We start from the raw sequence: 72,089 nt of genomic DNA, 5'->3' as shown, positions 1-72,089 counted from the left end.
CCGAACTGTGGGTATGATCTCCCGCACCCAGCTGAATGCCCGGCGACTGGGGTTAAGTGCGGTAGATGCGGAGGCGCTGACCATTTCGCCAGAATGTGCAGGTCGCCAGCTCCCAAGATAGTGCCGAGGGGGCCAGTTCGAGCCGGCTTCTTCCGACCCCAAAGGACGTCCAACGTTGCTCAGGTAGACCAGGGTGGAGAAGGGACTCCTCAGGAAGGAGAGGAAGAGGAAGAGGACGAGGAAAACGTGTTTTTCGTGTCCAGCGTGAGCATGTTGAAATCCCGCTCCAAGAGACAGCCCAGGTGCAATGTACTTGTCAATGGAGACTCTGTCCCGATGCTAGTGGACACTGGCGCGTCCGTGAATGTAATGGCCAGGCAGCATTATGATACCATGCAGGCCCCACCCACGCTGACCGCGCAGAGAGCCCGTATATTCGCATTCGGCGGGGATCAGCCCTTGCCTCTGGATGGAGTATTCGTGGCTGATGTTCAGTATGGTGACTCAGACATTCGGGCCAGATTCTATGTCACCCCAGTGAGCGACAACACCTTGCTTTGCTGTGCCGCGGCTGAGGCACTGGGAATTGTCACGTTCGCCTACTCAGTATACTTGGAAGACATTCAGGTACTCCTGGCCAAACATGGCGCACTGTTTGAAGGCATTGGTCAGCTGGTGGGTGAGCCGGTACGACTCCACATCGATGAATCGATCCAACCTGTGGCGCTGAAACACCGACGAGTGCCGTTTCACCTGAGGGATCTGGTGGATCGAGAGTTGGACAGTCTGGTGGGGCTAGACATCATTGAAAAGGTTGAGGGCCCTACCCCATGGGTGTCTCCCATTGTCATTGCGCGCAAGCCCAAACAGCCAGAGGCGGTGAGGATCTGTGTGGACATGCGGCTTCCCAATAAGGCCATTAAGAGGGAGCAACACCTAACCCCTACCATCGATGACATTATAGCGGAACTACAAGGGGCGAAGTTCTTTTCCAAACTTGACTTGAGAGCGGGCTATCATCAGGTGGTCCTGCACCCCGAGTCCCGCTATATAACAACATTTACTACTCATCGGGGGCTTTACCGCTACAAGAGGTTGAGTTTCGGGGTGTCCTCCGCGGCGGAGGTCTTCCAAAACATCATAAGAGGGGCATTAGCAGATCTGGATGGAGTCCTTAACATCAGTGACGACATTTTGGTGTATGCGAAATCGGAGACCGAGCATCTGGCACGCCTGGCCAAGACCTTTGAACGACTACGCTCGCTGGGCCTCACCCTGCACAAGGACAAGTGCGAGTTTCTGAAAACTTCGATCGAATTCTTTGGGTTCGTTTTCAAGGCGGATGGGGTGTCGCCGGATCCACGCAAAGTGAAGGACATAAAAGAGGCGCGTCCTCCAGAGAATGTCGCAGAGGTGAGGAGTTTTCTGGGCATGGTTACTTACTGTGGCCGTTTCATCAGGAACCTGGCATCCCGCTCAGAGCCATTGAGATCGCTCACGAAGAAGGAGGTCACCTGGCACTCGGGCCCCCTTGAGCAGGCGGCATTCAACGACATAAAAGGGGCGTTGGCGGCGGAAGACACCATGGCGTTCTTCGACCCGAGCCTGCAGACGGAGATCGTGGTGGACGCCAGCCCGTACGGACTTGGGGCGGTTCTCACACAAGTGGGGAATGATCAGGAAGTTCGACCCATAGCTTATGCCAGTAAAGCGCTTTCCGACACCGAGCAAAGATACTCTCAGATTGAGAGGGAAGCCTTGGCGGTGCTATGGGATTGCCGACATTTCCGCCTCTACATTCTGGGGTGCCCAGTGACTGTGGTCACGGACCACAAGCCGTTGTTGCCGATCATGGCGGGCTCATCATCTCGTCCACCAGTGAGAATTGAACGCTGGATGCTCGCTTTGCTCGAGTATGGAGTGTCATTGATATATCGCCCCGGGGCTAACAACGCGGCGGACTACCTCTCTCGACACCCCAGAGGGGACTCGCAGGACTCTGCATCCGCGGAGGAAGCCGACGAGCACGTACGCCTAGTCGTGGAGACGGCCACCCCAAACTCCATGCAGGTGGAGGAGCTCGAGGTCGCATCAAAAGGCGACAAATGTTTCGCGATCCTGAAGGAAGCCATGCAGAGGGGCACCTGGAAGACGGTGCTGGAGGCGGTGGAACGCAGGACATGTGAAGCCAGAGTGGCCCTCGAGCAGTTGTGGAGAGTGAGAGAAGAACTGACATTCTCGGAGTCGGGGCTGCTACTGAGGGGTGAGAGAATCGTGATACCCCAGGCCAAAGTTGCACAGGTCATCGCACTGGCGCACCAGGGCCACCAAGGCGCGCCCAAAACCAAAGCTCGCCTCCGTCAGAAAGTGTGGTTCCCGGAACTCGAACGGAAGGTGGAAGCGTTTGTGGCGTCGTGCGTATGGTGTCAGGCTGCAGCACCGGCCCAACGTGAACCATCCATCGAAGCGATGCCCAGGGGGACTCGGCCATGGGAAGTGGTGCACGCAGACTCCGGGTCCACGTCGAGGGGAACTCACTTCCTGGTTGTGGTGGACGAGTGGTCTCGATACCCAGAAGTCGAGTTCATAGAGTCTGTCGCGTTTGAGAACGTGGTGGTGGCGTTGGAGAAGATCTTTGCCACCCATGGCCTACCCTCTGTGCTGTGCTCTGACAACGGGGCACCATTCCAGGGCGAGAGCTTTGCCGAGCTCATGAGAGAATATGGCATTCAACATCGGCGGGTCACACCACTGTGGCCTCGGGCCAACGGGGAGGCCGAGCGCATGATGCGCACCCTCAACAAGGTATCAGGATTGCCCATGGCAAGGGCGAGTGTCTGCAGAGGGCCCTATACGTTTTCCTGCGGGGATACCGGACCACACCTCACACGTCCACTGGTGTGGCCCCGGCCGAGGCGCTGTTCCAGAGGTGCCCGAGAGACGTCATACCGGAGGTGGGGGACAGGGACCCTGCCGTCATTGACAATGAACAGGTCGAAGAGGAAAGACGAATCAGGACACAGATGGAAAACATCAGGAGGGGCCTTAGACCCCCACACATCGCACTGGGAGATGAGGTGCTAGTGAGGAATCGCCACCCCCATGGAAAGCTGTCCCTCACGTATGAACCCGCTCCCTTAGATGTCGTGGCGGTCAAGGGTTCTATGGTAACTGCCTCTGACGGGACATCGTCTGTCACCAGGAATGCCTCGTTCTTCAGGAGAATTGGCGACCCCAGAGTGGACAACCCGGACGACCGAGAGGGCGAAGGTGCCTTGGATGAAGGTGGGGGAGAAGGACCCGCGGTGGACTCTCCCGCTCGAAGCAGACCCGGTCAAGAGACACCGGCCAGGGACGCTGGCAGGAGGTACCCCCTGAGATCAGGGCGTGGGAAACCTGCCCGTCTCACAGACTATATTACGGACTGAGCTGGCATGGCTGACCGGGGTTAAGTGGTCAGGTCAAGACAGGTACCCGAGGGGGATCCAGGGTGGCTGTTAATAAACGGGGGTTCGTTTGGGGAACTGATAGAGTGGTGTGTTCATAAATGTGTGATAGTTTAGTCCCTCCTGTTTCCAATTTGTTGTTATGGAAAAGGAGGAGTGTGGCGTTGCCCTTTAAGGGTACGCATGCGACGGGGTGACGTGCACTCCGTCGCGTGCGCTGTTAAATAAACGGGCGTTCCCGCTGACATCACAATCACCGGGGAGCCCACACTGGAAGCACTCCTGTCTCCGTGTCTCTCTGTCACGGGGGCTGGGGGGCTCACGGACGGCGGCAACCGGAGGCTGCCAACAGGCCCTAAGGACGTGGATGAACGTGATGACGTGCATTAAGGAAGTTAGGAGTGTTCCGGCCCATCAGAACTAAAGACTTTCATCCATCCGAAATACGAGTTTTCATTAATTGCAGAAAGAAGAACAGCGGGAGGTTAGCAGTGATCTATGGAGCTTTTGTTCATGCACGGAGACCTGTCAGCAATGATTAAAGGAACTGTTTACTCATCACGGAGGCCTGATATCGTGTAACAGTTAGCGTTTGTGTTCGGAAGCAGCGCTATTCAGGAGTTATTTTTATTTAAGATGCACGTTTAAAATGTACCAGTTTGATGCTGCAACATTGCAGGATGTGGCGTTCAATCACAGTATGTCTTTGTGAGGAAATGTTTCATATTTAGGGCATGTTTTTGTGAAACGAAATCTGATTTGAGTTGTTTAGAGTAGTGCAAAATAATGCATTTTGGAGGTAGATTTTTCTTTTTTTACGCGGAATTGCAATACCTTGGATGTAAATTATTTCACGGAAACGTTTTTGGCAATTTTGTGAAGTTGGCTCATGAGAGACGCTAAGTTGATATTTCAGAGTGCAATTCACTGGACATGGACATTGTTGTGCTGTTTAGGGGAAATAAACACACACAGTGGCAAGATTGGTGTTACATGCATATGGAGAAGCAGAAGTTGCATGTGTGCAGAGTGGGGTGTGGTTTTGAGATGCATTAATTTACTTAATTTTTTTTAATGGGGCATTGTTTTGGAGATGTATCAATCTGCTTTAATTTTAAAGGAAACGAATTGCACATGATTTCTGGAGGAACTTTGTATGATTTTTAACATTGCAAAATTTTACTGATATGCAGAGGACTTAAAGGAACATATGGATTTTATTTTGCAAATGCATATGGAATTGAGGTATAGCACAAAGATTTTGAAGTTAATTATGCAGAAATGCTCGAAATTTTGTTGGAAATGCACATGATATTTTTTTGGGGGAATCATTGAACATTTTTATGCTTAAAGTGATGTGCATTTTGGGGGATTGCAAATTGTGAGTAAAGCAAAAGTTTGGGAAATGCAAATTTTGGGAAATGTAGATTGTGTGTGTGTTTTACATAATTGGTTGTATGACGCTAGGGCGTGCACAGGAGACAGCAGGTTCTGCAGTTGTAGTGCATTTGTGTGGTAGTTGGATGTGTGGAGTATGCGTGTGCGTGCGTGGAGTTGCACGTTTGTAGATGTTGACTTGTGGAAGTGTAGTCAGGAGATACATGCATGCATTGGGGTTAGGTTCTCACATACTGGCCAGGTGTGTTTACCGGTGTAGATAAAACCTTCAGGAGGAACCCCACGTTTTTTTTAATGGAGTTGGATACAGTAGAGGGCTCCGGTAGTAATTATCTTAGGGCATGGGCCCATTTTTGGGGTCTGTAGTCAGTTTGGACACAGTAGAGTGTTCCGTGTTGACCTTAGGACATGGGGCCCATTTATTTTGTTTGAGGTCTGGAGTCAGTTTTCATCGCTGATTATGCGCATGAAATCTGGGGACATAGGTCCTCAGAGTAGTAGTTAATTGTCTGCGTTGGAGGTTATCGCTTGACAATTCTTTCATTTATGTTAAGGTTGGAGTTTTAGTTAGGAGCAAAGTTTGTTCTCCTAGTTTCTGTAGTACCAGGCGGTGCATACGGGAGGAGGTATTGTATTGTTATTGCACGCCAGTTTTAGCTTTCAATTATTGGACGGCACACAGGTGGTAGGCCAGTGGTTATTTTGTGGAGTTTTAATGCATATCTGGACCAGGTAGGGTCCATACACTGGCATGGGTTACTGGACTTCCGTTTAGTTATATTTATTAAAATTACATTTTCTGAGTTTTCAGGTTGCACCATTTATTTTTCCATCCTTGAGGTGTATCTGATTTTGGGTGTGCACATTTTGAGGTTTGCATAGCGCTACCATTTTCCATCTTAGTAGTGGTTTGTTGTTTTACAGTTTTACATGGCCCTTTTTGCTATGTATATTTTGCGCCACAGCTTTTTCTTTCGTGGTTGCGTGTTGTAATTTTGTGATCTTTGTGTTGTATGTCTCTTTTCTAGGTTTTTCATTCCTTTTTCATGTTTATTTTAGGGGAGGAGGATGAGGCATGGTTGTTGGGATATTTGTTAGAGTGCATGGATCTTTGTTGGCATGTTTAGGACTATTCTGTTTTGGCCATTGTGTAAGTTTTCTAGATTCGTGGCTACACTATTTTGGCAGGTTAGGTAGCCTCTGTCGGGGTGTTGGGTTTGTGCTCAAGTGTGGCAGACTTGAAGCCAGGAGTGGCAGGCCTGGCGGAAGGTGTTTTAGTTTAGTGGGTTTTGGTTTGTAGTTTTGGTTTTTGTTTGTCCATTGTGGCAAGGTTGTGCTTGGTGGTGGCGGCACCGAGACCCTGGTGTGGCAGGCCAGGGTGGAAGGAGTATTAGAAATGTTGTGGTTGTTAGTCCTAGCATGGCTGTGAGTTTGTGTGTTTTCTTTTGATTGAAAAAGGGGGGGATGTGTTGTATCCTGCATATGTATGAATGAGGTCTGAGTCAGTGTAAGAGCTGTGTTGGAATGCTAAGGGAGCTTGGAGTGTTGGGGCACCTGGGGATTCCAAGAGAGACGGTTAGGGACTTGGAGCTGGGCAGGGAACCAGGGAAGAAGCTACTAATGATCTCTCTCTCCTATATTCTATACTGAACCTGTAACCAAGAGAATAAAGAGTGTTTCCTATTTTCTACATGCCTGAGTCAGCCTGGTTCCTGCTCCTTGTTATTACTGGCTCAGGGTAGATCCTGCAGGAGGCAGGGTACATCAAAGTGTTCACAAAATAATATGTCGGGATGCTCATGCTGCTGGCCTCCCTTCCCCACGTTTTCAGCACGGGGCAAGGCGGGTCACTCGAGCAAAGTACACACTCTGGCTTCTGCGGCACGAGGATAGAGTTCAATTTCCCAGTTCAGGATCTTCTGTGTCCAAGTCTCTTTTCTTCTTGCAAGTCTCTTTTCGCAGGGGGCCTGCTTTACCAAAAACAACACGCACACCTTCTTTTCCTTTTTCCAGTATTCAATTTGGGTGTTCACCCTGGATCCCCCTCAGCCAGGCTCAGATCCTTTTCTAAACATTAGTTCAACGTTGGATCCCCATCTTCCAGGCTCATATCCCTTTCAAAACAAGGTGCAGAGAATTATTTTTCAGGTAATTCTCGGTTCACCCCGGATCCCCCTGTGCCAGGTCAGATCCCTTACTTTTGTTCAATTAGTCTCCCTCAGCCGGGCTCAGACCAATTGTGTACATTAAACTATCGAAGACTTTCGAATGTGCACTGGGTTTAGCTTGACCTGTTGCATGACCACTTCGATCTCAATATTTCTTTCTCTCACACTAAGCATCAGCTGGATACCTAACAGAGACTTTGGAATGAGCACCCATGTGGCGCCGGACCACTCTTTGCATGATAACTTTTCTTGGCCTCCCAAAGTTCAGTTATAAAGTTTAACTACTTCCTTTGGCTTCCAATTGTATTTGTGTTGTTCATCCCAAACGCCTCATACACTGTTCTCTTTATACAATGTTGCCGCTGGCAACCTTGGTTCAAAACACAAGCTGGTTTGGTGTCAGTCTCTCTGACTAACCGGCTGTGCTGTCTTTTCTGATGCCGCTTTGTTGTAGGAGCCAAGGACAGTACCACAGCAGCAATCGCTCCTCCCCGTCTTGGTTATCGATGCAGGGGAGGCCCCAGGTACTTGTAACGCTCACCTAGTATCCACGGGGATGCCACTCAGCCTGTCTATACTTCTGACAAACTCGAACCCTTCCCTGGAATCTGCTCAACCAAAGACTGGGGGCCTCATCACGTATTAGCCTATTAGCGCCGGATCACGGGTTTGGCGGTAATGGAATTCCCCATTCCCCACTGAGTCCATTCGGAAATGCCCCATTCCCCATTGGGCTCCATTGGGAATTTTAGCGCTCTTACCGCCGGCGGATTTCCCGCCGGCAGTAATAGTGCAAATTTTCTGCGGATTTCCCCCCAGCTCAGAGCTGGGGAGAAATCCACTGAAGCCCTGATTTGGCAGACCCTCAAATCCGGCGGTAATAGCGCGACTGCCGGATTTAAGGGTTACCGCCAAACTCGTGATGAGGCCCTGGGTCTGAAACACAGGATTGCTAGAGGTCAACTCTCTATTGGTTCTGCTTGCTTAACCCCCCTCTTCCTTGATGCCAAACCTTTCCCCCCGGTCCTCTCCTCACCTTGTTTTCTTGTGTAGTGTGCTCTCCGTCCTGCCTTCAGTGCAGGGGTGTGTTGACTGATGCAGGCTCGACGATGCCTAGTTGCTCCACTGGCGATGGCCCGGCGGAATGTGCTTGCTGTGACTTCAGCCCGACCGGTAAGTAGAATGATCCTTATGAAAAGTCCTGTTGGCTCTAGTCTCTTTTATAATGTGTCTTTCCTTCCTTAGGTGATGGAGGGGTTTGAAGATGTGACGCGCTGCTGAAGTGAGTAGAACCAATGGTGAGTAAGAGCGCGGAGCGCAATGCTAATCGCTCTTCTTTGATATATCCAGAGGCTGCTGCCGTGGAGAACTGTACATTACCATGGAGCTGGGCGCCGTTGTGCTCGTTCGGAGTGGAGGTTTCTGGGATTTGCGGTCCGTAGAAATGATCACTGATCAAGGTACTGTTGTGGCATAAATATGAACAAGTATAATTTTGGGCTGCTTTTGAGGGTCCCTGGGGGCCGTGGGTGGCGTGCGCCCATTTGTGCCCCCTGCATTCCAGCCGTGCCGTTGGCTGGAATGCATGAGAAATGCCTGCACCATTTGTTTCCCCAGTTCGGATCACCGGAGTTGTTTACATTAGGAGGCCGTTTTGAAGAAAGGCCCTGTGGCGTTGCCCTTTAAGGGTACGCACGCGACGGGGTGACGTGCACTCCGTCGCGTGCGCTGTTAAATAAACGGGGCGTTCCCGGTGACATCACAATCACCGGGGAGCCCACACTGGAAGCACTCCTGTCTCCGTGTCTCTCTGTCACGGGGGGTGGGGGGCTCACGGACGGCGGCAACCGGAGGCTGCCAACAGTGGCGACGAAGCCGGGATCGCTTCCTGGTACAGGCGGAGACGTTCGTTGGGAGCGGAGATGATCACATGTGACCGCCCCAGCGAATTCTGACCGCGGAGAAGGAAGCGACGCACGCGGCCGGCGGCCATTTTGATGAATAGGCCTCGGATGCTCACGGCTTCATAACGAAGCGTCGGTGAGCCATCCGGACTCAATTTTTGGAAATTCTAGCGGCGGACGATCGCTGGAGGCAATAAATGTCATTTGCAGAATGAATCATTGACATTTTCACTGTTTTCTCACCGAGGAGATGGGTGAGTCTCCATGGGAAACCTGCTGAACATATTGGGGGCCTTTTCCCCTGCTCAATTTTGGACACTTCATGGTCTGTTGGCTGGCTGGAGTGGAAAATTCTGCGGAGAGCGCGCCTGGTGAGAGGCAAACTTCGAACCTGACTGCTGGTGGTGAGTTGCGGCCCCATCCATTATAACTTCTGGGGTGCCTGTGCGCTGTCCACCATGAGTCAAGCTGCTGCTGCTGCTGGTGCTACTGCTGCTGCTGCTCCTGCACCTCCGCCTGCTCCTTTGCCGAAACCACCTGGGTCCCTACAGCCAATGCCTGAGTTTGATATCTCGGGTGCTCCTTCAAGTCTGGGACAGAGGTGGAAGATGTGGATGGATAGACTGGAGATGTACTTCAGGGCCACGATGGAGACAAGTGATGACGGCAAGCTGGCCACTCTCCTGTACTCTGCTGGTCCAGCAGTGCATGAGGTGTTTCTGTCCCTGCAGCCGGTGGATGGGTCGTTTGCGGTGGCTAAGGAGGCTCTCCATAATCATTTTCTGCCAATGGCCAATGCAGACTATGAACGTTTTCTCATGGGAACGGCTCGACAAAAGGATGACGAGACCCTGGATGTGTTCTATGGGCGGCTGCGGAGACTGGCAGCGTCATGTGCGTGGAACGACCCTGAGGTGATGATTCGAAACCAACTTATTCAGGGGTGTGTCTCTGGGAAACTGAGGCGCCAGATACTGCGTGAGCCTGGTATCACCCTTCCCCGCATCCTAGAGTTGGGAAGGTGCCACGAAGTATCGGAACTGCGGCGACCAGGATGGAAGCTAGTGCCCGCCCAGGCAGGGTGGAAGAGGTCTGCGCGGTCGGCAGAGGCCGCGGATCGAGGCGCCCTATGAACACCCAGAGCCCGCGCCCGCCAGGGACTACCTCCTCGTGCCCGAACTGTGGGTATGATCTCCCGCACCCAGCTGAATGCCCGGCGACTGGGGTTAAGTGCGGTAGATGCGGAGGCGCTGACCATTTCGCCAGAATGTGCAGGTCGCCAGCTCCCAAGATAGTGCCGAGGGGGCCAGTTCGAGCCGGCTTCTTCCGACCCCAAAGGACGTCCAACGTTGCTCAGGTAGACCAGGGTGGAGAAGGGACTCCTCAGGAAGGAGAGGAAGAGGAAGAGGACGAGGAAAACGTGTTTTTCGTGTCCAGCGTGAGCATGTTGAAATCCCGCTCCAAGAGACAGCCCAGGTGCAATGTACTTGTCAATGGAGACTCTGTCCCGATGCTAGTGGACACTGGCGCGTCCGTGAATGTAATGGCCAGGCAGCATTATGATACCATGCAGGCCCCACCCACGCTGACCGCGGCGAGAGCCCGTATATTCGCATTCGGCGGGGATCAGCCCTTGCCTCTGGATGGAGTATTCGTGGCTGATGTTCAGTATGGTGACTCAGACATTCGGGCCAGATTCTATGTCACCCCAGTGAGCGACAACACCTTGCTTTGCTGTGCCGCGGCTGAGGCACTGGGAATTGTCACGTTCGCCTACTCAGTATACTTGGAAGACATTCAGGTACTCCTGGCCAAACATGGCGCACTGTTTGAAGGCATTGGTCAGCTGGTGGGTGAGCCGGTACGACTCCACATCGATGAATCGATCCAACCTGTGGCGCTGAAACACCGACGAGTGCCGTTTCACCTGAGGGATCTGGTGGATCGAGAGTTGGACAGTCTGGTGGGGCTAGACATCATTGAAAAGGTTGAGGGCCCTACCCCATGGGTGTCTCCCATTGTCATTGCGCGCAAGCCCAAACAGCCAGAGGCGGTGAGGATCTGTGTGGACATGCGGCTTCCCAATAAGGCCATTAAGAGGGAGCGACACCTAACCCCTACCATCGATGACATTATAGCGGAACTACAAGGGGCGAAGTTCTTTTCCAAACTTGACTTGAGAGCGGGCTATCATCAGGTGGTCCTGCACCCCGAGTCCCGCTATATAACAACATTTACTACTCATCGGGGGCTTTACCGCTACAAGAGGTTGAGTTTCGGGGTGTCCTCCGCGGCGGAGGTCTTCCAAAACATCATAAGAGGGGCATTAGCAGATCTGGATGGAGTCCTTAACATCAGTGACGACATTTTGGTGTATGCGAAATCGGAGACCGAGCATCTGGCACGCCTGGCCAAGACCTTTGAACGACTACGCTCGCTGGGCCTCACCCTGCACAAGGACAAGTGCGAGTTTCTGAAAACTTCGATCGAATTCTTTGGGTTCGTTTTCAAGGCGGATGGGGTGTCGCCGGATCCACGCAAAGTGAAGGACATAAAAGAGGCGCGTCCTCCAGAGAATGTCGCAGAGGTGAGGAGTTTTCTGGGCATGGTTACTTACTGTGGCCGTTTCATCAGGAACCTGGCATCCCGCTCAGAGCCATTGAGATCGCTCACGAAGAAGGAGGTCACCTGGCACTGGGGCCCCCTTGAGCAGGCGGCATTCGACGACATAAAAGGGGCATTGGCGGCGGAAGACACCATGGCGTTCTTCGACCCGAGCCTGCAGACGGAGATCGTGGTGGACGCCAGCCCGTATGGACTGGGGGCGGTTCTCACACAAGTGGGGAATGATCAGGAAGTTCGACCCATAGCTTATGCCAGTAAAGCGCTTTCCGACACCGAGCAAAGATACTCTCAGATTGAGAGGGAAGCCTTGGCGGTGCTATGGGGTTGCCGACATTTCCGCCTCTACATTCTGGGGCGCCCAGTGACTGTGATCACGGACCACAAGCCGTTGTTGCCGATCATGGCGGGCTCATCATCTCGTCCACCAGTGAGAATTGAACGCTGGATGCTCGCTTTGCTCGAGTATGGAGTGTCATTGATATATCGCCCCGGGGCTAACAACGCGGCGGACTACCTCTCTCGACACCCCAGAGGGGACTCGCAGGACTCTGCATCCGCGGAGGAAGCCGACGAGCACGTACGCCTAGTCGTGGAGACGGCCACCCCAAACTCCATGCAGGTGGAGGAGCTCGAGGTCGCATCAAAAGGCGACGAATGTTTCGCGATCCTGAAGGAAGCCATGCAGAGGGGCACCTGGAAGACGGTGCTGGAGGCGGTGGAACGCAGGACATGTGAAGCCAGAGTGGCCCTCGAGCAGTTGTGGAGAGTGAGAGAAGAACTGACATTCTCGGAGTCGGGGCTGCTACTGAGGGGTGAGAGAATCGTGATACCCCAGGCCAAAGTTGCACAGGTCATCGCACTGGCGCACCAGGGCCACCAAGGCGCGCCCAAAACCAAAGCTCGCCTCCGTCAGAAAGTGTGGTTCCCGGAACTCGAACGGAAGGTGGAAGCGTTTGTGGCGTCGTGCGTATGGTGTCAGGCTGCAGCACCGGCCCAACGTGAACCATCCATCGAAGCGATGCCCAGGGGGACTCGGCCATGGGAAGTGGTGCACGCAGACTCCGGGTCCACGTCGAGGGGAACTCACTTCCTGGTTGTGGTGGACGAGTGGTCTCGATACCCAGAAGTCGAGTTCATAGAGTCTGTCGCGTTTGAGAACGTGGTGGTGGCGTTGGAGAAGATCTTTGCCACCCATGGCCTACCCTCTGTGCTGTGCTCTGACAACGGGGCACCATTCCAGGGCGAGAGCTTTGCCGAGCTCATGAAGGAATATGGCATTCAACATCGGCGGGTCACACCACTGTGGCCTCGGGCCAACGGGGAGGCCGAGCGCATGATGCGCACCCTCAACAAGGTATTCAGGATTGCCCATGGCAAGGGCGAGTGTCTGCAGAGGGCCCTATACGTTTTCCTGCGGGGATACCGGACCACACCTCACACGTCCACTGGTGTGGCCCCGGCCGAGGCGCTGTTCCAGAGGTGCCCGAGAGATGTCATACCGGAGGTGGGGGACAGGGACCCTGCCGTCATTGACAATGAACAGGTCGAAGAGGAAAGACGAATCAGGACACAGATGGAAAACATCAGGAGGGGCCTTAGACCCCCACACATCGCACTGGGAGATGAGGTGCTAGTGAGGAATCGCCACCCCCATGGAAAGCTGTCCCTCACGTATGAACCCGCTCCCTTAGATGTCGTGGCGGTCAAGGGTTCTATGGTAACTGCCTCTGACGGGACATCGTCTGTCACCAGGAATGCCTCGTTCTTCAGGAGAATTGGCGACCCCAGAGTGGACAACCCGGACGACCGAGAGGGCGAAGGTGCCTTGGATGAAGGTGGGGGAGAAGGACCCGCGGTGGACTCTCCCGCTCGAAGCAGACCCGGTCAAGAGACACCGGCCAGGGACGCTGGCAGGAGGTACCCCCTGAGATCAGGGCGTGGGAAACCTGCCCGTCTCACAGACTATATTACGGACTGAGCTGGCATGGCTGACCGGGGTTAAGTGGTCAGGTCAAGACAGGTACCCGAGGGGGATCCAGGGTGGCTGTTAATAAATGGGGGTTCGTTTGGGGAACTGATAGAGTGGTGTGTTCATAAATGTGTGATAGTTTAGTCCCTCCTGTTTCCAATTTGTTGTTATGGAAAAGGAGGAGTGTGGCGTTGCCCTTTAAGGGTACGCACGCGACGGGGTGACGTGCACTCCGTCGCGTGCGCTGTTAAATAAACGGGGCGTTCCCGCTGACATCACAATCACCGGGGAGCCCACACTGGAAGCACTCCTGTCTCCGTGTCTCTCTGTCACGGGGGGTGGGGGGCTCACGGACGGCAGCAACCGGAGGCTGCCAACAGGCCCTAAGGACGTGGATGAACGTGATGACGTGCATTAAGGAAGTTAGGAGTGTTCCGGCCCATCAGAACTAAAGACTTTCATCCATCCGAAATACGAGTTTTCATTAATTGCAGAAAGAAGAACAGCGGGAGGTTAGCAGTGATCTATGGAGCTTTTGTTCATGCACGGAGACCTGTCAGCAATGATTAAAGGAACTGTTTACTCATCACGGAGGCCTGATATCGTGTAACAGTTAGCGTTTGTGTTCGGAAGCAGCGCTATTCAGGAGTTATTTTTATTTAAGATGCACGTTTAAAATGTACCAGTTTGATGCTGCAACATTGCAGGATGTGGCGTTCAATCACAGTATGTCTTTGTGAGGAAATGTTTCATATTTAGGGCATGTTTTTGTGAAACGAAATCTGATTTGAGTTGTTTAGAGTAGTGCAAAATAATGCATTTTGGAGGTAGATTTTTCTTTTTTTTACGCGGAATTGCAATACCTTGGATGTAAATTATTTCACGGAAACGTTTTTGGCAATTTTGTGAAGTTGGCTCATGAGAGACGCTAAGTTGATATTTCAGAGTGCAATTCACTGGACATGGACATTGTTGTGCTGTTTAGGGGAAATAAACACACACAGTGGCAAGATTGGTGTTACATGCATATGGAGAAGCAGAAGTTGCATGTGTGCAGAGTGGGGTGTGGTTTTGAGATGCATTAATTTACTTAATTTTTTTTAATGGGGCATTGTTTTGGAGATGTATCAATCTGCTTTAATTTTAAAGGAAACGAATTGCACATGATTTCTGGAGGAACTTTGTATGATTTTTAACATTGCAACATTTTACTGATATGCAGAGGACTTAAAGGAACATATGGATTTTATTTTGCAAATGCATATGGAATTGAGGTATAGCACAAAGATTTTGAAGTTAATTATGCAGAAATGCTCGAAATTTTGTTGGAAATGCACATGATATTTTTTTGGGGGAATCATTGAACATTTTTATGCTTAAAGTGATGTGCATTTTGGGGGATTGCAAATTGTGAGTAAAGCAAAAGTTTGGGAAATGCAAATTTTGGGAAATGTAGATTGTGTGTGTGTTTTACATAATTGGTTGTATGACGCTAGGGTGTGCACAGGAGACAGCAGGTTCTGCAGTTGTAGTGCATTTGTGTGGTAGTTGGATGTGTGGAGTATGCGTGTGCGTGCGTGGAGTTGCACGTTTGTAGATGTTGACTTGTGGAAGTGTAGTCAGGAGATACATGCATGCATTGGGGTTAGGTTCTCACATACTGGCCAGGTGTGTTTACCGGTGTAGATAAAACCTTCAGGAGGAACCCCACGTTTTTTTTAATGGAGTTGGACACAGTAGAGGGCTCCTGTAGTAATTATCTTAGGGCATGGGCCCATTTTTGGGGTCTGTAGTCAGTTTGGACACAGTAGAGTGTTCCGTGTTGACCTTAGGGCATGGGGCCCATTTATTTTGTTTGAGGTCTGGAGTCAGTTTTCATCGCTGATTATGCGCATGAAATCTGGGGACATAGGTCCTCAGAGTAGTAGTTAATTGTCTGCGTTGGAGGTTATCGCTTGACAATTCTTTCATTTATGTTAAGGTTGGAGTTTTAGTTAGGAGCAAAGTTTGTTCTCCTAGTTTCTGTAGTACCAGGCGGTGCATACGGGAGGAGGTATTGTATTGTTATTGCACGCCAGTTTTAGCTTTCAATTATTGGACGGCACACAGGTGGTAGGCCAGTGGTTATTTTGTGGAGTTTTAATGCATATCTGGACCAGGTAGGGTCCATACACTGGCATGGGTTACTGGACTTCCGTTTAGTTATATTTATTAAAATTACATTTTCTGAGTTTTCAGGTTGCACCATTTATTTTTCCATCCTTGAGGTGTATCTGATTTTGGGTGTGCACATTTTGAGGTTTGCATAGCGCTACCATTTTCCATCTTAGTAGTGGTTTGTTGTTTTACAGTTTTACATGGCCCTTTTTGCTATGTATATTTTGCGCCACAGCTTTTTCTTTCGTGGTTGCGTGTTGTAATTTTGTGATCTTTGTGTTGTATGTCTCTTTTCTAGGTTTTTCATTCCTTTTTCATGTTTATTTTAGGGGAGGAGGATGAGGCATGGTTGTTGGGATATTTGTTAGAGTGCATGGATCTTTGTTGGCATGTTTAGGACTATTCTGTTTTGGCCATTGTGTAAGTTTTCTAGATTCGTGGCTACACTATTTTGGCAGGTTAGGTAGCCTCTGTCGGGGTGTTGGGTTTGTGCTCAAGTGTGGCAGACTTGAAGCCAGGAGTGGCAGGCCTGGCGGAAGGTGTTTTAGTTTAGTGGGTTTTGGTTTGTAGTTTTGGTTTTTGTTTGTCCATTGTGGCAAGGTTGTGCTTGGTGGTGGCGGCACCGAGACCCTGGTGTGGCAGGCCAGGGTGGAAGGAGTATTAGAAATGTTGTGGTTGTTAGTCCTAGCATGGCTGTGAGTTTGTGTGTTTTCTTTTGATTGAAAAAGGGGGGGATGTGTTGTATCCTGCATATGTATGAATGAGGTCTGAGTCAGTGTAAGAGCTGTGTTGGAATGCTAAGGGAGCTTGGAGTGTTGGGGCACCTGGGGATTCCAAGAGAGACGGTTAGGGACTTGGAGCTGGGCAGGGAACCAGGGAAGAAGCTACTAATGATCTCTCTCTCCTATATTCTATACTGAACCTGTAACCAAGAGAATAAAGAGTGTTTCCTATTTTCTACATGCCTGAGTCAGCCTGGTTCCTGCTCCTTGTTATTACTGGCTCAGGGTAGATCCTGCAGGAGGCAGGGTACATCAAAGTGTTCACAAAATAATATGTCGGGATGCTCATGCTGCTGGCCTCCCTTCCCCACGTTTTCAGCACGGGGCAAGGCGGGTCACTCGAGCAAAGTACGCACTCTGGCTTCTGCGGCACGAGGATAGAGTTCAATTTCCCAGTTCAGGATCTTCTGTGTCCAAGTCTCTTTTCTTCTTGCAAGTCTCTTTTCGCAGGGGGCCTGATTTACCAAAAACAACACGCACACCTTCTTTTCCTTTTTCCAGTATTCAATTTGGGTGTTCACCCTGGATCCCCCTCAGCCAGGCTCAGATCCTTTTCTAAACATTAGTTCAACGTTGGATCCCCATCTTCCAGGCTCATATCCCTTTCAAAACAAGGTGCAGAGAATTATTTTTCAGGTAATTCTCGGTTCACTCCGGATCCCCCTGTGCCAGCTCAGATCCCTTACTTTTGTTCAATTAGTCTCCCTCAGCCGGGCTCAGACCAATTGTGACGTACATTAAACTATCGAAGACTTTCGAATGTGCACTGGGTTTAGCTTGACCTGTTGCATGACCACTTCGATCTCAATATTTCTTTCTCTCACACTAAGCATCAGCTGGATACCTAACAGAGACTTTGGAATGAGCACCCATGTGGCGCCGGACCACTCTTTGCATGATAACTTTTCTTGGCCTCCCAAAGTTCAGTTATAAAGTTTAACTACTTCCTTTGGCTTCCAATTGTATTTGTGTTGTTCATCCCAAACGCCTCATACACTGTTCTCTTTATACAATGTTGCCGCTGGCAACCTTGGTTCAAAACACAAGCTGGTTTGGTGTCAGTCTCTCTGACTAACCGGCTGTGCTGTCTTTTCTGATGCCGCTTTGTTGTAGGAGCCAAGGACAGTACCACAGCAGCAATCGCTCCTCCCCGTCTTGGTTATCGATGCAGGGGAGGCCCCAGGTACTTGTAACGCTCACCTAGTATCCACGGGGATGCCACTCAGCCTGTCTATACTTCTGACAAACTCGAACCCTTCCCTGGAATCTGCTCAACCAAAGACTGGGGGCCTCATCACGTATTAGCCTATTAGCGCCGGATCACGGGTTTGGCGGTAATGGAATTCCCCATTCCCCACTGAGTCCATTCGGAAATGCCCCATTCCCCATTGGGCTCCATTGGGAATTTTAGCGCTCTTACCGCCGGCGGATTTCCCGCCGGCAGTAATAGTGCAAATTTTCTGCGGATTTCCCCCCAGCTCAGAGCTGGGGAGAAATCCACTGAAGCCCTGATTTGGCAGACCCTCAAATCCGGCGGTAATAGCGCGACTGCCGGATTTAAGGGTTACCGCCAAACTCGTGATGAGGCCCTGGGTCTGAAACACAGGATTGCTAGAGGTCAACTCTCTATTGGTTCTGCTTGCTTAACCCCCCTCTTCCTTGATGCCAAACCTTTCCCCCCGGTCCTCTCCTCACCTTGTTTTCTTGTGTAGTGTGCTCTCCGTCCTGCCTTCAGTGCAGGGGTGTGTTGACTGATGCAGGCTCGACGATGCCTAGTTGCTCCACTGGCGATGGCCCGGCGGAACGTGCTTGCTGTGACTTCAGCCCGACCGGTAAGTAGAATGATCCTTATGAAAAGTCCTGTTGGCTCTAGTCTCTTTTATAATGTGTCTTTCCTTCCTTAGGTGATGGAGGGGTTTGAAGATGTGACGCGCTGCTGAAGTGAGTAGAACCAATGGTGAGTAAGAGCGCGGAGCGCAATGCTAATCGCTCTTCTTTGCATTACCCCATGTTCGTTTTTGTGTCCTTTTAGGTGCCGCAATAACCCAGCGTGGATGCGAGCTGAGGAGATGAACTGCGGTGAGTAAGCGCGATGTGCGGCGCTTCCTAAAGCTTTTGCACTAACCTGATATGTCTATTCTCTTTTGCAGATCGACGGGATGCTCCGGAGCTGAAGTTACCCTGATTGACGAGAGTTCAGGTAAGCGTTTAAATCTTCTTACAGTTTTCGGGTAAGCTAAGATATGCAGAATGCTTACTAATGTCTTCTCTTCTGTTCTTTACCCTTTCGTATGATGCAGCGTACCGGGATGGAGATGACACAGCTGTAGCAATCCGCAAGACTGGAGGAGCGATGGACAGAAGCTGGATGCTCTTTAAGGTAAGGGTATTATTGATGGTGTTCTTGTTCTTGCAGGAGCGCCGGGCGCAGAAGAAAGAAGAAGGCCTCTTGGAGAGAGATCCAAGCACGGTGAATGTCACGCTGCAGGTGCAGAGAAAAGCAAAGTGTGTTTCTCGAGCCGGGCGTGGTTTAAATAGTCTTCAGGTATCCCAGATATCCCTGGGCTGAACCACACACAAAATGCTAGACTGCCCATTCAGTTCGAGGAACTGAATTATATGGGGGCACTCATCTTACATTGCAAGTCCAATGCTAAGTGGATTTTAGGGCTGTATGTGAAATTGGCGCCACAGGCGCCAGGTCTGAGTCCAAGTGGGTCTCTGGGGGAATGGAGAGGCACTTAGGGGCCAAGTAGGTGACTGTGGCCTGGCTCCAGCCTGATATCTCAGAGGGCTGGGGGCAGGAATCGTGACAGTGCCTCTGACACACTGTGCAGGTTTGATCAGCCTTAGTTCCTGGTCTTTGGTTTCTTACTTTCCAAGGCTCACGAAAGTAACGTTTTTTACAGGTCAAGGGTACTTCCCTCCTTGCAACCCTCTCTGGTCTCGTCGTCTTTCTCCTTGTATTAAACTGCCATCTTGAAACTGCTGTTTCCTCGTGTGTTTTGCCTCGCTCAGAGTGTGTTTTCATGCTCTGCCTTTTATCCATGTGGGGAAGTGTGATGGAAGTCAGGTGTGTGTAATGATCCGTAATTGCCTGACCTCACCTGACCATAGTGTTGGGACATGTCAGGTACACGGCTCCGGTGTTAGTCCATTGTCGCTGATGGTGAACTGTCCATGAGAAAGTATTCAGGTCGGGAAAGGGGGGGTTGTTGAGTTCCTAGGTATCCTACCTGGTAGGATGGGGAAAAAGGTGTTACAAGGAAGGGGATACCGAATCTCTCCCACCGGTGTCCCACTTCCATTCCCCGAAGACCCCTCATCCAGGTGATCCTCACGCACTGGTCCACCCCCAGGAACTGGAACCAAAAGCAATGGGCGTGTCCTGGCCACCTAGATGACAGGTCCCCGGGGGCTAGCGGGTGAGACACACACAGGTTTCTCACACCACCAGGTGGAAGCAAGAAAGACAGGTGAGTGCCGCAGAGGCGCTCCAGAACCAGGGAGCTCCTAAAGGACCACAAGTGCGTAACGGTCCATGTGAATAAACAATTAAGCCCATATTGAATACCAAACTAAAAAGGAAATTCAACATTACAAATCTAATGCATATTGAATACAGAACTAAATGGAACATTGAAAAGCCGATGCATATTAAATACCAAACTAAATAGAAACTAAGCATTAAGATAAAACCAGCGCACAGTGAAAATCAAATTAAAGAAACTTTTTTTTTTAAACGGTTTTTATTATTTTTTTAAAACAAACAAACAATACAAACCAAACTGACAGCGCTTTTTGCAACAAACGCATGAACATCAATTAGTCAAGACCACTGCTCCCCCAATCCCTCCCCCCTCAAGAGCTTGTTTGTCCTTCTCATTCCGAATCTGCTGCGTGTGGCAGGGTATCACCTCCTTCTGAGACTGCAGAATCCGTTATTGTTCCAAAAAGTCCTGCTATTAATACTCTCCATGCCAGCAGGTTACTCACTTCTGCTTCCCCACACTTGCTACATGCCTCCTGCCATACCACCGTTTCAGCCTCCGCCCATTTCTGCAAATCCCGCCACCATACCTCCACCCGTGGCTTATGGTGCTGCTTCCATCCCATGGCAATCCTTTGTTTTGCGAGCACATATGCCAAGTCCTTCAATTTCCCAACATGTTTAAGTTTCTGTGGTCTGGCAAACCCTCCCAACAGGCAAGCCCAGGCCGTATCTATAATGAGCGTGACCCCTTTGTCCGCTAGTTTTTGCGCCACTTCTCCCCAGAAACTCTCAATCACTGGGCAAGACCAAAACATGTGTGTCATATCAGCATCTTCCTTATCGCATTTTGGGCACGCTTGTCGTCCCGCATTTACAAACTTCGATATTCTCAACGGGGTCATGTAAGCTCTGTGCATTATATACAACTGTATTTGTCGTAATCTGGCATTTCTTGACACCACCTTGTGGTATCCCATAGCACGCTCCCACATCCCATCTTCCATCTGTGCTCCCACCTCTGTTTCCCAATCCAACCTCAAATGCGTCAATTCTTTCCCAACCCAGGTCATCACCATCTCATACAATCTAGAGATCTCATGCCCCCCTTCTGATATGTCATATATTGTCCCCATAGTGGCGTCTGGTTCCTGCGCCAATACAGTCTCAGGCCAGATTTTACAAATATTCTGCACCAGCCTTAGATACGTGACATACTGGCCCCTATGCAAGCCCGCCTCCTCCCCTAGTCCTTCAAAATCCCTAATGGCCCCTTCTTGCCAGACATCCCCCAATGTAACCAGCCCGACCGACTCCCAGTAGGTCCTGATTATCATTCTTAGTTGTTTGTCTTCCCCTGCCAAAGCAACCAACGGCACCTGCGGGGAACACGGATACCGGTCCTCCATCATTCGACATACTCTACGCCACATCTTCCACCCAAGCAACATCATTCCCGGGCACTCCTTCATTTCTGACCTAGGCAACCAAATAATTTCCTTCAGGTAAAACGGAGTGCAGTCCTCTCAGCCTAAATTCGGGAGTTAACTCATCAGAGAGCCATTTGACCACATATTGCAACTGACCAGCTACATAATAGGCCTCAAAATTAGGCAGCTTAATACCCCCCTTTTCATAGAAATTCTGCAACTTCCATAGCGCCACTCTATTCCGAGTACCATGCCATAGGAAGTCTCTGCACATGCTATTCAGCTTGGCAAAAAACTTTTTAGGTATCATGTACGGAATATTGCTGAAAAAATGTAAGAGCCTGGGTAGGACCACCATTTTGAGCATCGCCCCCCCTCCCATTACCGCCAACGGCAACTTCTCCCAAAACTTCATGCTTATACGGATTTTTCCCACAGCCACCTCAGTGTTGTGCAAATGTTCCTCCTCTACCGTGTGATACACATCTATTCCGAGGTAGCGGGAGGAACCAACCGCCCATGGTATAGGCAACACTGGCAACCGCTCCGGAAGGTTTCCTCTGTAGCTACCCAATGGGAACATGCTCGATTTTTGGGGGTTCACCGCTATGCCAGACAGTTATGCATACCTTTCCATTACCTCCAGAATATATTGAAGATTTTCCTCCGGATATTTCAAATATAATAGCAAATTGTCAGCATACAGGGATATTAGGTGTTTCTCTCCCCCTACCTCAATGCCTATCATGTCATATTGTTGTCGAAGGTACACTGCCAGGGGCTCCAGGGCTAGAATATATAACATCGGGGACCAGGGGCACGCCTGTCTGGTGCCTCTGCTAAGTTGCCACCTCTCGGATATCACCGCTCCCTACCCGTACCCTAGCCAGTGGCTCATTGTACAGCAACTTTGCCCACCTAACATAGCCCGGCCCCATCCCGTATTCCTTCAGGGCCTCTAGCAACCACGACCACCTGACTGAGTCAAAAGCTTTGACTGCATTTAGGGACACAACCGCCATTTCACCCTCGCTCTTGCTCCCCCATTCAATCACCCGGTGGAGTCGCCTATTGTTGTGGGTTATATTTCTGTTGGGGACATAACCTGTTTGGTGCGGATGTATCAATTTACTAATAACTCTCCGCAATCTATTGGCCAGGACCGCCGTCAATATCTTGCCATCCTGGTTCAGCATTGACAAGGGCCTATAGGATCAGCAGCTATGCCCTGGTTTGTTGGGCTTAGGGAGCGGTATTATTATCGCTTCTCTAAGCGATTCCGGCAGCCGGCCCACCTCAAACGATTCATTAAGCATTTCTAGCATGGGGTGGAGTACCTCCTCTCTATATGCTTTATAAAATTTGCTAGGGAGTCCGTCCGCACCCGGGGTCTTACTTGTGGGCAGCTGCCTCACCACCTCTTCCAATTCCTCCAAAGTAATCGGTACATCCAGCTCCTCTCTTTCTTCGGCACTAATTTTAGGTAATCCCATATCTCTTAAAGTTTCCCTTATCTCCTCCCTGCTGCCCCCCCTTTGTTCTCATATAGTGCCCTGTAATAATCTAAGAATGCCTCATTGACTCCTTCTTGGGTGTTCACTACCTCTCCATCCTCTCTGGTTATCGTCCTAATCGGGGGCCTAGGGGTTTCACTCTTGTATAACCACGCCAAGAGACGGCCCGTTTTATCCCCACCTGCATGCGGTCTCTCAACATACTTCTTATAGTTGAGGTTGCAGAGCCTTTCCCAAAGTTCCGCACACCGCTGCTGTAGTTTAAGTACTGGCTCCGCATCCCCCCTCCCCTATTGAGTTCCCGTTCCAGTTCATCCTCAGCTTCCCCTAACTCTGTTAGGACCCCACCCTGCAGGCCCTTTGATTTAGCAATGGCTGCACCCCGCAATACCACCTTAAAGGCTTCCCAGAGCGTGCCCGCCGAATCCACACTGCCAGCGTTCTCTTCGAAATAATGTGTGATCTCCTCCCTGATATCCTCTCTGAAGACCGGATCCTTGAGCGCCTCAGCCCGGAGGCGCCACGTCGGTATCCGCGCTCTGGGGAGGCAGTACTGCCATCCCAGGACCAGAGGCGAGTGGTCCGACAGGACCCTCGCTTTGTATTCAATTTGGGTGGTCTCTACCACCACATCTGGCGTGGCAAAAAAGTAATCAAGTCTTGTATGCAGTTGTTGCGGGGCTGAGTAATGCGAATACTGTTCCTCATTAGGATGTTTCAGCCTCAAAACATCTGCCAGCCCGAAGTCGTCGAGCAGTGTCTGTAATGCCCTGGCCGCTGGGGTGGGCCTATCAATCTTATCATCAGATCTGTCTACCCTGGGGTTCAGCACACAATTAAAATCCCCTCCCCAAATAACCGCCCCACCCACACACGCACCCAGGTTGGTACACAGAGTCCTAAAATATGCCGCCGTGTTTTGATTGGGGGCATACGTATTTACAATGCACACCTCCTTATTCTCCACCAGTGCCTTCAATATGACCATCCTCCCCTCCGTATCCACCACCTCTTGTGTAAGTTGGAGCGGAACGTGCGGTGCCACCCAGACCAACACTCCCCTAGCGTAGGCAGAATACGGAGCGCCCACTACAGTACCTCTCCACTTCTTCCCCACCAGTTCCAACTTTTCCCGAGTCAGATGCGTCTCTTGCAGCAGTGCAATATCAATCTTCTGTCTTTTCAAATACATCATGACCTTGTTCCTCTTTAAGTAACTATTGAGTCCCCTGACATTCCACGTTACAATCTTAAGATCCCCCATAGCTCATAAGTATCCTCCCCCCTTCCGTGCAGCAAATCCCACCTGCCCACGGGATACAGATACAGCCCTCTGGCTTTTTCTTGTAGCCTCATGTACAAACTCGAACTCCCCCATAACTATACACACCCCAAACTCCCCACTTCCCTCTCCACCCTCTACCCATCCCTTCCCCAACACCACACTCCCCAACTGCTGCCCAGCTCCATCCATGGAACTCAGGCACCCCCACATCTAGCCCTGCAAGCACCAACCAATGCCTAGAGCTCAGTAGGGTGAAGTCGCCCTAATGGCCACTTAACTAAAGTTACTAAGTGGGGTAAGGAGATCCGCTCTGCAAGGCTCCCCTAAATACAGCAATAGTCACAGTGCTCATAATATATTGTGCAACAGTCTGACCTTCTCTGCCTAAGGCCACTTAAATTGACTATAATCAAGTCCCAGAGACTTATTCCACGCCATCTTGTAGCACCCTCCTCGTGCACTACATATCTCCTCCATCTCCTCTTCCTGTCCGAACGTCAGGCTCCTGGGGACATCCCTGCGCGTTGAGCCATCCCATGGCGTCCTCCAGAGTCTCAAAAAACAAAGTTTTGTGTTTATGAAAAACTTTCAATTTCACCGGATACAGCAACATGTATTTATGGCCCGCCTCTCTCAATCACCGCTTTACCGTCGCAAAGTTCATGCGGCTACGCTGCACAGTCAGGGTATAGTCCGGGTAGGCCGTTATGTTTGCCGCTCCTCGTGTAATCGTTCCTCCCTTGCGGAAGTGTTCTAGTATCCTCTCCTGGTCCCTGCAATTAAGGATTTTGGCAATTACTGGCCTAGGCGGGTTTCCCGGCGGCGGCCTCCTTGTTAGAGCTCTATGCGCACGTTCCACCGCGAATCCTTGAGATAAGGCTCCTCCGGGTATCTCCTGCAACAGCATAGATTCGATGAACTCCGTGGGATCGTGGCCCTCCGATCCTTCTGGCAGGCCCACGATGCAAATGTTATTCCGTCAGGCGCGTCCTTCCGCCTCCTCCGCCCTGTTCTCCAAGTTGCCCAGCCTCTGCAGCAGGGCATGCAATTCGGCCTTATGGGAGGCATAATCCGCGGTGTTCGGGCTCACCTCTTTCTCGAGGGTCTCAGTGCGCTCCGCCAAGGACCTGACGTCCTGCCGGAGCAAATTCACCTCCTCCTGCACCTCACCGACCTTAAGGTCCAATGCCGTTTTCAGCTCAGTTACGGCCAGTTCTAGCTTAGCTTCCCAGGCCGCCTTCAAGTCCGCAATCGCAGCCAGGACCTCTTGGTTAGTACCCGTCGCAGGCATGCCGCCCGTAGGCGACTTATCCTTGCTCTTGGAACTTTCCGGACCAGGGGACGTCTTGGCGAAGTCGTCCAACGTGGGCTGCTTCGCCTTCGGTCTACCTGTTCTATTAGACATGACCCAGAGGACCTGCGTTCCGCGCAAGTTACAAATGCGCACACAGTTCGCTCCTATCGCTCGACCACCGTGCGGCCTGCTCCTTCCTTTGTTCTGGTCGTTGATCGGCCATTTTTTTTCATCTTCCGTCTCCGGCGCTCCTTATCTTTTTCGCACAAAACTCCACCACTGTTCCTCCGACGCCTTCCAAAAGTTCACCAAGCGCAGTCAGATCGTTCACACATCGACATGTGTGTTTTCAGCAGTCATAGGCACGTTGTTATGCACTATTTCGCCAGGATCTCGGGAGCTCCTCCAGATCGCGTCCTCCTACATGGCCCTCGTAGCCACGCCCCCCCAATTAAAGAAACTTTAATGAGTGAATGCAGTGTGACAAGGCTACAGTTTGGCAAGGGGTGTGTGATACATAGCAATAGCATCAGCTATTGCTCCCCGGGCATCGCAATTCCATTTAACCTTTTTGTGCAATATGACCTAGGAAATTTCCTTTCACTCCAGTCGACCAGTACAAAAATGAGAAAAAAGTCCAGGATATTAGAGAAATAGCAGAACAAAAATGTATGCTAGGATGTTTTGTTATGTTGGTTTTCTTTTTCCTTTAGTTTTACGTTCTAACAGATCAGGAAGAATACATGTAAATATGTATACGTTGTCTAGGGGTATAGAGTGTAATGAAGTATTGTTACAGTCACCAAGAGACCTGGAAACAGAAATTATATGATGAGCCAAATTTTGATAATATTGCAAACACACATGGTTTCACGGCAGAAAACATTTGGTATGGACATATGAAGTAGGTGGGATGAGAGAAATGTGCTGGATCTTGCTATATCCCCACGCTACTAGTATATCTATTTTATTTATTCCAGATGAAAGAGAATCTAGAGTTGCACTGTGTTTGATGCACCTAGCTTAGCCTTGTGTTAGGTTGGAGGGCAGTTTCAAGCACAGTCTGTTACAGCTTCAGTAATTCCTATTGATAAAGAGAAATGGGTCAAGAAAGATGTTAACGAACAATAAAATAATGTAAGTTGCACCAGAAGAGTCCAACTGAATCGCGAAGGCTCTATTGTTGTAAACAACCGATGGGAGCAAGGGGTGAAGAGTTGTAAAGCTGGTGAAATGAAGGACTATACTGATGAAATGATAGCACAAGTTAATGAAGATTGTGGAAATATCTGGAACCATCATATAAGATGTCTGACATAGCTCAAGGAGCCAAAGAAACCTCTTAAGAATCAGTTACTACAACAAACAATAGAGAGACACTGGGGTATTTGTTAAAGCAACAGCTAGGTTATCCCTGGTCACCTAACATATAATGGCAAAAGAAACTCCCAAGCTGATGGTGCATGAACATTTCATAGATCTCACACAACGTGAAGTTATAACTCGACTATTGACATATATTAATGCATATATATATATATATATATATATATATATATATATATCAACACCAGGGGACTGGGCCAGAGACATCAGATACATATATCACGTATGACAAACTTAGTGGTGTTCACAGGTCCATGTTTACAAGCAAGTGTTCCCGTGCTTGTAAACATGGACCTGTGAACACCACTACTTTAATTGTGCAACAGATTGCATATAGCCTACTCCTGGAGTAGAGACACTTCCCTACTCGCAACGCTCAACATGTTTCATTCCTATACAGCAGTATTAGTCTATGGAACTTTGTCAGGAGCTGTATTACAAAAGATCTGGCACAATGCCCTGGTGATATATATTCAAAAACTACAAACCAAAATTGGTTCCTCGCCTTCAGAGTAACTGCGCTATTAGAAGCGTCACAATCTATGACCCATCAATCAGGGTAAATCTTTTATACTGCACCTACAAGGGTTGCACACTCTATACCCTTGTAATCCAAAATACATTTTCTCTCACAGCCAGCTGTGTTCTTGACCAGCCTAATCACAATGTCCCTTTAATTTGGCCCCAATTCAAATGCGTTCCTCTGCCACTTAATTGTAGCGGCCAATAGCCCTCTGTGAACACAGTGAGAAACCTGAAAGTGTCTCACCCGCTAGTTCCCGGGGGTCTGTCATCCAGGTGGCCAGGATACGGCCATCGCTTTTGGATACAGTTTCTGGGGGTGGGAGGATTACCTGGGTGAGGGGTCTCCAGGGAGTTGGAGTAGGACCCTGGATGGCGAGACTTAGTATCTCCTTCCCTGTAACACCTTTACCCATCCTACCAGGTAGGATACCTAGGAACTCAAACCCCCACCCCCGTCCAACACGAACACTTTCTCACCGACAGCTCACTATGAGAGAAAAAAGACTAACACCTGAGCCGTATACCTGACATGTCCCAATACAATGGTCAGGCAGGGTCAGGCAAATGCTGAATGTCACACACCTGACTTCCATTACACTTCCCCACATGGATAAAAGGCGGAGCACGAGAGCACACTCTGAGCAAGGCAAAACACATGAGGAAGCAGCTGTTCCAAGATGGCAGTTCAACACGAGGAGAAAGATGGCAAAACAGAAGGGGATCGCAAGGAGGGAAGTGCCCTTGACCTTTCTGACAAGGAGCCTTTACTTTCATGAACCCTAGAGAAAAGAAAAAGTAAGACCAGGAAACCAGGCTGAAGAATCCTGCATTGTGTGTTGCAGGTACCAGGGGCCTTTCAGCGTTGATAATCAAAGTGGGGCCAATCGCTTGCCGCTGTGGTACTGTCCTTGGGTCCTACCACAAAGCAGTGCCAATGAGATCAACACAGCCAGTGAGTTGGAGAGACTGATATCAGACTGGTCTGTGATGAAGCCAAGGTTGCAAGAAGCAACATTGTATGGTGAGCATGGAAGGGAACAGTGTATGAAACGCATGTAGTAACCAACGCGAGTAAAAATGGAACAACAGATGAGTGATTGATCTTCGAAACCAACATACAATACCCTTGACATAGTGGACCAGCACTGCGTGCATGCTCATTCGAACATCTCTGTAAGGTATCCAACTGAGAGCTGACAAAGTTGAAAGAGTGGCAAAGAACTGTGCATCGAAGTGGTTCTACAACGGGTCAAGCAAGATCCTGTGTACAATCGAAAGTCTTCGATGTTGATACTGCCAAGAAAGTTGATGGCAAAGTAGAATTAAGTTGTGGGGCTTATATTAACAATATAGTCATTTATAGTAAAACTTGGCAAGACCATCTTTTCCATCTCTTTAATATTATGAGAGCCCCCAGAGAAGCCGACCTAACTGCCAATACATCCAAATGCAAGCTGGCTCAATCAGCCGTGAAATACATCAGCTTCTTTTTAGGGAATCGTAGTGTCCAACCTCAACGCGAGAAAGTGAAGGCCACCCTAGATACACCTACTCCTAAAACTAAGAGAGACCTCAGAGCATTCTTAGGGTTAATTGGTTATTACCATAGGTTTATCCCTAACTTCTCGGACAGGACAGCTATGCTAACAGACAAGTTAAACAACGCCGAACCCCAGAAAATTAATTGGACTGATGGGGATGATGGATGTTACAACAATCTAATACAAACCCTGTGCCAGAACCCGATCCTGAAGGCCGTAGATTTCTTGAAGGAGTTAAGGTTGCAAACAGACACCTCCCTTACAGGGCTAGGAGCAGTCTTGTCACAAATTTGCAATGGATTGGAACACCCTATATAGTCGCGACCAACCACCTCGTGTCTCAGTAATCTGCTCATTATTGTTTGTTCTTCTATGTGCTGATAGCAATGTAACCTTACTGGTTCACCTATATGTACGCATTTATCACCTGAGACGATCACATTTGGCAAGCTCACCGCCAGTAGCCATAGGCGGTTCTCTGCCATGCTTTACCTACCTGCCATCACTGACTTAATCTTCCATTTGTGGCTGAATCGCTTGTACCCACACGCTTGAGTATTGACTACCGGCGTGCGGGGAGTCCCGCCTCTTGATCAGACCTCTTTTTTTACCTTGTATCAGGTCATGTGGGTCAGGTGTGATGACTATGCGTATGACTGTTTAATGTACTGCTGGTAACTTCATGCCATTTATATTTGTCTAAGTGTCCACCACACGGCAACAGCGCACCCCATTGCGATTGCAATGTTCAGTCTTGTTCATTTGATGTTGGGTACTGGCCCTGGTTGGGCCATCAGAGAAGCGGACCCATGTTGGGACCCACCTGTTGTCCCCTGTTCCATGGGGTGTTTTGGTTCTGACGGGAGGGGGTATGGGGGTTACACTGCCCGCCAGGATGGGGTGATGCGGGAGGGGGTGGGGTTGGTTTGGGTAATGTTATCAAATAAGGCAGAGGCAGACTGGCAGACCACAGGACATCAGGGGGCCCTCGCAGGGGCGGGTCCCGCCTTGAACGTACTCTACGACAACAGTGGTGGGATGTTCCCTAGACTCTTAGAATGCCTACAACAGTGATGTCCTGGAACATACGGGGCTTGAGTAACTATACCAAGGCTCGTAAAATCATGATCTACGCTAACAGATACGGTTGCAAAATATTGCTCTTGCAGGAGACACACTCCACGGGCCCTCTGACTAAGTGTATGGCGCCATCATGGGGACCCCACAGATATTCCACCTCATACTCCACACGGGCCAGAGGGGTGTTGACAATGATTCACAAATCACTTAAGTTTGTACTCCACAAGAGCTATATAGACCCGGAGGGTAGATACATTGTATTGCACTGCGCAATAGCTAACAGAATATCTGTTGGTGAATACCTATGGCCCTAATGTTGACTCCCCCGACTTTGTCGACCTGGTGGTATCCATATTGCTGGGCTATGTGGGGGTGCAGATCATTTGGGGGGATATGAATTTCATATTGGACACTATACTGGACAGAACTGGCACAGCCCCCAGATCCCTGGCCGGCGCGGCACGCAAACTCCTAGCACACAGCACAACACTCGATATTCGAGATGCATGGAGGGCACTGCACCCACAAACATGTGAGTACACTCACTACTCTTCAGTACATGATAGCTCCTCCAGAATTGACATGTTCCTACTATCAGGCGCAATGCTGGGTAGAGTGGTGGAAACACAAATACTTACGTGCACCTTATAGGATCATTCACCGATCTTGATATCCCTGGAACTGGGAACACCTGCCCCTACCATCAACACATGGCGATTTAAGTCTTCCGCCCTGCAAGATATTGTATTCAAGGCAGACATCCTTGCCGACATCCAGTCCTATTTTGAGCATAATACGCCCCAGTCCACCACGTTGGGAGTCCGTTGGGATGCTTTCAAAGCCTTTATCAGGGGAATGTCCATTTCTAGGAAGGCGGGAGTCCTCAAAACTATAAGAGCAGCCCTTACTCGCTCCGAAGCCAAACTACGTGAACTAGAGCAAGCTCACCCGACGTCAGTTGACCCTGCTACTCTCTCCCAAATTAGCAAAGAGTTCCAATTTTTCAATGAACAAGCCACTAGGGAAGTCCAATACTTCAGTCGTCCACAAACTGCGCGGAAATACGGTGAGGGTGATAGACCCGGCAGAACACTGGCCGCTTTGGCGAGGGGTGAGTGGGGCCAAACCCAGATTACCTGTGTCAAGGATTGTCAGGGGGCAGTACAGTGGTCCGACCAGCAGATCCTGGAGGTCTTTACAGACTTCTACTCAGAACTATATTCTTAACCCCCCCCGAGCACAATGATTCCCATATGCGGGACCTCCTCGAGCAGATACCTACTACCTGTGTCTCCCCCGCAACAAGAGACCAACTAGACTCCCCAATCATACTAGACGAAATAGTTGAGGCCATATCCAGTTTCCCTAAGGGAAAGGCGCCGGGCCCCGACGAGCTAACGGCAGAATTCTACCAGGAGCATGCAGCTATATTGGAACGAGTCACTTCGGCTAGGGTCCCTTCCCCCAACACTATGTGAGGCCGTCATTACGGTCCTACTCAAGCCGGGTAAGCCCAGCAATGAGTGCGGATCATACCGGCCCCTCTCGCTAATGAATTTGGACACTAAAATCTTTGCCAAAGTAATTGCCAATCGCTTTCTCCCAGTCATGTCATATATGGTCCATGATGACCAGTCAGGCTTCGTGCCCGGGAGATCCACGTCCCATAACATAAAAAGGCTGCTTAATGTCATGTCGCGGATTGACCAGGGTGCGAGTGCAGTTGCGGTCACACTGGATGCCCAGAAGACATTTGACATGGTGTCCTGGAAGTATATGTGGCTAGTATTGGAAACTATGGGCATAGGGCCCAACATGATTGCATATATCAAGTTATTATACACCTCCTCAGTAGCCAGGGTCCAAGTCAACTCCCAAACATCTGGCCTGTTCCCTCTCTTTAGAGGCACCCGACAGGGTTGCCCGTTCTCCCGAATCCTATTCGCCCTGGCAATAGAGCCAATGGCGGATCATGTCAGGGAGCGCCACTCACGTAAAGGGATACGACTGCAGGATACTCCTGAAATTATTTCACTCTATGCGGATGACGTGTTATTGTTCATTAGAGACCTCGCTGTTCACCTTGACCCAATCCTACGCGACATCACTCGCATAGGCACATACTCCGGTTTCACTATAAATGACACTAAATCCAAGCTTTTCCCTCTCACTAGCTCCACCCTACAACCCGCCACTGAGTACCCGCTCCGCTGGTCCCCTAACAGGATTAAGTACCTGGGAGTCTAGGTTTCCCTGACCAAAGATACATTGTTAACAGATAACTACCTGGCCGCGGCAGGGCAAGCCAAAATGGTGCATTGGTGCTCCCTTCCACTATCACTAGCTGGGAGACTCTCACTTGTAAAGATGATATTGCTCCCCAAGCTGCTGTACATATTCAGTAACGTACCTATTTGGCCCAGAAAGAAATACTTTACAAATTTACACAAGCTGTGCGCTCAGTTCCTATGGCATTCTGGCGCTGTGCGTAAAAAAGGGTCTGATATGACACTCCCCTACGATAGAGGTGGGTTCACCGCCCCCGATATGCTGCGGTACTGTATCGCAGCACAGGCACAGTTCGCTTCTTACTGGTACACTGGGCCCCCTCCTCGCCCCCATGTCAAGCTGGAAACTCTGGCGGCAGCAGGCACCAACGTAATGTCATTAATATTACACCGGCAATATGAGCCAGACTCGCCCCTTGACCCGGTCCACACCACTGTGCAAGCCTGGGGTCAGATATTCGAGACATGTGCCGAACAACACCCATAATACAAGTGGCTCCCCACCTGGCGTTTTCCCGGGCTGGAACCCACATATGACACTGGGAGACCTTGGGGTACCTTGCCCTAACTGATTTCTACCCAGACAGGCAGTTCATAACACTGCAGATGTGGAGGCCGGGTCACTCGGGTTCAGCAATGGAACTACTGCAATTTTAAAGACTCTCTGCCGCCTTCCGAAATGCTTGGCCTGACTTCCCCAATGAAACCCCGGACTCCCCTGGGATTGCCTACATCGCCAATTCGGGCGGCGCCCGTGGGGTGGTCTCTTCACTGTACAAACTTTCGCTAATTGCTGCCCCACCCCAACCCTCCAAGGCCCGGGACGAGTGGGCGTCCGAGCTGGAGTTGGAGCTCACTGACCATCTATGGGAGAAGATGTGCTCTCACACCAACAGAGTCTCCCTAAACTTCCGCTATCGCACCATAAAGTACAAATTGTTGAACAGGCTGTATTACACCCCGCGCAGGATATCTGGGTTTGCACGTTCCTACCCACGGCTCTGTCCTCACTGTGGCGCGGAGGGTGCTGGCCATTTACACATGTTCTGGGACTGCCCGAGGCAGGCCGCATCCTGGGACAAGATCCTGGAAACACTATATGAAAGCGGTGACGCTGTTGTTGACCCCGACCCGATGGGTGTTCTGTTTGGGGTGTGGCAGACTGAGGGGGCTAAAAGCATGGCTAAATTCCTGAATGTGAGCAGTATTGCTGCTAAGAAATGTGTTCTACAGAACTGGAAGTGCTCCTCCCCTGCCTCATTCCAGAAATGGTTAAACTTACTCAGATGGTCCCGAAATTGTGAAGAAGAGTTCCTCAGTATGATCTCAGCTCGCTCCCGCCCCAAAAATATATGGTCCGCCTTTAACAGCTACCTTAACAGCTTGGACGAGCCCTCCTCTGTGGACAATTCCTCCCAGTCATCTCTGTTAAGTGCTGAAGCATTTTATGCTCCGTGATACCTCATTCCCCACCTGCTGTTGTGTCATTGTTTCTGTATACCACTGTATTCATTTATATATGTATCACATTTTCTGGCTGCTCTGATGTATGTGTATGCTATATGCCTCTGCCAACAAAAATAAAAGTTTATAAAAAAAAACAATTTGGTGTTTTTCTGCGTTTTGTCCGGAATGAAATAAAACACTCTGTAATTGTTTGTGGTAAGATCGCATATAACCAAAAAAATGACTCTGCGTTGGAATTAGAGACCCATGCCATCAATTGGGCCATTACCCACCTTCGATACTTCCTCCTAGGAAGGGAGTTCACACTCGTCACGGATCAGTCTCCATTAGTTTAGATTAGCCAGCGGAAAGATTCTAACCCTTGAGTCATGAGATGGTTCTTAAACCTTCAACCCTACTGTTTCACTTTGGAGCACCGAAAAGGCAAAGACCGAGGAGACTTAGATTTCCTTTCTCGGTTTCCTTGTGAAACAGATGCGGCTACATCGCATAGGGTGGGCGTATGTGAGAAACCTGAAGGTGTCTCACCCGTTAGTCCACGGGGATCTGTCATCCGGGTGGCAGGACAAGGCCATCACTTTTGAATTGTGTCTGGGGGTGGACGAGTGCGGGAGGATCAACTGGGTGAGAGGGGTCTTTGGGGAGTGGGAGTGGGACACTGGATGGTGAGATGCGGTCTCCCCTTCCCTGTAACACATTTACCCCATCCTACCAGGTAGGATAATTAGGAACTTATCCCCCCACGCTGTTACACCTCATGCTTCCTATCCCCACCAGGGCAGATGGACTCCCTCAAAAGTTCTTTCCAATAAAGTTGTTGCGCTCCGCCGTGGTGTGCAGCGTTTTGCAGAGACGTTTTCTCGCAGTGGCGGCTGCCATGGAGACTGGCTAATGCAGCACCATCCGGATCTTCATCCCCCTACATTTCCCATGAAGCCTGATCATCATGTGTAGTCCTAGTGCTATGACACAGTCATGTGAGCCTCGCTTTCGCATAGCTCCACCTCCTCATTGATTTAATCCACGGCAGCTTGGGAAACACTGTTTCTGTTTGTAAGTTATAGCCGGCATCTCGAAGTTCCGTCTTCCGTGCCCATTTGTTTTCTGATGATCCACCGTGTACCAAACCTCATTTCGCTTAAAGGACTTCTTGTGCATTCTCTAGATTCCTGTACCCGACCGTGTCCTGTGCCCGCCCATGTACCGAACCCCTTATTGTCCCCGGACTGCCTTTGCTACTGATTCCACTGTTTCCTTTGCCCGCCTGTGTACCGAAAACATTGTCTGTCCATGGACTGTCTTTACTGATGAACTCGTTCAGCCATCTACCTCACCTGTGTACTACGTTACCTGTTTACGGTCTAATCACCATCCATGCGGACCGCAGCCTCCGAGCCTGTGTGACTTTAACCCAGTCAATAACAGCACCTGGTAAATCTGCCTTCCTGTTGTTGTTTCTCTCTCTGTTTGAGCTTCCCGTATAGCCGTAGGGGAAGATTTTCAGGTTCCATGAGGGCGTAGATTCTTTGAACTTTGTTCAAAGTTTTCTCCGGGTAACAGGTGTGTGCACAATCGGGGAAGGTTATTCTCTTCTCTCGCCATTCTATACAAGGATTATGTGTTTCCAACCATAGCATCCCCAGTATTATCTGGAACTGTGGGGCTTTGATTAGATCAAACACAATAGTCTCTCGATGCCCATCTTGACTCAACAGTGTCATCTCTGTAGTGGAATGAGTTACAGGCCCTGAGGCAATCTCAGTTCCATCAACTGTGGTGATGAAATCCGAAGTGGTCTTTTTGCAAAGAGGTAGATTCATCCTTGACACCAATTCGTGGTCCATATAGTTTCCTACGGCCCCGCTATCTATGTATGCCCTTACTGCGTGCATACGTGATGGCTGCCTGGGATCAAGTAGGACCATTGGGATGATCAGATGCGAGGTCTGAGTGTCCTTCTTTAAGCTCGGCAAGCGGACCTCTACGCTTGTCGGGCGTGGTCGTTTCCCGAATCAGGCTCTATGTGGCTTTTATCAGCAACTCCTACCACCTTCTTGGGTGGTTTTGTAGGGCAATCTCGTAGAAAATGTCCTGAGGTTCCACAGTACAGACACAACTGCATCTGTCGTCTTCTTTCTCTTTCCTTTTGAGTTAAGGGTCCTTTAACCCCCCCGATCTGCATAGGTTCAGATGCATCTGTTCCTTTGGGGGCAACGTTGGGTTTAACCAATACCCGATTCTCGAACTTAGCTCGATCAGTCTTTCGGTTCTGAAGTCGGTGGTCTAGCTGGACCACTAAGTCTATAAATTCTGTGCAATCCTGAGGTGGGTTCACAACTTGAGCCAAGACGTCTTTGAGTTCTCCCTGAAGTCCACGATGAAACAATGTCATTCGTTTTTCCTCCGGCCACCCGGTTTCCACCACCAACCTATTGAAGGTTGCAATATAGGTTAGCAGATCCTGGTTACCCTGTCGTAAGGATAAAAGTTTGTTGTCCAGGGCTTGACCCTGTGAGTGTCTGGCGAATAGTTTTTCCATGCTCCTTTGAAAACCCTGAAAATCCCGGAGAAGAGGATCATCCTGGTTGACTAACGGAATGGACCAATCCGCTGCGCTGCCACTAAGATATGACAATACAAAGGCTACTTTGGCTTGGTCATTTGGAAAGGCTCCCGGTCTGCATAAAAAGTGCAAGCGGCATTGGTTCATAAACACGGCAAACCTTTTGGGGTCCCCAGCAAAGCGTTCGGGTGGAGCTAACGGAATATTTCCTGGTAAAACCACTTGCACAGGATTGCTTGATGAAACGGGGATTGGGTTTCCCCCATATCCAGGTAGGGGCATTTGCCCAGCTTGGTTTTGCAGTAGTTGCCTAGCCAGATCATCAGTGCCCTCCTTTGAGACAATCAGTTCTCTCGTGAGGGCATTAGTCTCTTGGTGAGCAGCATGTACTTCCGCCCTAAGTTCCCCCAATAATTGGGCCAGTTGGTTGGTTTCCAAGGTTTCCATAACACCCGGGTGGGTATTTTTAGAAAGGCTTCATGTTCTGTTACTCTCACCTGGACCCCACAGGGGTGTCGCTCGGACCCAGACAGCTGCGGTCTCCGTCAACGTGATGCGTAGTGCAGAGATGACTGTCTGGACTGGCCCGCCTAGGCTTGTCTGCTGGACCCGAAAAAGTATTTTCCTGCAAGTGGAGACAGGGATTAGCCACCTGTGGGTTTTAGTGATGGCCTCCCAACTGTTCTCGCTCTCCCCCACTAATCACCTCCGATATCCCCTTAGTAACCTCACCTTATGTTTGTAAAAGATGAGCTCTCCATCCTGCGTGTCTTGCAGGGGCGCGTAAATACCAGTTAATTCACTGGTTTGAAGCTGTTGGGAGAGTTCCGGTAAGCATTGACTCTGAAGTCCCAGGCGGGATTGGTAAGTATCAAGTTCAAAGAGTTCAATGTGCCCGATGTTCACTCTTGTCCCCTTCCTTCCTTAAATTGCAACTGAGTTTGTGAGAAGAAGGTCTCGTAGCTGCTGCTGGCATTCAGGTAAGAGACTGTGTTACCCAACGCTGTCCGGTAACTATTGCATGTGTTAACGTGTTGTTTTTCTCCCTCTTTACAGATGCGGCATATGAAGATATGGAGAATAATACCGCCAGAGGTAAATCAGGTAAGTCTATAGTGGTAAGAGGTATTTGTTGATTCCCTTGGCTCACCTTGTTATTCTTGTGCCCCTAGGTGCCGGAGTACGGCGAAGAAATGATGGAGACAGTGCCGGATCAAAAGATGCTGTGAGAACTGGTGAGTATGGTGCCGTGCTGGAGCTGGCGAAGCGACGCGTGCAGGACTGATGTACTTTCCAGGTCGGGAGATGAAATGGATCCGGAATCATGTGAGGAATTTGAAATAAGTTTGTTTTCTAACCTTGTCCTTTTCTTCCTCTTTATTCTAGGAGCTCCGGATTCGAGGCAGGCGTGGCAGAAAACTGGATGCTGGCTGCAGGCACGCGGGTGTGGCAGAAGACTGGATGCTGGCTGCAGGCACGGTGAGAGTCACGCTGCTGGATGCAGAATAACACGAAGCATGTGCTGCTGTTCGGGCGTGGTTTAAATAGCCACCAAAGTAGTCCCAGGAAAGAAGTTCCCCAGGACCACACCCGAGTAAAAAATAGTCCCTGTAGTAAAATAGTCCAATCCAGGCCTCACGTTGGCTTGGATTTATTTGCAGCATGGTCTGCATGAGGTAAGAAATGTCTATGAGCCTGGCGCCTATGGCGCCAGGACTGATTTTTATTATGAGCCTGGTGCCTACGGCGCCAGGACTGAACCCAGACAGCCCCTAGCTGGGGCTGCTGGGGTTTTTGTAAATGTCTGGATGCCTGCTCCCGGGACTGATGGGCTTGATCCGGATGCCCGGGGGTAGGCATCATGACAGCTATGCCTTGCTCATACTGTGCTCTCTTGCTCCACCTTTTATCCCTGTGGGGAAGCGAAAGGGCCGTTAGGTATGCGTGATTCTCGTCAATTGCCTGATTTTGCCTGACACTTGTATTGGGACATGTCAGGTAAACGGCTCTGGTGTTAGTCTGTTGTACGGAAGTGTTCGTGTTAGAAAAGGGGGGGGCAGTGTTTTCAAATATCCTATGGGGTAGGATGGGGAAGAGGTATTGAAGGAAGGGGTCTACTGTGTCTTACCCATCGGTGTCCCACTCCCACTCTGTGAGGACCCCCCATCCAGGTGTTCCTCCCTTACTGGTCAACCTCCAGGAACTGGATCCAGTAGCGATGCTGTGTCCTGGCCACCTGGATGGCAGATCCCTGGGGCCTAGATAGAGGGACACCTTCAGGTTTCTCACATATCCATCCCCTATGCAAGGCGATATGCCTGGTCTTTGGTCAGGTCTTCTGTGGTCAAGACCGGGCAGAGAACAGGGATGAGAAATGTCCATGGACTCTTGCATATTCCACTGATCAGTTTTATTAGGTATGGGCATAGTGGTTTTTTACGGGGCGTGGCCTGGAGCTCATGGTGTGAGGCTGTGTTTGCACTGAGCTCCGGCATGCATCCTACAAAGATCCTCGAAACATTGATAAATAGTCTGTATTCCGGCATCTGGCTTGCTGATACGGCTGCCTGGCAACCCCTGTTGCCTGGATTGAGCAGAAGTGAACACGTTTACAGTCTCTGGGGTGCTAAAAGACCAATTGCAGGCCGGAAGAACGAGCCCAAAATGAAAGCAAGATGGCGGCTTGCCCGCATGGCTACACTATGCTGCAGCTGCATTGAGAGAGAGCTGCAGAACGACTGTGAGACACCGGCGGTTGCCAAGAGAGCTGCGGCGTGACTGAGTCGCTGCACGAGTCCTTTTTTACAGCTTGCAGAGCCACTGATGCTGGTGGGATTGGACCCGGAGAACGGGTGAGGTACGCCTAGGTGCATGACCCCACAACACCCCCTTTGGAGGCAACCGGGACCTGGACGCCACCCTGAAGATCGGAGGAACTGGTCACCGGAGCAAACCATGCTGAGGAATCTAGTTGTGGCCAAAGCCGGAACAGGTACATGAGTGCGAAAACGCTGAGGAATGAGTGATCACAGTGAGAGAGAGAGGGCACGGCAGGCAAACCAGAATGAAGCCCGGCCGCCGAGGCAGAGCCTGCATCCCGAAGAGCTGCGTCGGGCCAGCTCGCACCGGGCACCCCCCCCTGCCCTGGAGACATTTGTGAATGCTGGGAACCGGAGATGGTCTGGACAGCTAGAAAAGGCTGCACCGGGGGATCCACACACCACCACCCGATCCAAATTTTACAGTCGGCGGACATCCACCTAAAGTACAAGAGCTCCGGCTACTCAACAGTGGACACAGGAGGCGGATGAGACCTCAACCCAAGGCTTGTCTATTTGCTGTGAGGTTGGACACCGCGCCACCTCTACTGAAACACGCAGAGTGGACCAAGAAGTGGCGGTAGACTACAGGACCACTGCGACACGCAAGTGGAACGGGATACGCAGCGACAGAGACTGCAACGGTGGGCTTCACTCTCTACATTGCGCAGTGTGCAGACCTTCCTTACAAGTGCATACGGCTGGGCCCTTGAGCTACTGCTGTTAAAATACGTCTACGGGATGATGATGGTGAATTGCCAGTTTGGGGCACTGCGATCCAGCAGATGAACCCGGTAAGTGGCTGCACCGCCTTCCCCCCTAAATAGACACTAAGTTGGGCGCAGGACGCTATCCTGATAAGCCCTTTCCTTTTGCATTTATATAGTATATTAGGCCAACATCTTGGCACTGGTGTGCTGCTTCCTAACCAGGACCAGACAATTTAACGCCACCACGACAACCTCCAGAGCGAGTACTATCCACACAGAGGCCCACGCATAAGCGGACCTCCCAGGGACCGGGTCCCTGAATTCTAGCTTACTCAGGAGAGACAAAAGGAAACTAGCGGACCTCACATTGTCCTGCATAGGAACTAGTCTACACTCCGGTTACGTCCTAATGCAAATACCTAGTCAGACCCTGCCAACAATCAAGACAAAGTGACCCACATGCCATCATTCCCCAACCACTTGCACACGGATTGAGGTCACTACTTAAAGGATGACAGTGCAATACTAGAAGCAATAAGCATTTCTGCACCAGTTAAACCACCACAATAACCAGTCAGCACAACATCACACCTATGTAGAACAGTGGGACCAACAGAGAGCACCGCTGCAATCAAGGAAAAGACCCTCTAAGTGAGATATCTAAGCACAATCAACGACAGCACAGACAGCAGGCCCCCGGAGCAGGCGCATAATGGATTCCTTTGCAGGACTCGGGAAGGCACAGGCGCAAACCGCAGTCAAGAATGGCGCAGGAACAGCAGACAAAGAAGCTCACCCAGAACCGCAGGAAGACAAGGTGGTGGCGGCAATTGCTGCACTTTGAACCTCACTGGAACACAAGATTCACGAGGTCAAAATAGATGTACAACTGCTACGCCACGATGTGCAGTCCATAGCAGAGCGAAACATGAACGCTGGGGAACAGCTAAAAGAAACTACTGGCACTACCATCGATCTAACTGCCAAGTTAAAGACTCTGGAAACCAAAAACTGCTTCCTTGAGCAGCGTGCTGAGGATACCGAAGGTCGTTCCTGCAGGAAAAACGTCAGAGTTCTTGGCATACCAGAAGACGAAAATGTGTTCCTACAGAAGGTAGGCTCAGGCAAACTGACACAAGGATTCGCAGTCGAGAGGGCACACAGATCCCTCCAGAAGAAGCCCCCACCCGGGTCTTACCCTGCCCGATTATAGTCAAAATACTGAATTTCCAAGATCGAGAAGTACTGCTGCAGTTCTCCAGAGAGGGCAGAGTGATTGAATGTGGTGGCTCGAAGGTAGCCATCTAACCAGATTACACACCTCTAGTGCAACAACAATGGAACCGATTTATCTCCGTCAAAGCCAGGCTCCGGAAGAAAGGGATAAGGTATATGCTCATGTATCCAGCGAGACTCAAAGTGATACATGCAGGCAGATCACAGTTCTTCGAGAGCCTGGAGGCAGTAACGATGTGGCTGCAACACAGCAACCTGGACACATACGAGGACTCTACGCTGCAGGAGACAGAGACTGTAGCCACTTAGACACAGCAACTGGTGTGTATTATTGAACCTCACTGTTATGGAACGCCTGGACATTGGAAAGAAGACGCCCGTAACTATATTACAACTCAAGACTATGTATCAACGATGCCGTAACAGAAGCAGCCAGTATGCCGGAGCTGGAGACTCCGCCCACTGAGCTCTGATGAAACTCACCCCGACCCATATGGACAGTCTGTAAGGGACACCTGTCGAATTTCTTGGCTGGTGCCTGCTAGCAATAGCAAGCACGAGTAGAGCCGAGCAGACCTTAGCTGTTGGGCATAGTTGGAGCCCCATGTTCCAGGAGTCGTTGTTTAAGTATAGTTTGCTATATCCAACCAATGTAATTCTTAAGAATTTTTGTTCCCCATACTGCATGAAACATAAGACTATGCGAAAATGGTTACTGTATGAGATATGCATGACACCTCTGCAATTCCACACTCATGTGACTCCTCGAGCACAGGGCACTAGTGTTTACTATCTAAAAGGACATGTAAGACAGTATGACACAGATTAAAATTATCACATGGAATGTAAGAGGTCTTGGTACATACATACGTAGGAATAGAGTTAAGTCATATCTTCAACGCAAGAACATTTTGGTTGTCCTATTACAGGAAACCCATCTGAAAGTCAAAGAACAAGAGACGGTAGTGAAATACTGGGGAGGCGCAGTGTACGGGACCCCTTACTCTAAGTGCGCAAGAGGTGTCCTTACATGGGTTGACAGCTCACTCCCGTTTCAGTTCCTAAGCTGTGATTGAGACACTGAGGGCCGATACGCCATCCTCAGGGGGTTCATTGATAGTGTGGAGGTAGTCATAGTTAATTCCTATTTTTCCAAACCACGCTATACTGACACACATTCAACTGCTGACTGCCAGTATAGTCCCCCATAGAGATTCCTTCTTTATATAGGGCAGGGATTTTAATTGCATCTGCAACACTACACAAGACAGATCCACACCTCTTAGGTCTGGATCCTCCCCAGCAGCGAAGGCTCTCAATACTGCACTGACTGAGTTAGCCTTAACGGATGTATGGCGGGAGATTTTTCCAGACCTGAAGGAATACTCCTACTGCTCCTCCCCGCATGATCTCCACACCAGGTTAGACTACGTCTTTGTGAGCACTGAACACTTACAGCAAGCGCAGAATATATGGGCCGCGTAATATCGGATCACTCTCCCCTTATTGTCATGTGGAACTGTGAGACGATGCAAACCCCCGTCCCGACGTGGCGCTTATCCACAGACGCCCTGTTAGATATAGCCTTTCGAGAACAAATTCGAAATGCACTGACCCTTTTTCTTGAAGAAAACTTGGCAGTGTAGAAAGATGGGCAACGGTCTGGGAAACCTTGAAGGTGGTTACTAGGGCAGAAGTTATCGCAAGAGCGGGGGGAGTTTGAAGACAGTTAAAAGTGTAGCTTGAAGCTCTCGAAAATAAATTTAGGGAATTGGAAGTAATAAAACCCACAGGGCAGGCTGCAGAACAAATCCTCAGAGAAGCCCAGCTTGACCATCAGACCACTTGGGAATGGTTATCAAAGTTGACTATGCCACCAACACGGCGCGCACACATGCAGAAGGCGATAAAAACAGGGAGGCTCCTTGCTTGGCTATGCCGTAAGGAACACTCCAGAGCACTGATCACGCTCTTGCACGATTAATGTGGGGAACCATGGAGGGCGGAAACTACAATTAACAACATATTTGCCACTTATTATGCCACATTATACAGCCATAATGCCCACATTCCGCCAGAAGAAATAGCAGAGGCTTTTACTGAAATTAAGCTCCCTTCGCTCACTAATGGCCAACGCTATCTCTTAGACCAGTCCTTCACCATACAAGACCTGGAGGAAGTGATTACGGCATACGCCTCAGGGAAGACGCCGGGAAGCGACGGCCTCCCGGCCGAGTTTTATAAAACATATCAAGGTACAGTAGTCCCGACACTTCTGAAGGTCTTTGAAGAGGCCTTCGAAACAGGAAAACTCCCTGATACAATGAGAGAAACATGGCTAGTTCCCATCCTAAAACTTGGAAAACCAGCAGATACATGTGATTCATACAGACCATTGACCATGCTAAATTGTGATGTGAAGTTGTTGACAATGCTTGCATCTCGACTCCGGCAGTGTATAGCAGCACTTATACACTCAGGCCAAACTGGTTACGTACCAGGTCGCAGCACCACTCTGAACTTATGCAGGTTACAACACATAATTGAACAGACAAATGGACGCCCGGAGCAATACGTAGTAGCACTACTGGATGCGGTTAAAGGTTTTGATTCAGTTTACTTGGAGTGGATAGAGGCTGCACTGAGGGCCTTTGGATTTGGAGCATATTTTAGGAGATCGGTCAAAATACTTTACGCTTTCCCCACTGCAAGAGTTAGAACGTGGCAACATATATCAGAATTATGGGACATTCAAAGAGGGACATGCCATGGCTGTCCTCTTTCCCCAATGCTCTACATAATGGCACTGGAACCTATTGCAGCATAGCTTAGGCAGGAATACCTTGAGGCTGGGATACATATAGGAAATTCTACTCACTTTCATTATATGCAGATGACGTACTACTTTACCTATGCCAATCACAACACAATTAACCCCTGATACTGGAAATATTAGATAACTTTGCAAGGTTGTCTGGGATAACATTCAATAAACACAAATCATGCCTCTTTCCCCTAGCTGGACTGAACGGCACCAAGTTAACCTAAACACTGGACTGGGAATTGGAATGGGAACACAACTTTTTCAGGTACTTAGGGATAAGAGTTGCACACATCCCGGAACAGACACATGCCCTAAACACATTGGGAGCAGTGGAAAGAGTTACAAAATCAATGGTGTTCTGGTCTCGTCTCCCTCTCTCGCTTATGGGCAGAGTGGGCATTACAAAGATGATCATATTACCACGTTTACTATATGGCTTCATGAATGTCACTTACTATGTTAAAGTCCCCTTCTTTCGAGAGCTAAAGGCCATGCTAAGAACTTTTTTATGGGGCCCTAAGAGACATAGGGCCTCATTCCGAGTTTGGAGGTAAGTAACGTCCCTTACCGGCGTGGCGCAAATAGCATGTCCGTGCTGGTACCAGTCCGCTAATAGAGGACTATTGCGACTTCGTGGGCATGAGCTTTGCGCCATGCTGGTAAGGTATCTAGCGCCATGCCACAAAAGGCTCCCAAAAAGACCTTGCCGGCATCAAGCGTAGTGCAGATAACACTACTGACATAGTCCAATGCGTCATTAGCGGTGACTGTAAATAGCGGTGACTGTAATTAGCGGACACCGCTATTTACAGTCACTGCTAATAAGCGGAACCGGAAGTAGCGTCATCGCACAGGAACGGGAAGGAGCACGGCAGCCATCTTTAAAAACACAATCCATTGCCATCCTTAGCACACAGGACCCCTTGGACACTGCTGATCGTCAGAAAACTTCCTCCTACAAGACAAGAATGCGGAAGGCCCTGAAGAAGGGATCTGCCCGCCTGAGAAAGGAAAGATTTAATCAGGACGAGCTCCAGATGCTTGTGGACACTTTGCAAGAGCATGCAGGCACAGTCCTCTCCAGCAACATGAGGAGAGAGGCAGTGCTACGTAAAAAAGAGATCTGGGCACTTGTTTCCCAGAAGGTTAGTGCAGTGGGCAACACACCACGCACAATGAAAGACTGCCGTAAGCAATGGGACGACCTGCGCCTAAGGGTGCGCAACATATTATCTGCCAATCGCAGCCAGGCCATGGAAACTGGAGGAGGCCCTAGTTCCCCTATAAAGCTCACCCCGCGGGAGGACACATGCGCAAGCACGATTGGGACGGAATCCATCGAAGGTGTAGGCGAGATGGAGTGTGGCACCACAACATCTGGCGATGGAGGTGAGTGTCCAAAGTAAACACTGCTATGCCAAATCTGATGAAAGTCAACCCCAATGTCAGTCCAAAGAGTCACGCCATGGTCGCCCACACACACACACACTCCCCGTAAAGTAGGCCCAAGCATCAGAGACACATGCTGATGCCTGGTGCAAGGCAATATCGTACATGACACATACCACAAAAAGTAGGAAATTCCACGAGGCACACAACGTGCATGACCAAAATAGTACGCATGTCAGACAGCACTGTTCCTGGCCAACATGAGTGACGCCGACATATGCCTGCATTTACCACCCATGTATGAAATGATGTGCCCTTCCAAACACAAATGCCTATTACCCCCAATTGGCTGGATGAGCAATTGTCCCAATGTATGTATGGTGCCTATCAAAACATCACTAATGCCGTCCCTCTCTTCCACCCCCACAGGCAGTGACCATGACAAGGATGGGCAGGACGCTACCCCTGCACAGGCCACACCCAGGAAGTGGTCCCAGGAGGACAGCAACCAGCCATTAATCTCCAGGGGACAAGCCAGGGGGCGCCGTGTCCCAGCAACCAAGCCACCGCAGGTACACATTGCACCTGTACCACCAAGGCCCGTGGAGTGCACTGCACCACCACCACCTCCACCCAGTGGTCAGCCTGAAGACACATGTGAGACTCCACATTCGGAGCAGTCGAGTTTGGCGGGGGAGGTGGCAGCCATGGCACCCCTGTCTGTGGATGACACCCAGGAGGACAGATGGGGCACCATGGAGGACGATCTAATGGATGTGGTCCATACCCCATCCCAACTTGCATCCCCCCAAGTATCATCGTTCGGTACCAGGAACACTACCACCCCAGAGCAGTCCACCCATGACCACACAGAGGGACATCTCAGTCCAGTCTTCAGTGTTGGGGAGGCTGAGCAGGCTGGGCATGACAGCCAGGTGCCCAACACATCCACAGGTGCACCCGCAGGGCCGCAGCAGGCTGACCTGCTCACTGCACTCGTTCGTGAGTTTGTACAGGACAACCGTCAGGCCAGAGAGGAGTGGGGTACAGAGTTAGCTGCACTAGGCCGGTCCATTTCGAACAATACAGCCTCCATGGTGAGATCCTTCTCGGACAACACCAGCCGCCTCTGCGAGGAGGTCTTGGCCCAACCGGCAGGTGCTAGGGCGCATCGCAGATGCCACACAACCTCAGCAGGCGGCCACACTGTCGTCCTGCAGTTCCACACAAACGAGCCCGCTCCACATCGGCCCGTACACAGCGCCGACAGGACATGCCGCCCCCTGGGTCAGGGAGTGGCAAGTAATTGTTATGGCAGCCTCATGTAGGCTTCAGGGACCCAATGGGACTTGTGTGGGGGAGTTGTGGGGGGTGGGGGATGGGGGGAGCGTGTGTGGGGGAGTTGTGGGGGAGGGGGGTGAGGGTGTGTGGGGGAGTTGTGGAGGGTGTGGGAGGGGGGTGAGGGTGTGTGGGGGAGTTGTGGGGGTGGGGGAGGGTGGTGAGGGTGTGTGGGGGAGTTGTGGGGGGAGGGGCGGGGGGGTGAGGTTGGTTGAGGGTTTTGTCACCTAAGTTTACTTTCTTACATTTAATACACTGGTTGTTTAAAAAAAAACCTGAGTGGACATTCATCAATGCACATGTGTTAATTATTCAGTTACAGTGCATGGTGTAGATGTACCCCCACACCCAGTGCCCTCTGTCCAACCATCATGTCACCCTCTGCTGCCATGTGTGTCACAAATATTGTCCAATCACGGACTTCCACACAGTACGGGCCTCCTGTGCATCGCCATCGCAATGATGTCCATCCACGTCTTCTTCCTCCCCCTCATCATCACCAGGTGGTAGGAGGTCAATGTCAGGGGGCATGGGCACGTTCCGGTGGATGCACATATCGTGCACTCGACACATGCCATGTTGACCTTGGCCACCTTCTCATGCCTGTAGCGGACTGCCCCACCCGACCGGCTGAGGCAGTGGAATCGTAACTTCAACAGGCCTAAGGTATGCTCGATGTCCACACGGGTACGGGAATGGGAACAAGTGTAGTCCTTGTCGTGCCTGTTCTGTGGGTTACGGACAGGGGTGAGGAGCCACGGCTTCAAGGGACAGCCACTATCACCTGCATGCAAGGCAATTATAGGTTATAGTAATGTGAATAATGATGGACAGCTGTACTAGTCACCTTTGCCGGCAGAATATCGTTGGTCACATGCACATGTCCCTGGTTGTATGCAAGCAAATCTTTGGCCCTCAATGTGTCCTGTGCCATGGAATAATGGTGTGGGTAGCATCTTCAAGATGATACACGGTGTGCTCTGTCGTATTGTAGCTCATGCATTGTGTACACATATTGCTGTGTGTGTGTGACTTTGCTGATTTGTTGTGTTGTGTATGATTTTCTGATGGTGAGCGTTGGCAGTTGCCTGTGCAATTTTTGGCATTCTGCGCTGCTTTTTCACATGGTGACATGCAGCATTCCTGTGGTTGATGCGGGATGATGTGCACCACAATGTGTGATGATCTTGCTAGCATCACCTTCCATCTCCACCTGTTTGTGTTGGTATAGTTTGTGATTGCGTCAACCACCTCCATGGCATGGAGGCCACCTTTTGTTTCTAGTATCTCCTGGGGAGTCCGTGGTGGAGATAGGTATTCCGTTGTGTGCTTGAGGTGGAGCACCGACAGTACCTTCAGTTGAGGGGGGGTGGCGGTGTATATTTCAATGAGACTGACAGTCGTATATCATGTCCACAATGGTGTTGATGGTGTCACGGTCCAGACGGTACGGGGTGTGGTTGTGTTTCGGGGTTGGGTTGGAGGGGCTGTCTATGATGTTTGGGATTGGGGGCTGCATGCATGCTTGAACTGGCTGCACTGGTGGGGCATGCAGGGCCTGCCTCACCCTCCTTCTCCTGCTGCGTCTCCTCTGTGGTGCATTTGTTGTCGTTGGTGTTGTTGCTGGTGTTGCAATGCATGCATGTCCTCCAGCTGAAGTGTTGATGATGCTGTTGTATTGATCTTGCTGTGGTAAGGGGTGTGGTGTGTGGCTGTGCTCATTTTGTAGTGGGGCAAACTCCATTGCCTCCACCTGTGCTGATTGTGTGCACCTGTGGCATTTTGGATCAATGCACATGGCATTTTACGGTAGGTCTGCGATGCCGGTATTTACGGCATGCCGGTAGGCACTTTTTACGCCTTCATGAAGCCGTAATTTGCATGTCTGCTTACCTTGTGATCTACTCCACTTTACGGCTGCCGCTATTGCCGGCATGGTGGGTCGTGTGCCCGTGCCCAGACCGCTATTTACAGCATCATACTTTACGATGCCGCTAATAACGGTCGGGCTGGTCAGAATAGCCCGTAGCTGTAATCGATGCCGGTATTCCTTTACCGGCATCGTTCTTCCCTTAGCACCAACCTCGGAATGACCCCCATAGACTGTCTATAACAATACTGACACTCCCCTTTGAAGAAGGTGGAATCCAGCTACCGAAATTAAAATAGTATTAATTGGCAGCTCAGCATAGCTGTTTTGGTTGGCTGATTAACCCAACACAGAGCACAACTTGCCGGAAGCCCTGATCCGTCCTGTGCGATTACGAGAGGTTCTTTGGCGCCCACTGAGTAAGCATGCTACTCAACCACTACTACTGTCAGTAGTCAGACAAGTCTGGTTGCAGACGATAAAAATCCTGAAGCTCTCACACCCCTATTCTCCACATAGACCCATAGTAGTGCTGGGAGGAGGTGGGCATTGTGACGTGGAGATACATGTATGAGAGTGGCACTTACAGGGAATTCCCAGACCTCACTGAAAAGGAGGGACTCCCGAAAAGGGCAGTTTCTGAGATATATACAGATAACTAAAACGGCTAGACGCACCTGGCCGGATTGGCCAACAGAACCTCAATCAACTGCGTTTCTTACACTTATGTATGATCTGGAAAATTGCTGGAGACTGGTGTCTCGATTATACAAGGCCCTAATTGAAAGTACGAACACAGACCATGCAAAGCTTAGGTCGAGATGGGAAGCTGATCTGGGAGTAGATTTCACGGATAAACAGTGGCTATGGGCGCTCAGCCATGGTAGCAATTTCTCACGCAACGTGAGATTCAGACTCCTCCAGGTCAATGTTCTTCATTGCACATATTTGACCCCATCCAGGGTTGCCAAATTTAACAAAGATGCAACATCCGACTGCCCCATATGTGGTCGGGCGGACACCCACGTAATGCATATGTTCTGGGAATGTGATACTGTACAAAGGTTTTGGACTAAAATTAAACATACCTGTGAAAATGCAGGGATAACTAAATACAAATGGACCCCACAAGAATGCATACTGGGAATGTACACTAGGACCAGTAAACACAAACAGGCCTCCAGGTTTATGGACCTAGTCTGTATATTAGGTAAGAGGTGTATAGTTATGATGTGCAAATCGAGCAGAGGTCTGCAGTTTGAAGTATGGCTAAAAGAAATGCAGCACTGGAGTACAGCCGAAAAAGCAGCATGGGGGCATGCTATAAATGCACATGGAGGAGTAGTGGGGCTCCTTTTTGAAGCATGGAAGGCATTGGTTAACACCGTTCTTTACCCCTCTGATGATAAACCGCCATGAACTACCTTAGGAGACGACATGTCTTGTATTCACCCTTACTGAAAGGTTTGCCAGTTGCGAAGCAGACTGCAGGTCCCCCCTTACTATCCAGACCACAAACTGTCAACGGTTTATTCCTTTAACTGTACAATGAAATAGCGTTGTTTAAGAGCAGTATGAGCATAGAACATATTAGCACAGTTGGTTGGTTTTTCTTTTGGTTTCCCCTTCTTTGTTGGTAACCCTCCCCTTTTGCCTTGTTGTTTTTCCTTTCACTGGCCTGTCGTGGCACAATATATGATGTTACATTTGCATAACTAAATGTCGCTCAACAGCTGTGTGTAACAAAATGGCAATAAACAGAATAAACAATTTAAAAAAATGGGTATAGTGGTTTTATCGCTTTCTCATCAGTAACCTATGAACTGGGTTTCAATAGTTGTCTTGGGTTTTGTTGGTTCTGAGTTTTCCCAGTCTCATACAGGCGAGTTTTGGGAGTCGTAGGTCTCTTGCCAGGATCTCTGTGGTAGCAAATCTCAGAAGGGAGGTGGAGACTCTTGTAAGAGAGTAGAGAAGATGGGGAAATCTAGTCCCAGAGCAACTTAATCAGGGAGTCCTGCAATGATGACAGATGGTATTTTACAGGATTCACCCCGGATTTCAATATGTACTGGAATTTTAGGATATACCTCGTTGTCTCCATTTACACAAGTTACTCGGACTAGGGCTGCGTGCTCTAGATCTTTTGTTGTAACTAAATTGGCCTGTATAGCGGTCTTCTTGAAACCCAAGTCGATTAGGACCCTTACCTGTTTCCCATTTACCCAAGCCTTTTCATATATGAACCTGGTAGGGGTCTGACATAAGCAGATGCTAAAGGTCTCTAATTCTTCCTCGGCTTCCTCCCACTCTTCACCTTTCAAAAAACCTATTTCCATAGGTTTGTCTTTTATATTCTTTGGACATTGTCTAGCTACATGTCCGATTTCTCTACAGGAAAAACAGACCAGAGGAGGTGGTTTACTTCCTTTTACTTCTTCCCTTCTACTTTCCTCCCTTCCACTTTCCACTTCAGGCCTCGTATCAGTTTTCCTGATCTCTACTCTCTCCCGAGGCATCCCTTCCTTAACCTTATATGACCCTCTTTGTTTATCTATTCCTTGGGTTTGAGGCTGATGGACGGGTTTATGGTCTCTTCGATCTTCCCATCAGTGGGCTAAATGGATATATTTGGCTGCATCCAAATGGTTTTGCACCGTTTCAATGGCCATGGCTAGAGTGGGTCGATTCAACAGAAGGACAGACTTTTGTAAAAAAAGGGGGTAAGGAGTTGGTAAATTGTTCCAAGATAATCATCTCCGTCAGTTCATCTAGAGTTTTACTACTTACCATAGGGCCGCTGCGTGTTTACCCCATTCACCCATTTCTAAAGGTGTTTCTCAGAGGTTCAACCTATTGGCTCGTAATTTCTGCTGATAAAAGTTGCAGGTTTGCCCTACTCTTTTCAATAGGCCTTCCTTGATGGACAGGAAGGGGGCTCCTTGTGCAAGGTTGAGTAGCTGATAGGAAGTCTGGAGTTCCCCTTTTAGTAAAGGTCCCAAATAACATCTTTTAAGGTTCTCCTCCCACCCTAGTTGTTCAGCCAGGGGTTCGAAGTTTAGAAAAAAGTTTCCAAATCTTCACCTTCAAGATATGGTTGGAGTACGCCTCGAGGTAGGGAAAGCATTGCTTGCAATTCAATGAGTTTGGTTAAATTCTCTTGGAGTCTGTTTTCGGCCTGTATCTGAAGGGCCGCTAATTGGGCAATGATATAAGTTAGGTCAGCCATTTCTTCCGGGGGTATAAGGGTTCCTTCTGTAGTGTCTGAATCAGAGAAGAAACAACTCTTGAATCCTTCATATAAGGTCTCAAAATCGTTGAATTCCCGTGATTCTGAGTCTGTCGAAGGAGTGGATTGGGATAGATTGATTTGTAACCCTGATGTTCCCGCCACCGATGACGACTGGAACAATATTAACTATTTAGAAGTAAACTCACTCGCCGGCAATGCACAGGCGTGCTGGAGCCTGGGTTAAGTTTTCCTGTCAAAGTGAACGGAGCATTCACGCGCCCCTTTAGTTCTTCGCCACCCCCGCCCCCTGGGAGGCTGCAAGGGCAGGCAGGCTTCCGTAAGTGTAGTGGTTTAGTCACTACGGGTTGTAGTGTTCTCGATCCCCCCCTCAAGGGGAAGTTTTGCTGTACTTAAGTTTCACAGAGGGAAAAGGGGGGGAAAGTCAGGTTATGTAAACGCTTTATCTAGGAGAGGTCAGGACTCTGCCCGATTCAAGTGTTAATAGTTAATTATCTATTTACCAGAGTGGAATTGACTCACTCCCGGGTGACCCAACCTATGATATGCAAGCATTTATGTTACAACAGTGAACTGACTGATTTAACAGTGTTTGAAGCGTTATTAATTAGTTATTTATTTACCAGAGGGGAGTTGACTCACTCCCAGGTGACCCAATTTATGATATTGTACCATTAATATTACAAATGTGAACGGATTGATTTAACAGTGTGTCAAGCGTTAATAATTAATTATTTATTTACCAGAGGTGAATAGACCCACTCCAATGTGACCCAATTTATGATATTCAACCATTTATGTTACAAATGTGAATTGACTGGTTTTAACAGTGATTCAAGTGGTAATAGTTAATTAATTATTTACCAGAGGTGAATTGACTCACTGCCAGGTGACCTAATGTATGATGCTCCACCATTTATGTAACAAATGTGAACTGACTGTCTTATCCTGAATGTTAGGACCTTTTTAATGTAACAATTGCTGTTTGAACCAAATTTGGCCTATATAAAGCAAGCTATCAAGCTGGTAAACTGAAGATAAGTATGTGACTGATTTATTTACACTAGATACACCCTAACAAATGTTAGCAACCGCGTCTAACATATCTCATAGAAAAGGACCCATGCTGCCCAGAGCCCACTATTCTCTCTGGGGGCAGGCCATGGTCATCATAAGAGAGCCCACTCATTGCCCCCTGGGATATCATTTCGCACATGTGTGCGGTAAGGTGTGAGTATCCCATTCTCAGGACTCCTACAGGTTGCAGCACACGCCATTTTTCAAATATCTTAGGGAGTAACACCTTACACTTGTATTGGGACATGTCAAGCTCTGGTGTTAGTCCGTTGTGTGGAAGTGTTCGTGTTAGAAATGGGGGTGCAGTGCTTTCGAATGTGCTATGCGGTAGGATGGGGAAGAGGTATTGAAGGAAGGGGGATACCGCGTCTCACCCGTCGGTGTCCCACTCCCACTCCCTGATGACCCCCAATCCAGGTAATCCTCCCTCACTGGTCCACCCCCAGGAACTGGATCCAATATCAATGGCCGTGTCCTGCCCACCTGGATGGCAGATCCCCCGGGGACTAGCTAGGGAGACACTTTCAGGCTTCTCACAATATCCAGAGGCGTTCTCCATGCAGAGAAACAACCCAACCCAACACATTTTAAAACATCTATTGTCATATTTGTCCAGGGTTGGTTTCCCCAAGAAAAATCTAATGGATCAGTGATACAATTTTATGAGCAAACTCATGGGTGAAATCAAGGAATTGCTCCATATTTCCACCTTAAGAACCCCAGTTTACCACCCCCAAATGGAGGGATTGTAGAAAGATTTAACAAAACACTAAAAAATGATGCTACGAACGTTGGTAGACAAGAACGGGAAAGACTGGTATTGTTTGATTCCCTGGGCCCTATTTGCAGTAAGAAAGACCTCTCAGGCATCGACCGGATTCTCTCCTTTCAAACTACCTTATGGTAGAGAACCAAGAGATGTCCTAGACATGCTCCGGGAGACCTGGGAATAAAGAGAAGAGGCACCTATTCCCCTCTCACAAACATCTACCCCATTGCAATAGCATATGAAACTTGTTCGAAATCTAGTCTCTACTCACATGGAAAAAGCCCACCTACGACAAGAAGGTAAACTTAAGATCTTTTTCAGTAGGATAAAAGGTATTAGTCCTTTTACCTACCTCTGAAAATAAACTTGTCTCAAAGTGGCATGGGCCATATGAAGTGCTAGAGCAAACAGGGACATGTACCTATAAAATAGCCCAACCTCAAAGGAAACAAAAGACCCACCTCTACCAGGTAAATCTCTTAAAAGAGTGGAAAGAAAGGGGGGGCATGGCTAGGCAGCACGACATGCGGTCGTGTCTGCCGTGAGCTCCGACACAGTGCGCCCGATTCGACAGATACCGGCAACTTAAGGCACCCATCTCCCTCCATAACAACATCCTCTTCATGGAGCTGCCCCGGCGTAGGAAACCACAACAGGAATAGCTGCGGAACACCAGACTTCTCCCTTGGATGCGGCATCAACTCTGCAAGCAAAATGGCGACTCGTGCTAGCGAAGAGCGGAGGATGGCCCTGCAGGCTGGGTGAGCAGGTATGACAATAGTGTAGAACCCCCCCTACGTCAAGCCTCTAGTACCACATGTGCCTTGGCCCCCTGGCATAAGCGAAGAATCATAACGGGGAGGAGTGGACCTGCTCCGGCTGTCATCGCCCCCTGGATAAGCGAAGAATCATAACAGGGAGGAGCGGACCTGCTCCGGCTGTCAGCAGGCACACGCCGGTCCAGCAGTTGCCACACCCGGCGGGGAAGGTGAGGAGCGGAGGCGGGAGACAGAACGGTCTGGGGGTAGCTGAGGCTGTCAGAGCCCCCGGCATAAGCGAAGAATCACAACGGGGAGGAGCGGACCTGCTCCGGCTGTCAGCGGGCACACGCCGGTCCAGCAGTGGCTGCACCCGGCGGCGAAAGTGAGGAGCGAAGGTGTTAGGAAAGATTTCGTAATTGTAGGTAATTTTCCTTCCATGTGGCAACCCCTAAACTTTTTGCTGTTGTTTTTCACCTTGTTCTTGACTTTGCCAGAGAAGTGCAGCCTTCTGCTGCACTCCTCTGGGCTTTCGCTCCTTTTCTTACGGGGAAACTGACATGCCCTTAAGACAGTCAGTACCGGGGAACGCTGTTTCCCGTAGTTTCTTTTATCATGTTGCGGCTTTAGTGCAACATGACACAAGAGGGCACTGTAAGCTAAGTTACAGCTCTCTTGGGTCTCTAGCCTTCTACAGGCCCTAGATACTCGTATAGGATTGTATTGGATCGGTGCAAGTCATTCAGGGATTGGAATGGTGGCAGCAATCGTTTTGTATATTTTGAGCTCCTTTTGGCGTTCTAAGCACGTTTTTTGCGCTTAACCCAAAATGGTGGCCTGGCTCCCAAAATGGCCAGACCACGAGGCTCCTTTGTCCTGTCCGCTGACCGTCTTGCTCCCTTCACCTTCCCCAGGTCGAGCCGACCCGGGGCCTTCCTTATTTGGGCATGTACTTTCCCGCGAAACACGGATGCTTTCGCGGGCTTCTACATGTCTTTTGTGTGCCTCCAGGGTGTGGGCTGGGATGTCTGGTCCCAATACACATCCTGGGTGCCAGAGAGTCTAGGGTGGTGTGAATGCCTGGGACCACTGTGGTCCGTGATTGGTCCACGCATGGTGTGTGTGTTGATGAGCGGATCTCCCATTGGCTCCCCTCCGTTTTGGCGCGAGGGGAACGGTGGATAAGAGGGGGCTGGAAACACCACTACCATGTCGACCTCCTGAGTTCTCACGAACAAAGGAAAACAGGAGCCAAGAATCCTGCAACCAAGAGGCTGGACCGAGGAATCGCTGGTGACCCGCTGAAGGACTCCTCCTTTGCACTGCTGTCGTCCTGTGAAACCCTTTCCTCCTTTGATCGAACCAGAAGGCCTGTACTGGTGCTTCGACCTTTGGAATAGCAGGAACAGCTATTCTCGGCGACTTCATCATCTCCTGCCAGTAAGCCTTCGGAAGCGTCTCTGGGCCATCCAGTTGACTGACCAGCTTACACGGGAGTCCTGCTCTGTAACCGCCGCCAGGTTGTGTTGTATTTCGAGTCCTTGTCACTCACACACGCTTAGTACACTTGGCGTTCCCAAGTCTGAAGTGAGTAGTGTACATTTGGCTCAGATACACACGGCCGCTCCGTTGCCCTGCTGTGGTGACAAAACTGTGCAGGTTTCTTCGATTGGGACGTCTTTTTTCTCTACACGACGACAAGGCATTCCCGGCTCTTCTGAACCTGCCAGCTGCTGAAACTAACGTGGAGAAGCCTGGGTCTGCTTGCATCGGGGACCGGTGAGTAGTATAGCTAGGATCTGGTCGCCCTCCTGCAGTAGCCCATTGCTTTTCCTAGCTGTTTAAAAACAGCACCCTTTTGTCCGTACTCGCGCTCTGCTTCTGCTCACTGTGGAGGCTGCGCTTGAGTCGCGGAACCTGTTCTTCTTCTGTTGTGCACTAACCCGAACTGCCTGACTTCCTCCGAAGAGCTTCTCCTTTTGCCCGTTGGCACCAGCATGTGCAGGTACTTTGAGCACAAGGCTCCACTCTTCGCAGGGCTCGGACTTCCATCTAGTTAGGTGCCCCTGAAGGCAAACTGAGTCTAAAGCATTATCGCACTGCCTGTTTTCTTTCCCTTTCAGGTGGACTACACATTTCGTGCATATAACGCTTGCGACTGTCGTATTTGTATATATATTGTGTTGATATGGTATGTGTTGGCTTAATATTGTGATATTGTGATTTTCTCGCTACGGTCATTATTTTAAAGGCCTTAAAATAAATGTGTATATATTTTTGATATAACAACTGTTTGGAGTAGTTTGTAAGCGCTCTTGCTTTGTGTGCTCATTGCGGGCTTTCAGTCACCCTCACCCCTCTTGAGACCTAGTCTTGACCGCCGCGATCGCTACCTTGATTGGTCTGGCTCGTCCAGAGGTTACCCTGTTCCAAGTAATTAGGTTGGCCTTCTGAACTTCTGCGCCACCAGGACAGAGTTCAGAAATCCGTCTTAACAAATTGGTGTACAGCGGTGGGATACGACTGAAGGTATCCAGTGTTGCGCACGAACTAAGGCATTTCAGGTTATTCCAACCAGGACACGTAGTGAATTGTTGTAGTATAACTTTAAAAAGGCCATAGTCCTATCTAACAGTATGGAAACAAATACCTTGTTAACTTTAAATGCTTCCAAATCAGAAACGCTGAAAAAGATGTGTGCGGAGAGAGGTGTTTCCTCTCAAGGCACGAAATTGGAAATGATCCAAAGAATCGTGACGTGGCAAGAAGCGCAGCTTGACGCTATAACTTCTGAGGACAGTGCGGAAGGTGGTGGGGCTGCTCTCACTTGTAGAACCGACGGTTCTGCCGCCGCACTGATCCATCGCGACCATGAGGACAGGGAGGACGAGATGTCTAATGTTTCCTCTGCCAGTGCTGATGGGGAGGCTATGCTTGAATTCAAGAAGCAAGAGCTGCGGTTTAGGCAGCAGTAGCTTGAATTCAGCATAGCCAAACTAAAAATCGAACAGGCAGAAAAACAGAAAGACAGGGATCACCAGTTGGAACTGGCCAAGCTTCAGGTTGCAAATGGGTCCAAGGGTCCTGGACATGGGTCTGGGGCCTCCTCTCATCCACGCTTTCCGAAAGATCTGCTCAGTGTGTATGAAGAAAGGAATGACATTATGGACTGGCTGAATGCGTTTGAGTATGCATGCGAAGTTCAACAAGTTGACAATGCTGATAAGATTGCCTGCTTACTCAGCAGACTGCCCCATTCTGGCTGTAGTGCCATTATGGAAATGTCGAAGGCTGAGCGAGCTGATTTCGCAATGTTAAAGCAAACTCTCATTTTAAAGTTTGGGAAGACTCCGGCCCAATATTTGAAACGTTTCAGAGAGTATAAGAAAAAGGAAGGTGGTACTTGGGTATCTTATGTCACTGAATCCTTGAAAAACTTAACTGGCTGAGTCGAAGGTTATAAGGTTTCTACCTTCGAAGGCATGATAAATCTTGTCATGCTGGAACACATTTTTGCTTCTTCTTCCCCGGAGCTTAAGCAGCATTTGGCTGATTCGAAGGAGATAGATCCTAAGAAGCTGGCCATTGCAGCAGACTTATGGGTGTCACATCGAGTGTCCCATAAGGACAAAACTCATCCTGGTAAGCAGGAGGAAGGGAAAAAGTCCAAAGATATGGAGGGTGGAGAATCTGCTAAATCTTCTTCCCATAAGGGCCATAAAAAGAAAAATAAGGGTAAGACACAAGAGAACTCACAGGGTAGTGGAGGTCCGCCTCCGAAACAGAACTTTGGTTACAATAAGCCTCCCTATGTAAACAGACCCACTGGATCTTGTTTTGCTTGTGGAGCAACTGACCATGTGAAGGGGGATCCCCGTTGTAAGGTTAGACCTTTGGGGGTCCACTCCGCTAATCTGGCCTTCTCCTCCTACGAGGAAGAAGAGATTACAGGAGCATCCTTCTCCTCAGACTCATTTCCCAGCGGGATAGAGGCTGAGGTAGTTTTAGTGTCCCTGGGTTCCTGGGAGCCTAAAGTCGCAGAGGCTTATGCTAGGATTCCGGATAATACCAAGCACTACTTTAAAGACAGTGTGCTGATCAATGGAGTGGATACTCCAGCTCTTAGGGATAGTGGGTGCAGTCATACTGTAGTGGATTCTACCTTGGTAGACTCAGAGGAAGTTGCCAGAGCTACTCTGATGCCCACTAAGTTGGCTGACGGCCCCCTCAGTATGTTTCCCGTAATAACTGTAAATCTTACTTTAAATGGTACAGCAGTCAGGATTCCAGTGAGCATTCAGAGAAACGTCCCGGGAAAGGTCTTGTTAGGTAATGATCTCAGAGCTTTAGGGCTCGTAGGAGACACTGCCGAAAGACCCTACACACGGTCTCAAGCACGGGCAGCATTGGCCAAGACCAATACGCCGCCCCAGCCGAAGGGGAAACCCAAGGCGAAAGGAGTCCACAAGTCAAGACGAGGGAAAGAGAATATTCCCCCGAGCTCGCCTACCACTGCGGTGGAGGAAGTTGGCCAATCGCCCAGACCTGACGAGGAGGTGGCGATGCCTGAAGTATTTGACCCCAACGATCATCCTGAACTAAAAGACTTGTTAGTTGAAGGAGGTCCTGATAGGGACAAATTCAGTAAAGGCCAACGTGAGTGCCCATCTCTGGAAGGCCTAAGGAGACAGGCCTGCTCCCAGCTTGAGGGTGAACCTCCTGGGACGCATAGGATTTATTGGGAAGGTGGACTCCTGTATAGTGAGCCCACAGAGTCTACAGAAGGAGACCATAGGAGGTTGGTGGTTCCCCTTGCTGTTAGGCCCTTCCTCCTGCAGTTGGCGCATGAAGTTCCCCTTGCTGGTCACCTTGGTATGAAGAGGACCAAGCAAAGGTTATCCATGCACTTCTACTGGCCCAAGATGGGGGTGCAAGTAGAAAGTCACTGCAGGAGTTGTGCCTCCTGCCAGTTGTCTGGTAAGGTTGGCGCGACAATCCAAGCTCCGTTGGTACCGCTCCCAGTTGTGGGGGTACCATTTGAAAGGGTAGGGATCGACATCGTTGGTCCCCTTGACCCGCAAACATCCTCAGGCAATAGGTTTATCCTGGTGCTGGTCGACCATGCAACCAGGTATCCTGAGGCCATCCCATTGAAAACTGTGACTGCCAAGTCAGTTGCAAAAGCTTTACTCGGCATATTTACTAGGGTTGGCTTCCCTAAAGAAGTTGTGTCAGATCATGGCAGCAACTTTATGTCGAAGTATATGCAGGCTATGTGGAAAGAATGTGGGGTCACCTACAAGTTCTCTTCTGCATACCACCCTCAGACCAATGGTCTTGTGGAACTTTTCAACAGAACGTTAAAGAGCATGATTGGGGCTCTGGAGGAGCCTCAGAGAAGAAAATTGGATCTTCTTTTACCATGCTTACTGTTTGCCTACCGAGAGGTACCACAGGAGGGTGTTGGCTTCAGCCCCTTCGAACTTCTGTTCGGTCATCCCGTACGGGGACCCTTAGCCATCGTCAAAGAGGGATGGGAGATGCCCACTCCCCCTGTTACTACCAACGTAGTTGATTATGTGCTAGGGCTCAGAAAACGGATGGTACTTCTGATGGGCTTGGCTAGTGATAAATTGAAGGCAGGGCAAGCGCTGGTGAAACATTGGTACGAACAGAAAGCTTCCCTCATCAACTTTACACCTGGTCAGCAAGTCCTGATCATGAATCCCATAAGGCCTCGAGCTTTACAGGACAAATGGTCAGGCCCTTACACAGTGGTGGAGCCCCTGGGTGAGGTTAACTATTTAGTGGACCTTGGAAGGCCTGGACAGGCTCCAAAAGTGTTTCACGTGAATAGGCTGAAGGCTTTCGTCCCAAGAGTCGAAATCGCAGCACTGCTACTGGCTTCAGACGTTGAGGAAGAGGAGTCTGAACCTCTCCCCGACCTGTTCCAAAGCGGTCCTTCAGATAGCTCCTTTGAGGGTGTCCGAGTGGCCCCTCACCTGACTTCTGATCAGCAGGCTGAGGTGAAAAGTTTGCTTAGGCAGTTTTCCCCCCTGTTTTCACAGTCGCCTGGTTTGACACCTTGGTGCAAACATAACATTGACACAGGAGACAGTGTACCTACCAAAAGTAGGGGATACAGGATGTCAGACAAAGTACGGTCTTATATTAAGACCGAGGTCAACAAGATGTTAGACCTTGGGGTGATTGAACCCTCTAGTAGTCCTTGGTCCAGCCCAGTGGTGTTGGTTCCAAAGGCAGGCACTTCTGAATTGAGGTTCTGCATGGATTAAAGGGCTCTGAATGCTGTCACCAAGACAGATGCACACCCCTTGCCTCGAACAGATGAGCTGGTGGATACTTTGGGTGCCTCCAAGTACCTCAGCACGTTTGACCTCACTGCTGGCTATTGGCAAATAGCTTTAGCAGAACATGCCAAGGAGAAGACAGCATTTTCTACTCCAGACGGCCTTTACCAATTCCGGGTAATGCCGTTCGGGTTGAAGAATGCACCTGCCACTTTCCAGAGGCTTTTGAATCATGTGTTGAATGGGTTGGATGAATTCTGTCTTGCATATCTGGACGATATAGCAGTTTTCAGTGCCACCTGGGAAGACCATGTGAAACACCTCGGGATTGTGCTCCAGGCTCTTCAGAAAGCCCACTTGACCATAAAGGCTAGTAAATGCCAGATTGGACAAGGCTCAGTGGTTTACCTTGGACATGAAGTAGGTGGAGGGAGGATACAGCCTCTACCCAGTAAAGTACAGGCAGTACAAGACTGTCCTACCCCCACTACGCAAACCCAAGTGAGAGCCTTCTTAGGACTCACGGGGTATTACCGCAATTTTGTGGCAGACTATGGCACCATAGCTGCCCCTCTGACTGCCCTCACAACTCCGAAGAAACCCAAGAAGGTAACTTGGACCGACGAGTGTGAGAAGGCCTTCAATGGCTTAAAAGACTCCTTGTGCCAGGCCCCTGTCCTCAGGGCCCCTGATTATCAAAGACCTTTTATCGTGCAGACGGACGCCTCTGACACTGGGATAGGAGCTGTACTATCACAAGTAGATGAGAAGGGTAAGGAACACCCTATCGGTTTTATTAGTCGCCAGCTTAAGGACAGAGAGCTCAGATGGTCCACGGTAGAGAAAGAATGTTTCTCTGTTGTGTGGGCCCTAAGGAAGCTGAGACCCTACCTCTATGGGACCCACTTCACTGTGCAAACTGACCATAAGCCGTTAAAGTGGCTAATGAACATGAAGGGGGAGAATCCAAAGTTGCTTAGGTGGTCCATAAGTCTACAAGGCTTCGACTTCACTATTGAGCATAGGCCAGGTGTCCAACATAGCAATGCTGATGGGTTGTCCAGAATGTTTAACTGACCTGAACAAGAGACTCATCCAGGGGTGGATTAGTTCCCCCTGTCCATAGTCTGGGAGGGGCGAGTGTTAGGAAAGATTTCGTAATTGTAGGTAATTTTCCTTCCATGTGGCAACCCCTAAACTTTTTGCTGTTGTTTTTCACCTTGTTCTTGACTTTGCCAGAGAAGTGCAGCCTTCTGCTGCACTCCTCTGGGCTTTCGCTCCTTTTCTTACGGGGAAACTGACATGCCCTTAAGACAGTCAGTACCGGGGAACGCTGTTTCCCGTAGTTTCTTTTATCATGTTGCGGCTTTAGTGCAACATGACACAAGAGGGCACTGTAAGCTAAGTTACAGCTCTCTTGGGTCTCTAGCCTTCTACAGGCCCTAGATACTCGTATAGGATTGTATTTGATCGGTACAAGTCATTCAGGGATTGGAATGGTGGCAGCGATCGTTTTGTATATTTTGAGCTCCTTTTGGCGTTCTAAGCACATTTTTTGCGCTTAACCCAAAATGGTGGCCTGGCTCCCAAAATGGCCAGACCACGAGGCTCCTTTGTCCTGTCCGCTGACCGTCTTGCTCCCTTCACCTTCCCCAGGTCGAGCCGACCCGGGGCCTTCCTTATTTGGGCATGTACTTTCCCACGAAACACGGATGCTTTCGCGGGCTTCTACATGTCTTTTGTGTGCCTCCAGGGTGTGGGCTGGGATGTCTGGTCCCAATACACATCCTGGGTGCCAGAGAGTCTAGGGTGGTGTGAATGCCTGGGACCACTGTGGTCCGTGATTGGTCCACGTATGGTGTGTGTGTTGATGAGCGGATCTCCCATTGGCTCCCCTCCGTTTTGGCGCGAAGGGAACCGTGGATAAGAGGGGGCTGGAAACACCACTACCATGTCGACCTCCTGAGTTCTCACGAACAAAGGAATACAGGAGCCAAGTATCCTGCAACCAAGAGGCTGGACCGAGGAATCGCTGGTGACCCGCTGAAGGACTCCTCTTTTGCACTGCTGTCGTCCTGTGAAACCCTTTCCTCCTTTGATCGAACCAGAAGGCCTGTACTGGTGCTTCGACCTTTGGAATAGCAGGAACAGCTATTCTCGGCGACTTCATCATCTCCTGCCAGTAAGCCTTCGGAAGCGTCTCTGGGCCATCTAGTTGACTGACCAGCTTACACGGGAGTCCTGCTCTGTAACTGCCGCCAGGTTGTGTTGTATTTCGAGTCCTTGTCACTCTCACACGCTTAGTACACTTGTGTGCAGGTTTCTTCGATTGGGACGTCTTTTTTCTCTACACGACGACGAGGCATTCCCGGCTCTTCTGAACCTGCCAGCTGCTGAAACTAACGTGGAGAAGCCTGGGTCTGCTTGCATCGGGGACCGGTGAGTAGTATAGCTAGGATCTGGTCGCCCTCCTGCAGTAGCCCCTTTGCTTTTCCCCGCTGTTTAAAAACAGCACCCTTTTGTCCGTACTCGCGCTCTGCTTCTGCTCACTGTGGAGGCTGCGCTTGAGTCGCGGAACCTGTTCTTCTTCTGTTGTGCACTAACCCGAACTGCCTGACTTCCTCCGAAGAGCTTCTCCTTTTGCCCGTTGGCACCAGCGTGTGCAGGTACTTTGAGCACAAGGCTCCACTCTTCGCAGGGCTCGGACTTCCATCTAGTTAGGTGCCCCTGAAGGCGAACTGAGTCTAAAGCATTATCGCACTGCCTGTTTTCTTTCCCTTTCAGGTGGACTACACATTTCGTGCATATAACGCTTGCGACTGTCGTATTTGTATATATATTGTGTTGATATGGTATGTGTTGGCTTAATATTGTGATATTGTGATTTTCTCGCTATGGTCATTATTTTAAAGGCCTTAAAATAAATGTGTATATATTTTTGATATAACAACTGTTTGGAGTAGTTTGTAAGCGCTCTTGCTTTGTGTGCTCATTGCGGGCTTTCAGTCACCCTCACCCCTCTTGAGACCTAGTCTTGACCGCCGCGATCGCTACCTTGATTGGTCTGGCTCGTCCAGAGGTTACCCTGTTCCAAGTAATTAGGTTGGCCTTCTGAACTTCTGCGCCACCAGGACAGAGTTCAGAAATCCGTCTTAACAGAAGGCGTTAGACAGAATGGTCTGGGGGTAGCAGACCCAACATATTCCCCCCCACTCTCATAAGGAGAAAACTTTGCGGCCCTGGCGCCCACCAGAGCAAAGCACAGTGGAAGTGGGCACGGGACAGTGGGGAAGAGGCAGAAAGGAATGCCAGCTCGGTTGGCGAGAGATCTGGCTCCCCCTCTCACCCTACACACAGCCCGAATGCCAATATAGCTGAAATAGGACTCCTATACAATGGAGGGGGATCCTTGCACACAGCTGGAAACCTGCTAATGCAGAACTGGGGGTTACACTATCCCCCGCTTGCCACCGCATAGACCTGCTAGACTCCACAATGGAGGAGACCGCTTGCTTACACTACATTCTGCCGGTCCAGCCACTGCGGCAGCCAGGAACTTGAACTAGGGCAAATGAAGTCCGGCCTGTCCAACAAAACACAAGAAGGGTTGGGTGCTGCCCTCTAACCCCTACAAACCTACTGCCTTAATGCCCAACACAGAATCACAGAGGCAGTCACCCACCAAGGTACGTGGACAGGTCTCCACCTTGGCACTACAGGAAGGTGCCCATAAAATGCAATCCCAGCGGGCGCTGCCACCCGCAGCAGCTTAGGATGGAAAGAAGCCTCCCCACCTGGAAGGGAAGTTTGACCCTTTCATAACTACACAGCGGACCTTCCTCGCCCGTCCCTCCGCACAGCGCAGGGCCTCTGTCGCTTTTACCGACACTTGGAGATCTCCCTAAAACCCGAACAGCACAACCACGATGGATTACTGCCAGACCCCTAGCAATGCCCAAAGCAGCGAAGGGGAAAACAAACGAAATCACAGCCTTTTTAACACCGTAAGCAATCACAGATCCGCGAATGCAGGCAGTAAAGGCTGATAATGACTCGCCTTTCAGTAGCACCGATGGCTCCAGACCCTGCACTCTCCAAAAGTGATCTCAGAGACATGTTGAGGAGCCTTAAGCAGGACATTACCCAAGAAATAAAGTTGGAGATCAAAACTTCCAAAGACTCCCTGGCACGCTCGATTGCCGATCTGAATACACACCTCTTGATCCTAGAAACCAGAGTCAACGACTTTGCAAACATAACATGCGAACAAACGCATGATTGCACAGAGTTCACCAAGAGAGTGGGGATTATCGAGGAGCATCTAGAAGACATATGGGCGAAACAGGCAGATTTCAAAAATAGGTTGAGAAGGAATAATGGCCACCTACGGGGAGTCCTGCGACACCTCGGATCACGAGCTACCGGACTATGTAAGCACACTTTTTAGGTCCCTGATGGGCCTTTCTAACTCTGAGGAATTGGTCCTGGACAGGACGCATAGTGTCTACGCCTCTGCCCAACAGAGGCGAAATATGCTTCCGGATGTTCTTTCCCGAGTGCATTCTTTTCCATCAAAAGGAAGAAATAATGGCAGCTGCCAGAAAATCAGAACCGGTGCATTTCCGGGGAGCAACCTTGATGCTATTCCAAGACCTCTCACCATACACCCTTGCAAGCCGCATGTGCCTGCAGAAGGTTACAGCATGGCTACAGGCTAAAAAGATCTGCTACCGATGGGGGTTCCCATGTAAGCTGATTTTCGACCGCCACAATCAACACTGCACCATCAATTCAGAGGAAGAAGGAAAGGATCTAATGCTTGAAACCAACAACAATGCCACCCCAGGAGCGGGAGATCTGGGTAATTCAGACCTGGACCCTAAAACAAAGGACAAAAGGAGGAAGCCCAAGGATTGGCATCGCCTGGGGCGGACCCCACCTCCAGAATCGGAAACTACGGAACCCGCCTGAAAGTCCCGCAAGGCCCCTGTGATCCTGCTCACCCTTAAACTTTAGTACTACAAAGGAGAACGCTGGATCTCCGAGGCGAACAAGATCCGGACACCCTCGAACTAAAGGCTACAGCGGACAGTCTACTAATTGGGAAGATTCTCGTATCAGCTGCCTGGGCCGTAAATGCCCCATTATTGGAGGCAGAGGGAACGAGATGCGACAATGATTGGGCGCCCTGGACCGATTACACCCACTACTGTTGATGTGATGTCACTGTTTGTTAAGATAGCGAGGGCTCTAGGAAGCTCTCCTATAATTTTCATCATGCTTTCTTCTCTTTGTTTTAGTTTTACTAAGCTTTACAAGTACCACAACGCAATGCCTACTCTATTGACTCGCATCCACCCTGCCACACATCTTCTACTGATCAGCTTCTGGATTTTGCAGAATGTCCTCATGACGATTTCTCTGCCACATCACCACACGTCTCCCCACTGGTATAGCCGCACAGCATCTGAACCTGGGAGCGGGAGAGCGGGGAAACCCAGGGATAACCCTCTTCTTAAAGAGACAATTACCTTTAGCGTAATACAAATGCCTGAGCGATCTTAGAATGGCGACCCGGACGTTAAGTGCCTCACCCTAAATGCCCAAGGCCTAAATTCCCCTCTGAAACGTAAAGCATTGTTCCACAGAATGGCCACTCTTGATTTCTCGCTCTTGTTCCTTCAAGAGACCCACCTCCTGCCCACCTTAATAACAAACTATACCCCACAAAATTCTGCGCTTCCAATGGCCTAAAGAAACGCAGGGTCACCATTATAGTGCGTATGGGTACCCCCTAAAAATGTTGAAAGTATTGCGGGACGGGGAGGGGAGGTTAATCTTGTTGGTAGCAACGGTTTTTGGCCATAAGGTGACCCTGATCTCGCTGTTCGCACCGAACTCCCATCAGAAACGATTCTTTGCCTCACTCTCTAAGACAATAGAGTAACATGCAGAAGGAGATCTGATTCTGGGAGGGGACTTTAAACCCTTGCCCCCAACTGCCAATGACAAGAGAAATATTATTGCACTCACCACGCTACTACATGAGCATTCACTCATAGAAACGTGGAGGTTTTTTCATCAGGAGGAATGGGACTACACCTTCTTCTCAGCCGCTCACAGGGAGTTTTCTAGACTAGATGTGTTTCTTATCTCTGACTCCCTCATACCTCAGACAATTGCTATAGAGATTCTTCCAAAGGCGCTGTCAGATCACGCCCTAGTAATGCTCGCGATATCCCCTCCGCATGGGACTCCTCCGCCTAGGCCACCCTGGCAGCTGAATGAATTCCTGTTAGAAGACCCCTTAATATGATCCTACATCTCTGACGCCTTAAAGCTATATTTTAGCGAAAATGACACGGGCGAAGTGGGAATATGACATGGTGTGGGATGCGGGGAAGACAGTCATTCTGGGCCATATCATAGACCAAGCTGCAGCAAGAGGAAGAGTCACGAAACACCTACAAGCCAAATTGGCGGGAGATGTCCATAGAACATTCCCCTTCCGCTGGTCGACCACAGACATCCCTTACTTGGGAATACGACTGACCCCAACATACGCAGGGCTGCTGAAGGCTAATATCCCCGACCTTCTGAAGGAAGCCAAAAACTGCCTCCAAAGGCGGGACTCGCAAGAGATTTCATGGCTGGGACGCATCAGTGCAGTCAAAATGACTCTCCTCACAAAGCTTCTATATACTTTCCACGCTCTCCCAGTAATAATCCTGGAAACAGGATCTCCTCATGCTACAGAAGGCAATAGGCCAATTTGTAAAAAGCCCTGACTCCCTTCTCACAAGAGGGAAAATGCAGGGCGGCCTGGGGCTCCCATCAATCCCTCGCTACTATCGAGCTGCCCAAGTGGCCGTAATGCTGGGCGGCGACAACTGAAACTCCCAAATGGTGAGATATTGAACAGGCTGCAGCCCTTTTCCCCCTGAGCCGCCTTCCATTCCTCCCAAAGAAAACGCGCAAGCAACAAGATACCATGTTACCCACCACCCTAACAACGCTGCAAAGCTGGGACAAAGCCAGCGCGCAGAGGGGATTCACGTCAGGCCTAGGCCCACTCTCGCCTGTCACCAAAAACCTGGCCTTTACTCCTGACCTCCAGGCCAGAACGTTTCGGCTCTGGTCATCGGGCAAACCCCTGCGACTGCGAGACTTATATGAGGACCGGGAACCCCTAACTTTTGTAAAATGCAAAGAAAGATTCAAACTCCCAGAATCCAAACTATTCAGATATATACAGCTTTGCCACTGGTTGACCAACAGAATGGCCAATTGCTATAGACTCCTGGAAAACGTCTTGTTGGAAGAGAAACCCCCCTACATGGTGGCGTGGGAGAGGGAGCTGGGGCTGGAGATTTCAGGGGAATCCTGGCAGAAGATATGGTTTAGAGCCCAGAAGAGCTCCCGATGCACCACCACAAAAGAAGCAGCCCTCCAACTTTGCTTCCGCTGGTATCTATCCCCACATTGGCTGCATGTAATGAATCCCGCCTACCCGGATACATTCTGGCATGGGTGTGGTAGCATTGCCCCATCATACAATCATTCTGGCTGGAGATACGATCCAAAATTAAAGAAATCACTGACGCCACGCTCCCCATGGACCCACAAATTCTGCTACTGGGAGACGTTCCCGACGACGGGTCGTTCCCGATGACAGGCTCCAGAGTTGAATTGATTCCCAATTGCTCTCAGCAGCCTGAATCACACAGGCGCATTTTAGGAAAGACGTGGAGGGACCGCACATAGCTTATTGGTGGGTGAAGGTTTGGGAATTGCAAGGGGATGGAAGGGGGATGGAAGGGGATGGAAAAGCTTACAGCCACGGCAGAGGGAAAACTGCCTAAGTTCTCACGCATATGGGGCCCGTTTTTGGAGTATATGGCAGATGTTTTTTCAGCTGAGTCTTCTGAAACACCTCTTGAAACCATGATGCCTGGCATTGTGTGCTCTGTCCTTTTTTCCTTTTTTCAATTTTTTTTTAAATTCATTTCTCCCTCTGGCTACTGACGCTCACTCATTCTTTTCTTTCCTCTTATTAATTCTTAACCTGTATTCATATGTTGAATGGCCATATTAAGCGAAACAGTTATACAGTTACAAGGTCTTAAAAATGAAGATTCGATGTTGTGACCTTTTTCAATGCCCTATTTTTGCGATGTAAGGTGAACCTCATGCTAATCAAGATTTCAATAAAAATTATATGTTAAAAAAAAGAGTGAAGAGAAAATCCTTCCGCAGCCATTGCCTCAATAATGTCTTGTTTAGTACCAGAGGAAATAGATAATTTTGAATTAATTTCCCAATATCTACCTAGTCAACAACAAGAAGACTCAAAAGATTTAGGGCCTCATTACACGGTAGGCGGTAACCATGGCGCTATTAGCGCCATGGTTGCTGCCAGTATTTTACTGTGTCCGCCTTGGTGGATGGCGGAATTACCGCCCTACTCCAAGGTGAGCTGGGGCGGTAATTCCCTATTCACCCAGGCACTTCCCCATTCCCATTTTTGCCCCGTAGGGCTCAATGGGAATGGGGAAGGCGCTAATTACGGTACCGCAAATTGCGGTACCGTAATTAGCACCAAGGTCCCTTTGCTGGCCTGTTCCTTAACGGCTGGTAAAACCAGCCATTAAGGTCGGGTCCCGCAAAGGGACCTCGTAGTAAGGCGGTAAGGGTTTACCGGTACCGGTGCCCTTACTGGTACTGGTAAACCCTTACCGCCTACCGTGTAATGAGGCCCTTAGTCACAACATTCCCTGATGTATTCTCTGAGAAACCAGGGAGAGTGCACAGCACTTACCATTACATCAGAACCCCAAAGGGAAAAGTGGTCCATTTGAAACCATATAGACTCCTGGAAGCCCGTAGACAGATAGTGGTTGAGGAAGTGAAGAGAATGATAAGGGCAAATATTATTGAACCCTCTTCAAGCCCATGGTCCTCCCTTATTGTGTTGGTCACAAAACCTGATCATTCCTGGAGGTTTTTGCATAGACTTCCGACAGGTCAACGCCATCTCTGACTTCAATGCCCATCCTATGCCGTGCATCGACAAATTGTTTAATAAACTCAGAAATGCCACAATCCTATCAACCGTAGCCTAAACCAAAGAGTACTGCCAGGTCCCAGTACATGGACCTGATAAGGAAAGGACAGCTTCCTCCTTGCCCCTGGGACTATTCCAGTTCAAAGTCCTCCCTTTTGGCCTACACAGGGCCCCACCACTTTCGAACGGCTTATGGACAGGATATTACAGCCTTACTTAATTTCTGTGGGGCTTATATTGACATAGTCATTTATAGTAAGACTTGGGAAGACCATCTTTTCCATCTCCTTACTATTATAAGAGCCCTCAGAGAAGCCGACTTGGCTCCAGGAACAAAGCAGCGTCAGTGAAACCCACACAGCCTGTGAGTTGGGTAGACCGATACAAGACCGGTCTGTGTTGAAGCCATGGTTGCAAGCAGCAACATTGTATGGCGAGCACTGGAACAAACATTGTTAAAACGTGTGTGATAAAAGAAGCAAGTAAAGTTGAACTGCTGATGAGTGATTGAACTTTCAAGGCAAGATACAATACCTTTGCCAGAGTGGTGCGGCACTGCGTGGGTGCTCAATCAAAGGTATGCAGCTGAGAAGTGGTGAAAGTGAGAAAAAGGTTATATCAAGAAGAGGATGAGTAATTGTGAATCAAAGTGGTCCTGCGATGGGGTTGAGCAAAATCCTGCGCTTTGTCGAAAGTCTTTTGAAGTAAAGAAAGCTTGGAAAAGTAGATAAAGTTGGTCCAACCCCGGCTGATGGAGATCAACTGAAAGCTTTGTTTTAAAGTGGGTCTGATCCCATCAGAGGGGGGCTCGAGGTGAACATTAAATCACCCAAGAAGGTTTTATGTTAAAGTGGGTCTGAGCCCGGCGGAGGGGGACCCGGGGTGAACCGAAAATCACCCGAGAAGTTGTATATGTGAAATTCTAAGAAGAAATGAACTTTAATGTTTGTCGTGTTGCATCATGCCCTCTGAAATAAGAGACTTTGAATGGCAAAGATACTTTGGCACAGATGGCCCTGATATTGAGGTTTTGAACTGCATTGTCATGCCAGAGAAGCCAGAGAGTGAGCTAAGCTTCAGTGTACCGCCTTGTCCCGTGCTGAAAACATGGGGAAGGGGAAGCCAATGGCTTAAATATTTTGACATACCATTTCTTGAACACTTTTCTTTTGCATAACATTATTTCCCACACTATGGGCCTCATTACGAGAATGGAGGTAATGAAAAAAGGAAGGCGGAATGGCAATACCGGCATCGTTAACGGGTCTGGGGCATTACGACCTGACAACCCGCCAATACCGCCACCGCCCGTACCGTGCCCTCTCATACCGGCAAGCGTGCGTACATGCGCCCCTTTCGTGGACCAAATACTGGGATGCTGGTAATAGGAGGACATCCCAACCCATGCGGGCATGCAATAACCGGCATCCCAAAGGTGGTAATTAGGGCCTGCACGATGGCGGCCATACAGGCATCGCAGACCACCCGTAAACAGCAATCTGCAATCAAGCCAACTGCCACAGGTGCACACAATCACCACAGGTGGAGTCAATAGAGCCTGTCCCAGCATAAAAGGAGTACACCCACACACCACACCCCTACCTACACCAAAATGATACCACTAGCTGTTGCAGTCATGGGGCTTGAGGACATGCCTATACTGCTACAACTACAGAAACAACAGCAACTACAACAACAACTACAGCAGCAACAACAGGCAGCACAGAGGAGACGCAGGAGGAGAAGGAGGGTGAGACAGGCCCAGTAATTACCACCAGTGCAGCCAGTAGTACCTCGTAGGCATCCACCAATCCCTCGCATCAGACCCAGTCCATTCAATCTAACCCTGAGCAGATCCACACCCTGTACGGGTTGGACCGGGACACCATCACCACCATAGTGGACATGACACTCAACGACATTGTCAGCCTCATAGAAATACGCACTGCCATCCCCCCGCTACTAAAGGTGGTGTCGGTGCGCCACTTCCTGGCCACAGGCACCTACCAGCACACAGTGGGGCAGCTGCATGGCATTTCACAACCACTATTTTCACGCACGCTGAACCAAGTGCTGGATGCTCTCCTGAAGCACGCTAGCACCCACATATCCCTACCACGGACTGCCCAGGAGCTAGCCGACACCAAAGTAGGCTTCCATGCACTGGCAGGCATGCCCAATTGTGTTGGTGCCCTCGACTGCACCCATGTAGAATTGGTAGTCCCCCATGCCGTAGAGGCGGTGTACCGCAATCGCAAGCAATACCACTCCATCAATGTGCAGATGGTATGTGACTCCAGCAAGATCATCACACATTGCGGCGCCCGATATCCCGGATCGACACATGATGCCATGGTGCTGCGTA

The sequence above is a fragment of the Ambystoma mexicanum genome, chromosome 7q (genome assembly GCF_040938575.1).
Source record: "Ambystoma mexicanum isolate Mex_15411 chromosome 7q, UKY_AmexF1_1, whole genome shotgun sequence".
Lineage (NCBI taxonomy): Eukaryota > Metazoa > Chordata > Amphibia > Caudata > Ambystomatidae > Ambystoma > Ambystoma mexicanum.
The sequence above is the reverse complement of the archived record's forward strand: the minus strand, read 5'-3'. Positions refer to the sequence as shown.